A 50,541-nucleotide genomic window follows, 5' to 3' on the forward strand; every position below is an offset into this window, starting at 1 on the left:
ACGAAAATCAGCCACAATGTTACACACTCTGTTGTTGTTGGCAACAAATGAGATGGCACACACGCAGGACTGTCACTGAAGCGCAAATGTAAATATTTATCTCCCACTGATTTGTGTTTGTTTTTTTTAAAAGGGAGACTTCAGAAAAAAAAAAAATTAAACAAAAATTATTTTTTACAGAAGAATTTATAAAACAAATAAAATGAAATGATTGTTTCAGGGAGAATTTAGGAAAAAAAAAAAAAGGCTTTGTAGGGCCCACTGAGTGAGAGAGGACGCACACAGGAGTCAGGAGTGGCACACAAGCCCAGAGGCCAATATTAATCTCCCACCGATTGATTTAGTTATTTTTTTTGGTAGATTTTGGAACCCAAATCAAGCAAAAAAATTAATAGGCTTTCTATGGCCCACAATTGGGGAGAGAGAGAGAGAGATGGCACACCCAGGAGTCAAGACTGGCACACAAGCAGAAGGGGCAATATGAATCTCCCACAGAGTTTTTTTTTTTTTTTTTTTTTTTCAGGGAGACTTGAGAGAAAAAAAAATACCAAAAAAATGATTTTTTTCAGGAATAATTTAGAAACCAAAGAAAATAAAATGATTGTTTCAGGGAGAATTTAGAAAACAAATAAAACAAAAAATAGGCTTTCTAGGGCCCACTGAGTGACAGATGACGCACACAGGAGTCAGGAGTGGCACACAAGCCCAGAGGCCAATATTAATCTCCCACTGATTGATTTAGTGATTTTTTTCAGGTAGATTTTGGAACCCAAATCAAGCAAAAAAATTAATAGGCTTTCTATGGCCCACAATTGGGGAGAGAGAGAGAGATGGCACACCCAGGAGTCAAGACTGGCACACAAGCAGAAGGGGCAATATGAATCTCCCACAGATTTTTTTTTTTTTTTTTTCAGGGAGACTTGAGAGAAAAAAAAATACCAAAAAAATTATTTTTTCAGGAATAATTTAGAAACCAAAGAAAATAAAATGATTGTTTCAGGGAGAATTTAGAAAACAAATAAAACAAAAAATAGGCTTTCTAGGGCCCACTGAGTGACAGATGACGCACACAGGAGTCAGGAGTGGCACACAAGCCCAGAGGCCAATATTAATCTCCCACTGATTGATTTAGTGATTTTTTTCGGTAGATTTTGGAACACAAATCAAGCAAAAAAATTAATAGGCTTTCTATGGCCCACAATTGGGGAGAGAGAGAGAGATGGCACACCCAGGAGTCAAGACTGGCACACAAGCAGAAGGGGCAATATGAATCTCCCACAGATTTTTTTTTTTTTTTTTTTTTCAGGGAGACTTGAGAGAAAAAAAAATACAAAAAAAATGATTTTTTTCAGGAATAATTTAGAAACCAAAGAAAATAAAATGATTGTTTCAGGGAGAATTTAGAAAACAAATAAAACAAAAAATAGGCTTTCTAGGGCCCACTGAGTGACAGATGACGCACACAGGAGTCAGGAGTGGCACACAAGCCCAGAGGCCAATATTAATCTCCCACTGATTGATTTAGTGATTTTTTTCAGGTAGATTTTGGAACCCAAATCAAGCAAAAAAATTAATAGGCTTTCTATGGCCCACTATTTGTGAGAGAGATGGCACGCTCAGGACTGGCACACAAGCCCAGAGGCCAATATTAATCTCCCATTTTTTTTTTTTTCCAGGGAAAATTTATAAACCCAATAAAAAAAATAATAATAAATAGGCTTTCTATGGCCCACTATCTGAGAGAGAGAGATGGCACGCTTAGGACTGGCACACAAGCCCAAAGCCCAATATTAATCTCCCACTGATTGATTTAATGATTTTTTCAGGTAGAATTTAGAACCCAAATCAAGCAAAAAAATTTATAGGCTTTCTATGGCCCACTGAGTGAGAGATGGCACACACAGGAGTAAGGAGTGGCACACAAGCCCTGAGGCCAATATTTTTCTCCCACTGATTGATTGATTGATTTTTTCAGGTAGAATTAGGAACCCAAATCAACCCAAAAAATAAATAGGCTTTCTATGGCCCACTATTTGTGAGAGAGATGGCACGCTCAGGACTGGCACACAAGCCCAGAGGCCAATATTAATCTCCCACTTTTTTTTTTTTTCCAGGGAAAATTTATAAACCCAATAAAAAAAATAATAATAAATAGGCTTTCTATGGCCCACTATCTGAGAGAGAGAGATGGCACGCTTAGGACTGGCACACAAGCCCAAAGGCCAATACTAATCTCCCACTGATTGATTGATTGATTTTTTCAGGTAGAATTATGAACCCAAATCAACCAAAAAAATAAATAGGCTTTCTATGGCCCACTATTTGTGAGAGAGATGGCACGCTCAGGACTGGCACACAAGCCCAGAGGCCAATATTAATCTCCCACTTTTTTTTTTTTTCCAGGGAAAATTTATAAACCCAGTAAAATAATAAAAAAATATTCTTTCTATGGCCCACTATCTGAGAGAGAGAGAGATGGCACGCTTAGGACTGGCACACAAGCCCAAAGGCCAATATTAATCTCCCACTGATTGATTTATTGATTTTTTCAGGTAGAATTTAGAACCCAAATCAAGCAAAAAAATTAATAGGCTTTCTATGGCCCACTGAGTGAGAGATGGCACACACAGGAGTAAGGAGTGGCACACAAGCCCTGAGGCCAATATTTTTCTCCCACTGATTGATGTTGTGATTTTTTCTGGTAGATTTTGGAACCCAAATCAAGCAAAAAAATAAATAGGCTTTCTATGGCCCACTGAGTGAGAGATGACACAGACAGAGATGGCACTCTAGCAGAAATGTCAATCTTAATCTCCCACCAAAAAAAAAAAAAAAGGAACTGTCCTTCAATTACTATCTCCCTGCAGTAATCTCAGCCAGGTATGGCAGGCAGCAATAAGGAGTGGACTGATGCACAAATTAAATAAAAAGTGTGGACAAACAAACAAGATAGCTGTGCAGAAAGGAAGGAACAAGAGGATTTGTGCTTTGAAAAAAGCAGTTGGTTTGCACAGCGGCGTACACACAGCAATGCAGCTATCAGGGAGCCTTCTAGGGCAGCCCAATGAGCTACAGCGCTGAGGAAAAAAAAAAAAAAAGGAGCTTCCACTGTCCCTGCACACCGAAGGTGGTGTTGGGCAGTGGAAATCGCTACAGCACAAGCGGTTTTGTGGTTAATGGACCCTGCCTAACGCTATCCCTGCTTCTGACGAAGCGGCAGCAACCTCTCCCTAAGCTCAGATCAGCAGCAGTAACATGGCGGTCGGCGGGAACTCCCCTTTATAGCCCCTGTGACGCCGCAGACAGCAAGCCAATCGCTGCAATGCCCTTCTCTAAGATGGTGGGGACCAGGACCTATGTCATCATGCTGCCCACACTCTGCGTTTACCTTCATTGGCTGAGAAATGGCGCTTTTCGCGTCATTGAAACGCGACTTTGGCGCGAAAGTCGCGTACCGCATGGCTGACCACGCACAGGGGTCGGATCGGGTTTCATGAAACTCGACTTCGCCAAAAGTCGGCGACTTTTGAAAATGTTCGACCCGTTTCGCTCAACCCTACCTACAGCTAGTAATATACTACACACAGTACATATCCTACAGCTAGTTATATACTACACACAGTACATATCCTACAGCTAGTAACATACCACACAGTACATATCCTACATCTAGTAATATACTACACACAGTGCATATCCTACAGCTAGTAATATACTACACACAGTACATAACCTACAGCTAGTAATATACTACACACAGTACATATCCTACAGCTAGTTATATACTACACACAGTACATGAGCTACAGCTAGTAATATACTACACACAGTACATATCCTACAGCTAGTTATATACTACACACAGTACATATCCTACAGCTAGTAACATACCACACAGTACATATCCTACAGCTAGTAATATACTACACACAGTGCATATCCTACAGCTAGTAATATACTACACACAGTACATATCCTACAGCTAGTAATATACTACACACAGTACATATCCTACAGCTAGTAATATACCACACAGTACATATCCTACAGCTAGTAATATACTACACACAGTACATACCCTACAGCTAGTAATATACTACACACAGTACATATCCTACAGCTAGTAATATACCACACAGTACATATCCTACAGCTAGTAATATACCACACAGTACATATCCTACAGCTAGTAATATACTACACACAGTGCATATCCTACAGCTAGTAACATACCACACAGTACATATCCTACAGCTAGCAATATACTACACACAGTGCATATCCTACAGCTAGTAATATACTACACACAGTACATAACCTACAGCTAGTAATATACTACACACAGTACATATCCTACAGCTAGTAATATACTACACACAGTACATACCCTACAGCTAGTAATATACTACACACAGTACATATCCTACAGCTAGTAACATACTACACACAGTACATACCCTACAGCTAGTAATATACTACACACAGTACATATCCTACAGCTAGTTATATACTACACACAGTACATGAGCTACAGCTAGTAATATACTACACACAGTACATATCCTATAGCTAGTAACATACTACACACAGTACATGTCCTACAGCTAGTTATATACTACACACAGTACATGAAATACAGCTAGTAATATACTACACACAGTGCATATCCTACAGCTAGTAATATAATACAACACAGTACACAACCTACAGTTAGTAATATACTACACACAGTACATGAAATACAGCTAGTAATATACTACACACAGTACATATCCTACAGCTAGTTATATACTACACACAGTATATAACCTACAGCTAGTAATATACTACACACAGTACATAACCTACAGCTAGTTATATACTACACCCAGTACATGAGCTACAGCTAGTAATATACTACACACAGTACATGAGCTACAGCTAGTAATATACTACACACAGTACATATCCTACAGCTAGTTATATACTACACACAGTACATGAAATACAGCTAGTAATATACTACACACAGTGCATATCCTACAGCTAGTAATATACTACAACACAGTACACAACCTACAGTTAGTAATATACTACACACAGTACATATCCTACAGCTAGTAACATACTACACACAGTACATACCCTACAGCTAGTAATATACTACACACAGTACATATCCTACAGCTAGTTATATACTACACACAGTACATGAGCTACAGCTAGTAATATACTACACACAGTACATATCCTACAGCTAGTAACATACTACACACAGTACATGTCCTACAGCTAGTTATATACTACACACAGTACATGAAATACAGCTAGTAATATACTACACACAGTGCATATCCTACAGCTAGTAATATACTACAACACAGTACACAACCTACAGTTAGTAATATACTACACACAGTACATGAAATACAGCTAGTAATATACTACACACAGTACATATCCTACAGCTAGTTATATACTACACACAGTATATAACCTACAGCTAGTAATATACTACACACAGTACATAACCTACAGCTAGTTATATACTACACACAGTACATGAGCTACAGCTAGTAATATACTACACAGTACATGAGCTACAGCTAGTAATATACTACACACAGTGCATATCCTACAGCTAGTAACATACTACACACAGTACATATCCTACAGCTAGTTATATACTACACACAGTACATAACCTACAGCTAGTAATATACTACACACAGTACATATCCTACAGCTAGTTATATACTACACACAGTACATGAGCTACAGCTAGTAATATACTACACACAGTGCATATCCTACAGCTAGTAACATACCACACAGTACATATCCTACAGCTAGTAATATACTACACACAGTGCATATCCTACAGCTAGTAATATACTAAACACAGTACATAACCTACAGCTAGTAATATACTACACACAGTACATATCCTACAGCTAGTTATATACTACACAGTACATGAGCTACAGCTAGTAATATACTACACACAGTACATATCCTACAGCTAGTTATATACTACACACAGTACATATCCTACAGCTAGTAACATACCACACAGTACATATCCTACATCTAGTAATATACTACACACAGTGCATATCCTACAGCTAGTAATATATTACACACAGTACATAACCTACAGCTAGTAATATACTACACACAGTACATATCCTACAGCTAGTTATATACTACACACAGTACATGAGCTACAGCTAGTAATATACTACACACAGTACATATCCTACAGCTAGTTATATACTACACACAGTACATATCCTACAGCTAGTAACATACCACACAGTACATATCCTACAGCTAGTAATATACTACACACAGTGCATATCCTACAGCTAGTAATATACTACACACAGTACATATCCTACAGCTAGTAATATACTACACACAGTACATATCCTACAGCTAGTAATATACCACACAGTACATATCCTACAGCTAGTAATATACTACACACAGTACATACCCTACAGCTAGTAATATACTACACACAGTACATATCCTACAGCTAGTAATATACCACACAGTACATATCCTACAGCTAGTAATATACTACACACAGTACATATCCTACAGCTAGTAATATACCACACAGTACATATCCTACAGCTAGTAATATACTACACACAGTGCATATCCTACAGCTAGTAACATACCACACAGTACATATCCTACAGCTAGTAATATACTACACACAGTGCATATCCTACAGCTAGTAATATACTACACACAGTACATAACCTACATTCTAGTAATATACTACACACAGTACATATCCTACAGCTAGTAATATACTACACACAGTACATACCCTACAGCTAGTAATATACTACACACAGTACATATCCTACAGCTAGTAACATACTACACACAGTACATACCCTACAGCTAGTAATATACTACACACAGTACATATCCTACAGCTAGTTATATACTACACACAGTACATGAGCTACAGCTAGTAATATACTACACACAGTACATATCCTACAGCTAGTAACATACTACACACAGTACATGTCCTACAGCTAGTTATATACTACACACAGTACATGAAATACAGCTAGTAATATACTACACACAGTGCATATCCTGCAGCTAGTAATATACTACAACACAGTACACAACCTACAGTTAGTAATATACTACACACAGTACATGAAATACAGCTAGTAATATACTACACACAGTACATATCCTACAGCTAGTTATATACTACACACAGTATATAACCTACAGCTAGTAATATACTACACACAGTACATAACCTACAGCTAGTTATATACTACACCCAGTACATGAGCTACAGCTAGTAATATACTACACACAGTACATGAGCTACAGCTAGTAATATACTACACACAGTACATATCCTACAGCTAGTAACATACTACACACAGTACATATCCTACAGCTAGTTATATACTACACACAGTACATAACCTACAGCTAGTAATATACTACACACAGTACATATCCTACAGCTAGTTATATACTACACACAGTACATGAGCTACAGCTAGTAATATACTACACAGTACATATCCTACAGCTAGTAACATACTACGCACAGTACATATCATACAGCTAGTAATATACTACACACAGTGCATATCCTACAGCTAGTAATATACTACAACACAGTACACAACCTACAGTTAGTAATATACTACACACAGTACATGAAATACAGCTAGTTATAGACTACACACAGTACATAACCTACAGCTAATTATATACTACACAAAGTACATAACCTACAGCTGATAAAATACTACAGACAGTACACAACCTACAGCTAGTAATATACTACACAAAGTACATAACCTACAGCTAGTAAAATACTACACAGAGTACATATCATACAGCTAGTAATATACTACTGTCTGGTGACTGGGCTGGCCAGTCCTTGAGCACCTTGATCTTTTTTGCCTGGAGGAACTTTGTTGTAGAGATGGATGTATGAGATGGAGCACCATCCTGCTGCAGAATTTGACCCCTTTTATGATTTGGAATATTAGAGGTAGCTAATACTTCTTGATATTTTAGGCTATTGATATTGCCTTCCACCTTGCAAATGTTTCACACACCCCCATACTGAGTGTAACCCCAGACCATGATCTTTCCACCACCAAATTTAACTGTTTTCTGGGTGTATTTTTTATCCATACAGGCTCCAGTAGGTCTCCTGCAGTATTTGCGGCGGCTGTGGTGTAATTCTACTGAAGATTCATCAGAGAAATCCACCTTCTGCCACTTTTCCAGCGTCCATCTGTTTTGCAGGCTGTGGGACTTTGCAAATGCCTCACGTTTTTTTATTTGCCTTTTGTTTAGTGCTGGCTTCTGGGCACTGATTCGACCATGGAGGCCATTTCGAGACAGGATCCTACAAACTCTTCTAGTTGACAAAGGGACTTGAGGTGACCAGGCCTGTTGGAGATCTGCTGCAGTGGAAGAGGGGCTTGCTTTGGATTTTCTAACCAACAAACTTTCCTCCTGAGCAGTTGTCTTGCGGGGTCTGCTGGACCTGGGCTTGTCAAACACATCTCCAGTCTCTTCAAATTTTTTTTAATTCTTTGTACTTGACGCTGAGACACATTAAAGGTGTCAGCCACCTCCGCAGTGGATCTGGTCTTCAGCCTCTTGATAATCCAGGCTTTGGTCGCAGGGTGGATTTTTGGCAAGTTGTTAGAGCTCAAGTTGCAGTTCACGTGAAGGTCAGGGGTGCTGGGTTTCTTTTTATACACACACACACAGTAATTAACCGATCATTTACTAAGCACAGGTGAAGATGTAAAGTAGGATTGGATGCATTATATGACCAGGCGAGAAAATTTGTCTTGCCAAAATCTGACCATTCTGTGTCCATTAACAGATCAATATTTTTGCATTGATGCCAATTTATTTTCTTAACCTAAATTATATTTCGGAGGGTTTCAGCTTTCTAAATAATAATTTATACAACCAATGGATGAATTTAATGTCAGGTTATAATCTTTTATTTACATGACATGGATAAGCGACATAACTTATGTCAGGGAGTGTATTGGGAGACCAGGGCACTGAGGTACCAGAGTGTTTGGCCAGACCCTTACACACGCCTAGTGGGTATATTAAGATCTATAGGGTTAGAAAATAAGGTTTGTAGTTGGATTGAAAACTGTCTCAGAGGGCATCCAGAGAATTGTGGTAAATGACGGCGACTCTGAATGGCCTCTGGTGACCCTCAAGGCTCAGTGCAGGGTCCGCTATTATTCAATTTATTAATCATCTAGAAGACAGGATTAATGCTGGTGTTCTGCTATTTTTGCAGGTGATAACTAGCTATGTGTACTGCTAAAAAAAAAATGCAAGGAACAATTAAACACTGTAACTCCAAGTCAATCACACTTCTGTGAAATCAACCTGTCCGGTTATGAAGCAACACTGATTGTGATCAATTTCTGCTGTTGTTGTGCAAATGGAACAGACAACAGGTTGAAATGATCGGCAATTAGCAAAACAACCCCTATAAAGGAGTTGTTCTGCAGGGGCTGACCACAGACCATTTCTCTGTTCTCATCCTTTTTAGCTGTTGTTTTGGTCACTTTTGCATTTTATCATTGCTCTCACCCGAAGGGCTTGTTTCCATTTGCGAGAAACAGGTCCGTGTCTCGCACGTGAAAACCAAGCTCTGGCGCCGGCACTCCAGAGCGGAGCGTGCGGCTGCATAGCAACACATGTAGCCGCACGCTCCGCTCCCAAGTGCCGGCGCCAGAGCTTGGTTTTCACATGCGAGACAATGAAGTGTTTCTCGCAAATGGAAACAAGCCCTTAGAGGTACTGTACAGTAGCATGAGGCAGAGAATATGGAGATATGAAATGGGGAGGCACTAGTCCTTTGTCTTGTTACTAAACAGACTGCTAAGGAAACTTATTTTCTTGTGGTGCCGGGGTCAACAATAGAAAGGCAGTACTCACTATTTCTTTTATTTTAATTCACATGGACATCCATTAAGCGGTGCGGTAGTATGTGGAGGTAGACATGCGGGAAAATAGGTGGACGATGGCTGTTTTGTGCTTGAATAGAACTTATACGGGTCCAATCTATATTTTCTACAACCCACAGAAGTTGCTCAGGTAGTGCAGCTCATCCAGGATGGCACATCAATGCGAGCTGTGGCAAGAAGGTTATCTGTGTCTCTCATCACAGTGTCCAGAGCATGGAGCAGATACCAGGAGACAGGCCAGTACACCAGGAGACATGGAGGGGGCCGTAGGAGGGCAACAACCCAGCAGCAGGGCCTGTACCTCCTCCTCTGTGCAAGAAGAAACAGGAGGAACAGTGCCAGAGCCCTGCAAAATGACCTCCAGTGGCCACTAATATCCAAGTGTCTGCTCAAACTGTCAAACAGATTCCATGAGGGCCCAAAATCCACAAGTGGGTGCTGGGCTATAAGCACGATTGGCATTTGCCAGAGAACACCAAGATTGGCAGATTCGCCACTGGCGCCCTGTGCTCTTCACTGATGAGAAGAGCAGGTTCACACTGAGCTCATGTGACAGATGTGACAGAGTCTAGAGACGCCGTGGAGAATGTTCTGCTGCCTGCAACATCCTCCAGCATGACTGGTTTGGCAGTGGGTCAGTAACTGTGTGGGGTGGCATTTCTTTGGAGGGCCGTACAGACCTATATGTGCTCACCAGAGGTACCCCAACTGCCATTAGGTACTGGGATGAGATCCTCAGACCCATTGTGAGACCATATGCTGGTGTAGTTCCCCTGGGTTCCTTCTTATGCATGACAATGCTAGGCCTCATGTGGCCCAAAGAGTGTCAGCAGTTCCTGCATGATGAAGGCATTGATGCTATGGACTGGTCTACCCATTCCACAGACCTGAATCAAATAGAGCTCATCTGGGACATCATGTCTCGTTCCATCCACTAATGCCAAGTTGCACCACAGACTGTCCAGAAGTTGGCGGATGCATTAGGATATGTGCACATGTTGCGGATTTTGCTGCGGATCCGCAGCGGATTGGCTGCTGCGGATTTGCAGCAGTTTTCCTTGAGTTTACAGTACCATGTAAACCTAAGGAAAACAAAATCCGCAGTGCTCATGCTGTGGAAAAAAAACGTGCGGAAACATAGTGTTGTTTATTCCGCAGCATGTCAATTCTTTGTGCGGATTCCGCAACGGTTTACACCGACTCCATAATAGGAATCCACAAGTGTAAAACCGCAGGTGGAATCCGTACAAAAACCGCGGTAAATCCGCAGGAAGTCCGCAGTGCGGGCTACCTGCGTATTTACCAAAATCAGTCCAGAAAAATCCGCAGCGTAATCTACAGCGTGTGCACATACCCTCAGTCCAGGTCTGGGAGGAGATCCCTCAGACCATCTGCAGCCTCATCAGGAGCTTGCCCAGGCGTTGTGCCTGCATGACCTCCCTACATGGAGGCCACACACACTACTGAGCATAATCTCCTGGTCTTAAAGCATGTCCACTGAAGTTGGATCAGCCTGCAATTTGATTCTGAGTATCTTTCCAAATCCAGACCTCCATGGGATAGTAATTTTGATTTACAAATTTCATTTTTACATTTTATTGTTCTCAACGCATTCTGCTATGTAATGAATAAAGATTTGGAACTGGAATATTTCATTCAGTGATAGCTAGGATGTGGGATTTTAGTGTTCCCTCTATTTTTTGAGCAGTGTAGTATAGCGCAGACTACGAAAGATATTTATAAGGGTTGGCAGATGAGGTTCAGTTCCGAAGAAATGTCAAGTTCTGCACATAAGCACCAATAATATGCAGGCACCAAATTAAATCTAGGAAGGTCACTCGTAAAGGAAGATCTGGGGGTTCTTGTAGATCATAGACTAAATAAGTGCATGCAATGTCAGTCAGCAGCTGGTAAAGCCAGCAGGGTATTGTCGTGTATTAAAAAGGGGTTATTCCTGGAAGATATTATATTATTTGAAACTCCAACATGAACTAAATTTCCCACAATCCCCCTCTGCACAGCTGCCATTAATTACGCCTCCAATCTGTTATTGGCAGCAGGGGCAGAGCTGACAGGAGGCAGAAGCGTGGCATCAAAGAAATGTTATTCTCTTCTGTCCCAACCGCCCTATTTAAGGGCTACAGTCCTCCATGGTGAATTCGGTGTGTGCTCTCCTTGCTTTTTGTAACCCATAGCAACCAATCACAGCACCGCTTTCATTTCACCAGAGCCATTTAAAAAATGAAAGCTGAGGTCTGATTGGTTGCTATGGGCACTGTTTACGTTTCACAGTACAGAGGAAGGCCTTGTTATAGTTTTATCAGGCCGTCCATTACAACAACTACGGACAGAAATATTCACACTTTTAGGCTACGGTCACACTATCAGTATTCGATCAGTATTTTACCTCAGTATTTGTAAGCCAAAAACCAGGAGTGGAACAAAAATGTGAGAAACCATTGGTGTCGTGGGGAGACGCTCCTGTGCCCGCTCTGCTGCATGTAGCGCACAGTCGAGAGGTGAGGTCAGAGAGGACGATGGCTGCTCCTCCTCTGACTGCAGGAGGCACCAAGTGCCCATGTCCACCCTGTGCAGCGAGGACGGCACAACCATGCATGCACTAGAAAAATAGCAGCAGGTATCTACACTGCGTGCAGAATTATTAGGCAAGTTGTATTTTAGAGGATTATTTTTATTAGTGATCAACAACTATGTTCTCAATCAACCCAAAAGACTCATAAATATCAAATCTTCATATTTTTGGAAGTTGCAGTGTTTTTTTTTTAAGATTTGGCTATCTTAGGAGGATATCTGTTTGTGCAGGTAACTATTACTGTGCAGAATTATTAGGCAACTTAATAAAAACCAAATATATTCCCATCTCACTTGTTTATTTTCACCAGGTAAACCAATATAACTGCACAAAATATAGAAATAAACATTTCTGACATGCAAAAACAAACCCCCCCCAAAATTAGTGCCCAATATAGCCCCCTTTCTTTATGATGACACTCAGCAGCCTCCATCCATAGATTCTGTCAGTTGCTTGATCTGTTTATGACCAACATTGCGTACAGCGGCCACCACAGCCTCCAGACACTGCTCCGAGAGGTGGACTATTTTCTCTCCTTGTAGATCTCACATTTTATGAGGGACCACAGGTTCTCTATGGGGTTCAGATCAGGTGAACAAGGGGGCCATGTCATTATTTTTTCTTGAGACCATTACTGGCCAGCCACCCTGTGGAGTAGTTGGAGGCATGTGATGGAGCATTGTCCTGCATGAAAATGATGTTTTTCTTGAACGATACCGACTTCTTCCTGTACCACTGCTTGAAGAAGTTGTCTTCCAGAAACTGGCAGTAGGTCTGAGAGTTGAGCTTCACTCCATCCTCAACCCGAAAAGGTCCCACAAGTTCATCTTTGATGATACCAGCCCATACCAGTACCCAACCTCCACCTTGCTGGCATCTGAGTCAGAGTGGAGCTCTCTGCCCTTTACGGATCCAGCCTCTGGCCCATCCATCTGGTCCATCAAGAGTCACTCTTATTTCATCAGTCCATAAAACCTTTGAAAAGTCAGTCTTAAGATATTTCTTGGCCCAGTCTTGACTTTTTCTCTTATGTTTCTTGTTCACAGGTGGTTGTTTTTCAGCCTTCCTTACCTTGGCCTTGTCCCTGAGTATCGCACACCTTGTGCTTTTTGTTACTCCAGTAACGTTGCAGCTCTGAAATATGGAAAAACTGGTGGTAAATGGCATCTTGCCAGCTTCACGCTTGATTTTCCTCAATTCATGGGCAGTTATTTTGCGCCTTTTTTGCCCAACACTCTTCTTGGGACCCTGTTGGCTATTTGCCATGAAACGCTTGATTGTTCGGTGATCACGCTTCAAAAGTTTGGCAATTTCAAGACTGCCGCATCCCTCTGCAAGACATCTCACAATTTTGAGAAAACCTCTTTTCTGACCCATTTTGGCAAAGGAAAGGAAGTTTCCTAATAATTAAGCACCCCTTATATAGGGTTTTGATGTCATTAGACAACACCCCTCATTACAGAGATGCCCATCACCTGATTTACTTAATTGGTAGTTGGCTCTCAGGCCTGAACAGCTTGGAGTAGGACAACATGTATAAAAAGGATCATGGGATCAAAATACAACTTGCCTAATAATTCTGCACACAGTGTACAGTACTGAGCATGTGCGACCAGTCAACAAAGAACTACAGAACATATCCAGGGGCAACCAGGTAAGCAAAAGCCTCCAACATGTTTATTTTCAGGGGGCGATACCTGGAACAGGAGGCACTTTTGGAAATTGATTGGATTTTATACTTTTTTTTATTTTTGTAGCCATTGAGCTGTGTTGATACTTTGAGAATAACACAAAAACAAAAGGCATGGACCCTTGGGACAGTGACATAATACTGCCACTTTACAAAGTATTCGTGTGACCTTACCTGGAATACGTAGTTTAGTCATGAACACTAGTGATGAGCGAATATACTCGTTACTCGAGATTTCCTGAGCATGCTCGGGGGTCCTCAGAGTATTTTTTAGTGCTCAGAGATTTAGTTTTCATCGCCGCAGCTGAATGATTTACATCTGTTAGCCAGCATAAGTACATGTGGGTATTACCTAGCAACCAGGCAACCCCCACATGTACTTATGCTGGCTAACAGATGGAAATCATTCAGCTGCGTCAACAAAGCAAAATCTCCGAGCACTAAAAAAAAAAAAAAATACTCGGAGACCCCCTGAGCGTGCTTGGGAAATCTCGAGCAACGAGTATATTCGCTCATGACTAATAAGCACCAGTTCATAGAAAAGGAACAGAGAAGAGCCAAAAAGCTAAAAAGAGGCATGGAGCATCTTGGTTATGAGTAACGATTAGTAGAATAACATTTATTTAGGAGTAGAGAAGTCTAATGGGGGGACGTGGTTAACTTGTACAAGAACATAAATGGACCAAACAAAAAACTTTTTGGGCTGTGCATCTTGTCTACATAGCTTTCTATGGGCAGGTGCAACATGGTCAGGCCTGGGTCCTGTTCTGCCGGCTCATGGAGAGGTGGGCTGTGCATCTTGGCTACATAGCTTTCTATGGGCAGGTGCAAAAAGGTTAGGCATGGGTCCTGCTCTGCCTCTCCCCCATCTATAGATGCCTGCTGGCACACAGAGGTGGCATAGTAGAGATAGGACCATCCTGATCGGGTACACCTTGACGTGGTGGGTTGGCTTTTAGACTTTTTTGATTAAAATAGTGTCACATATCCTGTTATTTACATGTGGTATTACTATTTAGTTACTACAGTGTATTTGCCATTTGTTTTTGTCCTAGGCTTTGTCTGTTAATAGCCACAGTGTAAATGTGCACCTACACAAAAAAATTGTTTGGTTTTGCTAAAGCAGTTTATGTAAAAAAAAAAAACCTCAAAAGACAAGGGAGCACTCCTTCTGACAGGTGAAAGACGGGTTCAATCTCCGATGAGAGAAGGCTTCTTTACCGCAGGCAGTAATAACCTGTGGAGTAGTCCTCCACCCCAGGAGCACAGCCCTTTGTGGTGGCGGCAAGGATCATGTATTGTTGTTGTACACAACCTTTCTTTTATCTTTTTCTCACCCAACAGTTAAATTTGATGGATATTTGTCTCTTTTTTTTCCCCAGTGTATAAACGATGTAGCTAGAAGATCATTCCACAATCACGCATGGTTAGGGTCAATCAACCAGGCTTTTCTCATGATGCCCAGTATATATCAAAAGCAGCTGGTCACTCTCGACCGTACATCTCTTAGATTGTCTCTAACACTTGAGAAGAATGGCGCAAAATATTAAAATTCCACCAAAAACGTTTAAAAACTTTATTCAATAGTAAAAAAAAAACAAACAAACAAACCGCAGAGGTGCTGTACAACAGCAAGTGGGCTATAGATTGGCAAATCAGGGCGTGAATACATATGCACAACATATAGAAGAATCTCATACAGATACTGTATATAAGCAGCTATACATACATATCTTTCAAAGGTCTCTCCAAAACAATAAAAAAAAAAAATGTATCCAACCTCCAGGAGGGCAGCATCTTACGAGACTGCTCCACTAACGTATATGTCAGTAGTACTGTATATGTACATTAAATATGGGAATATTAGGTAGGAGAAATGGAGAGGCCTCCTCCGTCCTACGGCCAAGGTCTCCAGACAAAGGTGCTATTAGGATTAGGGTCATTCTGAAACCCTCCAGAACTTGCTGGGCTTGAAGACACCCAACTTGGTGGACTGCAATTCTCCGAGCCATTCACGGACGGGGAGTACGGGCTTGCAGAGCCACCGGTAGAGTTTGGAGAGACATTTCCCTCAGAAGATAAGTCATCCTCTCGTCGTCTCGCTTGACTACATAGGTTTAATTGTTTTGGGAATCTTAACCGGTGTTGGAGATGGGTCTGCAGCTCGTCTAAAATGCGGGCTTTAGCCGCTGGGCTGATATCTTGAATGAAGTCTTCGGTGCGATCCAGACAGTCTCTAAATCCTGAGAGGTAGAACTTTTCAGCAGGCGACACCCATCGCTGTGGCTCTGGTAGAGTAAAGGAAAGTGTTGATGATAAAGAAAATGGTGATTTGGGCCAAGGTGGACATTTTTTACTTAAAAAGAACCTGACAGCAGGTCAAAAGTGGCCAGTTTCTAATTTATTCTGACTGCTTCCCCTAGTATTTTTTTTTTTTTTTTTTTAAATCCGCTATACGGTCCCAAAGATGCCAATATCACTTCGGCACAGATTTTTATGGTGTTTACCAAGGTGGTGAGGCTCACTGGGTTAATACAGAGCTGCCGAAAGATACATCCCCAGAGAATCCTGCAAGTCACGCAAAGGCTTATTCTCTGGAAGTTCAAGGAGAAAAAAATAAAAAGAGGTCCAGCTTCCAGATCAAATTGCACATAAAGATCAAGATTTTATTGTTAATCCATTAAATAAAAAGATATACAGTACACATTGCAAACATAAAATACAGGGGGAGACCTCCGTGAAACCTACGAGTGTTGAACACCAAAGAACGTCTGACATTTGAAGCGCAGGTTTCATGGAGGTCTCCCCCTTGTTAGGTAGACGCTGGTGCACAGAAAAGGATCCAGTTCGTTGGTTCAAACAAACATGCGGTTTATTAATTATCCATAAACCATTCACTTTAACAAAACAAAACACAGGTTCTTCTGGGTACAACAGAACCAAAACAGAAACTAGAGAGTCCATATATAGTACGGGCTCACCTGTTTAACCATCAGACCTTCACTCGGCCTTTAGCAGAAACTGAGCCAAAAAAGCACACACCACACTAATGTAGTGGACTTCCTTATATATGCCGTACCACACCCCCAGGGTGGGGATATGTGAGCAGCCAGTCCTACCCATCTCTGACTGCTCGTAAACCCGGTCCGACGCCCTAATAGCTCTCTCAGCCCTATACGTTAAGGAGCCCGCTTTTCTGGGCTTACATCACTGAAGCTACCAGCCTCGATGATGCATATCTCGCCTTGAGGATATGTACGGCAGCCATCTTGCACCCTTTTTATTTTTGCAATGTGTATATCTTTTTAATAGATTAATAAAACCACAATGTTATCTGCAATTGGATCTGGAACCCCTTTTTTCCCCCGTTGAACTTGAATCTACAAATGCTGGGAAGGGGTGTACTCTCACGCCTCCTCACTATTCAGAAAAGAAAGGGTGCGTTGGTGTTTTTTCTTATTCTTTGGAACCATATACTGGAATACTTCAGATAGCCGAGGTAATGAAAAAAATAGAGCAAGAACTGGCCACTTTTCACTGAAGGACAGGTCCTCTAAACAGCATTGAGAATAAAGTTCAATTGTGAAGTCCTAGAAGCCATGAGCATATGACCACGTAGCAGTGTAGGAATAGTTGTCTTACTGCAGGAATAAATTGGAAGAAGTCTTCATAGTTGGACTTCAATGTTTTTTCTGATTTTTTTGTCCCCAATTTGGTACTGCGTGTATCCAATACCTTAAAGGTGTTGTCCTCTAGTAGGACAACCATTTTTGAACCAAAAAGGTTTAGCCCCAATAAAATAAAAATTAAGCAAAAAAAAAAAAAAAAAAAAAAAAAAACACTATACTCACCTCCCGTGCCGACATCGTACCAGTAGAGTCGGCACTCGCGGCCCAGAGCTCTGGTGCGGTGGAATGACACGTGGTGCCCGGCACTGGCGTCACTGTCTCCGTATGGATTGAACATGAAGAGGAAGTCAGATCAGCTGCAGCCCTGGCCTCCTTTTCATAATCAATTCGTACAAAGGCGGGGACAGCGAAGCCAGCGCCGGGCACGTGTCATTCCACCAGACCAGAGCTCCAGGACAGCGAGTGATGACACAGGTGGAACGGTGCCAGCACCGGAGGGGAGTATAGGTTTTTTAATTTTATCGGGGCCAAATGTTTAGTTCAGGAAGGGGTTGTCCTACTAGTTGACAACCCCTTTAACAATATGCATCATGACCTTGATGTAGGATTTCTTTGACAGTAATTTGCTAGCATAAACTAAGTCAGTGGGCCACTTCCTATCACCCTCCATGTACAACCAAATTTGTCCTGCTGCCTTTTTAAAGCCAAAGATCGCTTTTAGAAGACCTCAGTACCTTTCATTCTCAGGGTACCACTACCATACCTTTGATGGTTACTCCTGGTAGCCATATGATGAGAAGAACCTGTCCATGTGAACTGGCCACCCAAGGAAAGCCAACCTGTACATTAATACAGATTTAATCAACAGTGCCACCAGCAATTCACACTTGAGGTGGAGACGCTCGTGACAATTGGATAGATTAAAATCACTATATTTTATTTAGAAAAAGGATTTAAAAAACAAACATAAATTAACAGAGTGCCTCAGAATGTGGGGAACGTCTGACGGAAACAACAGTAATGGGCCAGCCATACAAAGCGAGCATAAATAAAGGTCTAACAGTGTGCAAAGAAATTATTTTGTCAATATTCAAATCCACTGGTACCCTAAAATCGTTAGAAAATGCAGAATCAAGATTAGAGATGAGCAAATCTGATTGGGTCAGGGCTTATTCGGCAAGCTATGACACTTACCAAATAATCTGCAGAGTAACCCGGCTTCTTGGATCGCTCCGACTGATCAGCTGTCCGGCGCCGCAGCTGCATGTCTCACTGCCCAACAAACAGGCTCTCCGTGCATGTGTCGTGACTGTCACACAGCCACGACACATGCAGCTGTGGAGCCGAACAGCTGAATGCTGCTGACTGGCATGATCAATTTCTTAGATATCTTTTTGCATCCGTTTCCGGTTTTATACAGTTCAACTACCTTTTCCCGTAGATCCATTGACAATTCTTTTGCTTTCCCCATGACTCACAATCCAGAAACGTCAGTGGCTGGATGAAAGATGCAAGAGTCTGTCTGGATCCCAGAAACTCACTCAGCTTTTATGCACACACACACTGATTACAAGCAAACAGGTCACAGGTGAGGATGTTATCTTTAGTAGCCATTCAAACCCATTTGGGTCAACGTCTGTGCATTTTATCAGGTCAAAATCACCAGGATATGTGAACTTTTGATCAGGGTCATTTGGATGTTTCGGGTTGTCATTATGATTTAAAAAGAAAAAAACACAGTAGTTTGACAATAAATGGCTTCACCCAACCACTAACCATGAGTGGAGAAAAAGTTCTGGTGTTATCATTCATATTCTCTGAAAAAAGGACAAGAAAGCAAAAATTCTGCCAGGGTATGTAAACTTTTGAGCACAACTGTAGCAAAAGTGCTTGTGAATGTGTGCAAAAAAGTCTCTATATTAGAGTGTCCGTACCATATAAGAAATAGTAGACGCAGATCAGCTGTTATGGAAGCGGTGACACAACTGAAGGATATTCGAAACATACGTCGGGGTAGAGGGCTATAGGCCAGCATTTATAGACCTTACAGGTACCTTCCGCCTCCATAACAGCTGATCTCAGTCTACTATTCCTTATATGGTACTGACAATCTACTAGAGAGACTATTTGCACACATTCACAAGCACTTGCTTTATACTTTTGGCAGCATGCAGACACTTTATACTTGAATTGATGTACCGTGTATCACTTACTTTTTTGTGAGATCTTGATTCTGCATCTTCTGTTATAACGATTTTAGGGTACCAGTGGGTTTGAATATTGACAAAAGAATTTCTTTGCACACTCTTAGAACTATATTTATGCTCTCTTTGTATGGCTGTCCCATTACTGTTGTCTTCGTCAGATGTTCCCCACATTATGAGGCACTCTGATAATGTATTTGTATTTATTTTAAATAATGTTTTGAAATAAAATATTGAGATCTTAATCTAATTATCACGTGTGTGAGAGAATTGCTGGTGGTGGCACTGTTGACTAAATGCTGTACTAGTGACATTGGCTATTGTCCCTCTGGACCTATCTTTTATGATATCACATTAATATAGATGCCCAGGTAATTCCCCTTGGTCCTGTAACTGAAACTATGACTTCCTCCAATTGTTTGGCCTTCATAACTTACTAGACTGTGAACCGATTAGTAAGAAGGACTGAGGACTATTTGAACAGTGATCCACAGATTGGCCAAACGCAAGAGAAGCTCATCACAATCCTCCTACACCAAGCTGGTCTTCGGATGGGTTGGACTACTGGTCTTGGTGGACTCATTAAGGTTGTGAAGATGATGCAAAGAAGTCATAGAATCATGTTCCACCAGACAATGACTTGAAAAAAAAATAAAAATAAATAAATGACTCTGGGCACTAATTATTTTGGTCAAGACGTTTCTATTAAATTTTCTTCAACCAAGAGATGCGTTTGGTGCTGACCTGAACCAAGTGCTCCTCTAGAACCAAGAAAAAAAAATTATAATAGATCTAAGAACAAACATTTTCCTGGAGAGCAAAAGACAATTCTTCTGTGGCAATATGCCTAAGTGATGAGGTCTAAGTTCCTACAAGAAAATGAAAAGGAAGGGACCCTGACCACCTAGATGTCTCACATGCACATTAATAAAACAGGACATGATTGGAATTACTTATACCGTGCGTTTTCATACGCGTCACGTTCTGGACATAAATCACAGTGAGCTCCAAGATGTCGGCCTTCTCCATTTTAGGATTCCGAAGTTTCTGCGTATGACAAGATAAAAAGATTGAAGGAATACTATGACCATAACACTACTACTACGTGGTCATTTCAGGTGGACCTCCCTTGGTCCATTAGGGATCTGTGGGGAGAAACAGTCCCTAATGATGCTATAAGTTTTGTACACCCCTCATTTATAGGTTTGATTCATGTCAGTGTTTCACAGACACAGTATGTACCATAATACCTGGACCGGCCATGGGTCTTCTGACCAGTTATGGGCAGCTCTGTAATGGTCACGCTCGGGTCAGGAGACCAGCTGCCATTCCATGTATTGTGGTCTGAACGGCATCTAATTCCACCTATATGTGAAGGACACTGAAAATCTACCTTTCTGGCCCAGATGTCACCTCTCTGCTGTCAAAAATCTCAGTAGGTCTTATGAACCAAATCCTTCCTTTTCTCACGGCGCTTCCTAAAACTCAATATAAACATAACCGACCTCAATCTTTCCTCAGTCAACCCTACATACCAAACCTATAACCATAAATGCCATCACACTTTCCCCTGTATCACAAGTCTGATGCCTTGATGTAGCTCAACTTTGTTCTGTCCTTCAAACTACACATCTAAGCCCTTTCCACCTCCAACTCAAAAAATATATTTCATGTACCCTGAATCAACTGAAAAATTACTACATGCCCTCATCTCCACCTAAGGGGCGTAACTATCACGGTCGGACGAGATCTGACTGACTGGGCTCATAACTCAGTGGTAATTTCGACCGGAAGTACATCCTCAGACATCCCTCAAGCTGACAACCACTGCGGAGCAGAGAGCCCCTGGCTCCTTGTGCCACACTTACTCTACCCATCAAAGGCCCACAGATGCAGAGCAGGCCAGCTTAAGTACATCAGGCAAAGTACATCAAGGCAAGGCCTGCCATTAGAAGCAGACACGAAAAAGTAAAAAATAAATGTCCCCAGTCCTGGGACGAAGCTCTTGAAAGTGATCAGATTTTGAGGCGATCACAAAACCATCAAAAGCTTTGTTGCAAATAATAAACAGGGCACAAATACCACAAAAACCAGTGATGGAAAAGCTGCAGAAAAAACGAAAGGCATGAGAAGAATCAAATGTAAAGTGACCAAAAGCCATTATTCTACAGTGCTGCCATATTCCCAAACTGGAGTGTCCAGAAGTACAAGGTGCTCAGAGACACGGCCGAGGTGAGGAGGATGAGCCCGACCAAAGTGGAAACGTCAAGACTGGGCTAAAAATCAGACTGTTCTCAGGTTTTATGGACCGATGAAATGAGCGACTCTTGACAGACCAGATGGATGGGCCATGTCTGGATCAATATTGACCAGAGACCTCCACTTACCATCAGACACCAGTAAGGTGGAGGTGAGGTACTGGGATTATTAAGGATGAGCTAGTTGGACCTTTTTGGGTTGAAGATGGAGTTAAAAAAAAGCACAACTAACTCCCAAACCTCCTGCCAGTGTTTAGAAGACACCTTCTTCCAGCAGTGGTACAGGACAATTCTGCATCTCAGCATTGAAGACTCCACTGCTCGGTGCCAGTAAAGGCCGTAAGGATGAAGACTAAAGACCCGGACCTGTCCTCACCAGACATAAACCCAAGTGAGAACTTGTGGCCCCTTCTTAAAACAGGAGTTTTACAGTGAATCAGAACAGTCACCGCTCTGATCAGTGTCCGGGGCGGTGGTTAGTGCAGCCCAAAAAGTTGAAGAACCTGTCAAACTCCATGGATGGAGCTTAGGACTGTTCATGAAGAGAAGGGCGGCCATATTACTATAGTCAAAAGAAAATAATGAGGGCAACACCAAATAAACTGGGATCTGAGTTAAGCTGAAACAGTACAAAACATACGAGAAAAAAAAAAAAAAGTAGCATGCCAAGAAAAGGGGTCACCAAAAAGTTATGTATTTTTATTAATATATAAAGACAAAAGACTAGAAATATAAGAACAATTAAAAATGCCAATAGGCTAGATATGCAAAACTAGATGTGGCCACAATAGAGAAATCACCCATCCTCATCTGCTTAAGGCCATGTTCACACGTGCAGTATTTTACATCAGTATTTGTAAGTACTGGAGAGGTTTAATAATAAAATGACTCAAAAATACACAATTGCCAAATTGTGCACAGTGTATATTAGGGAAGCCAAGAGGGACGTGACACCTGTATGGCGGCATAATTGGAAAACACTACAACTGTATGTTTGCTGTGATGGGGGCAATGCGGCTGTATGGGGGATACATAGGGGGACATAAGAATTACTACTGTATGGGGGATACACAGGGGAACATCCCTACTGCACAATACTTATGGTTACTGTGGGAGAGAAGCAGGAGCCAAACGATCGAGGGTGCAGCGGCGACTGGGCCCGTGCGGAAGGAAAGCCTGCCGATGCCAGCAAGGATGCTGAAATGTATTCCCGTGCAGAGCCCCCGCACCACGATACAAGCTGCTGGCCAATCAGAGGCAGGCAGCTGACGTTGACGGCACATGGCAGTGACGCCATGCGCTGCCCATCGCTTGTTGGCACCTGCACCGCGGCTACAGAAGACGGCGCAGAACGTTGTGGGAGTGAAGGGAGGTGAGTAGAATCGTTAATTTTTGTATGCGTTAAAGAACAGTGGCAGAAAGGGGGACATACAGTTATGGGCAAAAATGTTGGCACCCATGAAATTGTTCCAGAGGATTAAGTATTTCTCCAAGAAAATTATTGCAATTACACGTTTATTTCCGGAGTATGGAACAACACACAAAAAAAAATTGGACATAATCTTACACAAAACGGCCGGACAAAATAAATGGTCTCGTATAACCATCAACAAGCTCCTTACACCCCTTGTCACGTCTGTGGATACTCACCTGTCCGTCGCCTGCCCTCGGTGCATCTCCGTCTCTCTTTCTGGGGTCGTGGCGCGTCAGCGGTCGCGCTTCTCCCATTGCTAAGCCTCCTGGGAGGTCGTGAAACGCTGGCTTCGTCCCATCATGGCGGCTCCCATCCTCTTTCTTCTCGGCGTCTGCACCGGTAAGACGCCTGGTTATCTATTGTGCTTACGCTAGCATCTGCTGGTGCATCCTTTGGTCCCTGACTCCGTTCTTCTACTAGTCCTAACATTCCCTCGTGTCTTCCTGGTCCCTCAGCTTAGTCCTTCCCGTGGTCTGTCCTGTCTGCCCAGTGCCCCTGCTTTACCTGCTCTGTGGTTCTTCCGTATGTGTCCTGTGTTTAGTCGTGCCTCCTCTTTGTCTCCGCCGATTCTGCTCTGTGTCTTCTCAGTCTCTGTTGTTCTCGTATCAGTCCTATGTTCGCTCATACTTACCTGTTCCGTTTATCCCAGTCTCTTCTTACCCTCTAATCTCTTCTCCGTCTAGGTCAGTATCGGACCACCGCTCCGCCTGATTTCTCTAGTCCTATCAGCCTCCCCTTTACCAAGTACGCGTTGGTTCTCTCTTTATATTTGTTTGCTGTGGTACCTCAGTCTCTTCCCGCTCTTTGTTTACCCATAGCCACCCCTTTGGTTCCAGCAGTTGTGGTTCCATCCCCTTTGGGCCTGTGCCTAACACTCCCTGTATAGGGGGTCGTTCCATCGGGCTCGCTCGCCCTTAGTGGCTCTAGAGCTATAACCCAGAGGGTCCACTTTCGGGTCTTTTCTGCAAGTCTTAACACCCCTCAAGTGGAATTTTGGACCACTCTTTTGTAAACTGCTCCAGGTCTCATATTTGAAGGCGCCTTCTCCCAACAGCAATTTTAAGATCTCTCCACAGGGGTTCAATAAGATTTAGATCTGGACTCATACCTGACAGTTAAGAACTCTCCAGCACTTTGTTTCCATTCATTTCTGGGAGCATCTCGAAGAATGTTTGGGGTCTTTGTCCTGCTGGAAGACACCCACAAAACATCTTTGAACCTCCACCATATTTGACTATAGGTACTGTGTTCTTTTCTTTGTAGGCCTCATTCCGTTTTCGGTAAACAGTAAAATGATATGCTTTACCAAAAAGCTGTATCTTGGTCTCATCTGTCCACAATATGCTTTCCCAGAAGGATTTTAGTTTACTCACGCACATTTTTGGCAAACTGCAGTCTAGCTTTTCAAGTCTGTCAGCAGTGAGTCTCCTGCCATAGGATTTCATAGAAATATGGATGGATAGTTCACACTGACACGGATTCACCTTGAGCCTGCAGGACAGCTTGAATTTCTTTGGAACTTGATTGGGGCTGCTTATCCACCATCTGGACTGTCCTGCGTTGCAACCTTTCATCAATTTTTCTGTCGTCCACGTGCAGGAAGATTAGCTATAGTGCCATGCTTCGCAGAGTTCTTGATTACGTTGTGCACCGTGGACAAAGGAACATCAAGATCTCTGGAGACGGACTTGTAGCTTTGAGATTGTTAATATTTTTTCAACAATTTTGGTTCTCAAGTCTTCAGATAGTTCTTTTCTCTTTCTGTTTTCCATGCTTAGTGTGGCACACACAGACACAATGCAAAGATTAACTCAACTTTTCCCCTTTTTTTATCTGGTTTCAGGCCCACACCTGTTACCTGCCACAGGTGAGTTTGCACGAGCATCACAATTTTATAATCACAATTTTGAAAAGGTGGCAGCAATTTTGTCCAGCCCATTTTTGTAGTTTTGTGTGAAATTATGTCCAATTTGCCTTTTTTATATTGTTCCAATACACACAAAGGAAATAAACGTGTATAACAAAACATGAGTAATTGTAATCATTTCTGTGACAATTTCAGCCATAATTGTATACACCAGGAAGGGGCCCAAGATATGAGACATATACAGTGGGTACAGGAAGTATTCAGACCCCTTTACATTTTTCACTCTGTTTCATTGCAGCTAACTAGTAAATTCAAAAAAGTTTCTCATTAATGTACACTGTGCACTAGGGTTGAGCGACCTTGACTTTTTTAGGGTCGAGCCGGGTTTCGCGAAACCCGACTATCTCAAAAGTCGAGTCGAGTGAAATCGGCCGATTATGGCGTAAAGTCGAGGATCGATCGAAACACGAAACCCAATGCAAAGGCAACGGGATTTTTTCTTTCTTCTCTCTCTCTCTCTCCCCCTCTCCCCTCCGTCCGTCCCTGAACTGAAAAGCTGGTGTTACACAGTGCAAATCGCTACAGCGCACAAGCGACAACATGGCGATAGGCGTCCACGCCCCTAAGACCTATGTCATCACTCTGCCCACGCCCCATCATTGGCTGAAAAAAATGGCGCCAAGCGCGTCATACGAAACGCGACTTTGGCGCGAAAGTCGCGTACCGCATGGCCGACCCCACACAGGGATCGGGTCGGGTTTCATGAAACCCGACTTTGCCAAAAGTCGGCGACTTTTGAAAATGAACGATCCGTTTCGCTCAACCCTACTGTGCACCCCATCTTGACTGAAAAAAAAGCAGAAAAGTAGAAACACTTGCAAATTTATTAAAAAAGAAAACCTGAAATATCCCATGGTCATAAGTATTCAGACCCTTTGCTCAGTATTGAGTAGAAGCACCTTTTGAGCTAATACAGCCATGAGTCTTCTTGGAAATGATACAACAAGTTTCTCACACCTGGATTTGGGGATCCTCGGCCATTCTTCCTTGCAGATCTTCTCCAGTTCCATCAGGTTGGATGGTGAACGTTGGTGGACGCCATTTTCAGGTGGAGATGCTCAACTGGGTTTAGGTCAGGGCTCTGGCTGGGCCAGTCAAGAATGGTCATAGAGTTGTTCTGAAGCCACTCCTTTGTTATTTTAGCTGTGTGCTTAGGGTCATTGTCTTGTTGGAACTTTCGACCACATTTGAGGTCCAGAGCACTCTGGGAGAGGTTTTCATCCAGGATATGTCTGTACTTGGCCGCATTCATGTTTCCTTCAATGACAACCAGTCGTCCTGTCCCTGCAGCTGAAAAACACCCCCATAGAATGATGCTGCCACCACCATGCTTCACTGTTAGGATTGTACAGGAAAGGTGATGAGCAGTGCCTGGTTTTCTCCACACATACCGCTTAGAATTATCACCAATAAGGTCTATCTTGCTCTCATCAGACCAGAGAATTATATTTCTCATAGTCTGGGAGTCCTTCATGTGTTTTTTAGCAAACTCTATGCGGCTTTCATATGTCTTGCACTGAGAAGAGGCTTCCGTCGGGCCACTCTGCCATAAAGGCCCGACTAGTGGAGGGCTGCAGTGATAGATGACTTTGTAGAACTTTCTCCCATCTCCCTACTGCATCTCTGGAGCTCAGCCACAGTGATCTTGTGGTTCTTCTTTACCTCTCTCACCAAGTCTCTTCTCCCACGATTGCTCAGTTTGGCTGGACGGCCAGGTCTAGGAAGACTTCTGGTGGTCCCAAACTTCTTCCATTTAAGGATTATGGAGGCCACTGTGCTCTTAGGAACCTTGAGTACTGCAGAAATTCTGTTGTAACCTTGGCCAGATCTGTGCCTTGCCACAATTCTGTCTCTGAGCTCCTTGGCCAGTTCCTTTGACCTCATGATTCTCATTTGGTCTGACATGCACTGTGAGCTGTGAGGTCTTATATAGACAGGTGTGCGCCAGCTGGACTCCAATGAAGGAGTAGAACCATTTCAAGGAGGATCACAAGGAAATGGAGAGCATGTGACTTAAATATGAGTGTGAGCAAAGGGTCTGAATACTTATGACCATGTGATATTTCATTTTTTTTTTTTATAATTAAATTTGCAAAAATTTCTACATTTCTGTTTTTTTCAGTCAAGAAGAGGTGCGGAGTGTACATTAATGAGAAAGAAATTAACTTTATTGAATTTACTAAATGGCTGCAATAAAACAAAGAGTGAAAAATTTAAAGGAGTCTGAATACTTTCTGTAACCACTGTCCCCCAGGATGGGGTCCAGGATAAGAGACATACATACCTGTAAGGGGCAGAGGATGGGGGATATTACTACATAATGGGGAGGGCGGCAACATGCAAGTCCTTATAGGTTCTAGAACGCTACAATGGACCATATGTGACCAACATACGGGGGACAGGGGAAAGCCCAGGTCCAAATTTTTCACAGGGGCTCATCGGACTCTAGTTACGTCACTGTACAGAAGGGAGGTACAGTAACTGCAGAACTGTGGGGAGAGTGCTCTAGAAGCGATCGGCCGTAGAGGTCTGTGCGTTACACTTTACACAGATGAGTCCTGGATGGAAGAAGTTGCATTGGTCTGTGCTGAATGAAGAAGAAAAGAGAAAATGAATTAATTCAATTGGATGCGTTCCTGTGGACTATCCGGAGCTACCTGTACTGTGTATACAGAGGTCTTCCACCATACGGTCCTTATATTGGGGTAATATTTATGTTTTGATTTTTTTTATATTAATTATTAAAGTATAATTATTCAGTCACTATCTGGTTGGAATATACAGTGGATATTAAAAAAATTAAAAGTCGACACCCCTGTTAAAATTCTTTTTTTTTCCATCAAAAAGAGGATATCAAGAAGAATCATCTCGGAACCTTTTTCCACTTTTAATGCCGCCGATAATCTGTATAAATCCACTAAGAAACACTGAATCAGTTTGCGGGTACAAATAAAACTAAAATAATGTGGTTGCATAAGTGTGAACACCCTCTTATTATTGGGGGATGTGGTTGTGTCCAGAATTAGCCAATCACATTTACTGTCATGTTACATAGTCGTCAGTGCATGGTCCCATCATTTACCGGGATTCTGATTAACCGCATAGAAAGTCTCGCTGTTCTAGGAGGATTTTCCGGACATTTCTTTGCTGCATTTTACAGTAAAAGCCGTAAACAGCTGACAACACAGCAAAGGGATCCCGTGGTGGAAAGTTATTAGTCGGGAGAAGAGTACAGAAACTTTTGCAAATGCATAAGGCTTACCACAGAGCACTGTAAAGAAGTCGCCAAGAAGTGGCTGAAATTTGGCACAACAGTGACATTACCTAGAACTGAACGCCCCTCAAAAATTGATGAAAAAGGCAAGGCGAAAATTAGTCTGGGAAGCTGCAGGGATTTCTGGCAAGTACTGGCTATGTACTACATGTGACAACAATTTCCCATATGCTTCCCATCTTTGGTCTGTTGGGTAGAGCAGCAAGATGGGAGCCTTTAGTTACAAGCAAAAACATGCAAGACCGGCTAGGATTTACCAAAACCTAAATCAAGTCTGCCAATAGAATGAGAGGAAACATGTTACACGTGAGGAGACCAAGGTGGACCTTTTTGGCCATAATTACAAAAGGTGAAAATCCAATGCTGAGTATTACCAAAAAAATACCATACCCACAGTGAAGAATGGTGGAGGCAGAATTGTGATTTAGGGCTGTTTTTCATCAGTGGGTGACCTGAAGAGGGCACTACAGACAGGAGATGCCAATGCAATCTGACAGATGTGGGAGGGCGAGCAGACAAAGATCGCCAATTCTAGATGTGCCACGTGATAGACTTCCACTCAAAAGGACTGAATATTGTCAAAAATTTCACAGGGAACTTCAATAAAGCATTAGTGAATGGAGGTGTAGATTTATGCAACCACATTGTTTTCGTTCTTTATTTTTTTTTTTCCCAGCGAAAAAGTTCTAAAATGCTTCTTCTTAGTAGCATTTTATTACATGACAAAAATATGTCATTCCAACAGGGGTGTATAGACTTTTTATATCCACTGTATGGTCATTGTGAGGCGGTATTTATCTATTGCATGTGGACACCAGGGGTAGAATTGTAGACCTGCACAAGGCTGGGATGAACTACAGGACAATAGGCAAGCAGCTTGGTGAGAAGGCAACAACTGTTAGCACCATTATTAGAAAATGGAAGAAACACGACATGACCACCAATCTTGATCAGTCTGAGGCTCCATGCAAGATCTCGCTTCGTGGGGTAAGGACGATTCTGAGAAAGGTCAGGAATCAGTCCAGAACTACACCGGAGGATCAGGTCAATGACCTGAAGAAAGCTGGGACCACAATCTCAAGCATTACCGTTAGTAACACACTACACATGGGTTACATTCCCAAAAGGTTCTCCTGCTCAAGCCAGCACATGTCCAGGCCCGTTTGAAGTTTGCCAATGGCCACCTAGATGATCCAGAGAGGAGGCATGGGAGAAGGTCATGAGTCAGATGAGACCAAAATAGAACTTTTTAGTATCAGTAACCGTGTTTGAAGGAAGAAGAAAAAAAGAAGAAGTACAACCCCATAAATTCAAAGCCATGAGTCTGACCAGACATGTCTGACCATCTCTGAAATTCCATCTTTAAAATTACAGATTTTTAATTACTATGAATTAGACTAGAATTGGACTGGAATTGACTGGAAGGTAAAGGAATAGAAAACTACTATAATGTTTCGGTTTCTCTTAACATTGACCCCCATACTACTTGATTTCTTCCTATTTCCTGTAATCCCTCCACCCAGTAAGGAACTAGTCATTTCTTCCTCCATCCTCCCCAGTCATCTCACCTCCTCCACAGAACTATTCCTCCACATACAATAATTTCTCGCCAGGCACACACGGCCACATCATGACCTATCCAGCTCACACCTTCTAACGCTCTGTCTGCTGCTCCTCATTGCTGGCGACATATCCCCAAATCCTGGCCCTCCTCATCACATCCCCACACTCATTTCTAATCCCCTGCCACGATCCTCTACACGTCCTCGCAACCACAGTAACCTCATACCCATTCATCCAGCCCCCACTCCTCCGGTCACCCTACCTGGAGCACTATGGAACGCACGCTCTGTCTGCAATATACTGTCATTTATCCATGACCTTTTCATCACCAACAAACTCTCCTTCCTCGGCATCACTGAAACCTGGCTCACCCCCTCTGACTCAGCCTCTCTTTCCTATGGTGGATTCCACCTCTCTCACACCCCTCGCCCCAGCAACAAACGTGGTGGAGGAGTTGGCTTACTCCTGTCCGATACCTGCTCCTTTTCCCCAATTCCACTACCACCCTCCGCTACTCTTCCCTCGTTTGAGGTGCACTCCGTCCGCATCTACTCCCTCTCCAATCTACAGCTGGCTGTCATCTACTGCCGCCCAGAACTAGCCATCTCCACCTTTCTTGACCACTTCACCACGTAGCTACTTCATTTCCTCTCAGCCGACATCCCCCACTATCATCATGGGTGACTTCAATATCCCCATTGACACTTCCACCTCAGCCGCCTCTAAACTTTTATCGCTGACTGCCTCCTTTGGTCTCACTCAATGGTCATCTGCAGCCAACCATAAAGAGGGCCACACATTGGACCTCATCTTCACCCGCCTCTGTTCCCTTACTAACTCACCCCTCCCCCTGTCTGACCACAACCTACTGACATTTTCTTCTCTCTCCCCTCCTAGCGTGCAACCTCCACTCCACAAACTCACTTAACCTCGCAGAAATCTCAAGCACCTCAATCTACACTCACTCTGAGTCCCTTCTCCCTCTTACAGACATAGCATCCTTCCATGACACAGATGGTGCTGATACTTTTTATAACACCACAATAACAGCAACACTCAATTTGGCTGCCCGCTCATGCACAGCAAAACTCGTAGAATCAATAGGCAGCCCTGGCTAACCAGCCTGACCAAAGAACTGAGACGGGCTTCCAGGATCGCTGAACGGCGATGGAAGAGATCTCATTCTGCTGAGCACTTCACTGCATACAAGCAGTCACTCGCCAGCTTCAAGTCCGCGCTCACTGCCGCAAAACAAACTTACTTCTCATCTCTCATATCCTCCACGACTCACAACCCTAAACAGCTCTTCAACACTTTCAATTCTCTACTCCGTCCCCCAGCATCTCCTCCCTCCCCTCTCATTTCTGCTGAAGAATTTGCCTCTTTCTTTAAGCAGAAGATAGATAACATCAGGCAAAGCTTTGGACCGCAGCACCCCAATGCCTCTCCTCTTGACTTCAGTCATGTTCCAAATCCAGCTTCTCCACCATGACAGACGATCAGCTCTCCATCCTTCTATCAAGATCACACCTCACCACTTGCACTCTTGACCAGCTCACGTCCCACCTCATCCCTAACCTCGCAAAAGTCTTCATCCCAACCCTAACACAACTCTTCAACCTCTCACTTACAAACGGTGTCTTCCCCTCATCCTTCAAACACGCATCAATCACACCTATCCTCAAAAAACCCTCCCTCGACCCATCCTCTGTGTCCAGCTATCGCCAGATATCCCTTTTCCCTTATGCCTCAAAACTACTGGAACAGCATGTCCATCTTGAACTGTCCTCCCACCTCTCCTCCTGCTCCCTCTTTGACCGGTTACAATCTGGCTTCCGAACACATCACTCAACTGAAACTGCCCTAACTAAAGTGACCAATGACCCACTAACCGCCAAGAGCAAGTGACACTACTCTGTCCTCCTCCTCCTGGACCTGTCTTCTGCCTTCGACACTGAGGACCACTCCCTCCTGTTACAGCTTCTCTCATCTCTTGGCATCACAGACTTGGCCCTATCCTGGATCTCATCATATCTAACAGACCGGACATTCAGTGTCTCCCTCTCCCACACCACCTCCTCATCTCGCCCACTGTCTGTCGGTGTTCCCCAAGGCTCAGTTCTAGGACCCCTACTCTTCTCCATCTACAGATTCGGCCTGGGACAACTCATAGAATCCCACAGTTTACAATATCATCTCTACGCTGATGACACGCAGATCTACCTATCTGGACCCGACCTCACTTCCTTACTGGCCAAAATCCCACAATGTCTATCTGCTATTTCATCCTTCTTTTCTGCTCGTTTTCCAAAACTGCACATGGACAAAACAGAATTCATCATCTTTCCCCCACCTAACTCTACCCCTCCACCCGACCTATCCATCAATGTCAATGGCTGCTCAGTTTCCCCGGTCCCGCACGCTCGGTGCCTCGGGGTGATCCTTGACTCTACCCTCTCTTTCAAGCCACATATCCAAGCCCTTGCCTCCTCTTGCCGATTCCAAATCAAAAACATTTCCCGGATCCGTACATTCCTTGACCATGAAACCACAAAAACACTAGTACATGCCCTTATCTCCCGCCTCGCCTACTGCAACCTCCTACTCTATGGCCTCCCCTCTAGCACTCTGGCACCACTCCAATCCATCCTAAACTCTGCTGCCCGACTAATCCACCTGTCTCCCCGTTACTCCCCAGCCTCTCCTCTCTGCCAGGCCCTTCACTGGCTTCCTATTGCCCAGAGGCTACAGTTCAAAACACTAACAATGACATACAAAGCCATTCATAATCGGACTCCTCCATACATCTGTGACATGGCCTCCCGTTACCTACCTACACGCAACCTTCGATCATCTCATGATCTCATTCTCTACTCCTCTCTCATCTCTTCCTCCCACAACCGCATCCAAGACTTCTCCCGTGCTTCCCCTATACTCTGGAACTCTCTACCCCAACACATCAGACTCTCACCTACCACGGAAACCTTCAAAAGGAACCTGAAGACCCACTTCTTCCGACAAGCCTACAGCCTGCAGTGATCCCCAGTCTACTGAACCGCCACATGACCAGCTCTACCCTCACCTAGTGTATCCTCACCCATCTTCTGTAGATTGTGAGCCCTCGCGGGCAGGGTCCTCTCTCCTCCTGTACTTGTGTGTGCCTTGTTTTACTCATGTATATTGTACTTGTCTATATTTGCCCCACTCACTTGTAAAGCGCCATGGAATAAATGGCGCTATAAAAATGAATAATATTATTATTATTATCAACAACAACAACGTCCCAACCATGAAGCATGGTGGGGGAAACATCATACTTTGGGAGTGCTTTTCTGCAAAGGGGACAGGACGACTGCACCGTATTGAAAGGAGGATGGATGGGGTCATGTATCACAAGATTTTGGCCAACAACCTCCTTCCCTCAGTAAGAGCATTGAAGATGGTCGTGGCTGGGTCTCCCAGCATGACAATGACAAACACAAGAAGCATTTCAAGGTCCTGGAGTGTCCTAGCCAGTCTCCAGACCTGAACCCAATAGAAAATCTTTGGAGGGAGCTGAAACTCAATGTTGCCCAGTGACAGCCTCAAAACCTGAAGGATCTGGAGAAGATCTGTATGGAGGAAGGGGCCAAAATCCCTGCTGCAGTCTGTGTAAACTTGGCCAAACATCTGACCTCTGTAGTTGAAAACAAAGGTTTCTGCACCAAATATTAACTTCTGTTTTTTCTATTGTATCAAATACTTATTTCATGCAATAAAATGCAAATTAATTATGTAAAAATCCTACAATGGGATTTTCTGGTTTTTATCTTCAGATTCTGTCTCTCACGGTGGAAGTGTGCCTATGATAAAAATTACAGCCCTCTCCATTCGTATCGCACCTTAATAGTCTACGATGGTGAAGTGAAAAAAATATAGGCTTAAATTAAAGGGAACCTGTCGGGCCCCCGTGCCCCCAGCAGTTGTGTGTGCATAGTTAGACACCCTGCATTACATACATACAGACATCTTTAGAAAAAGTATTTGTAAAGTCAGTTTATGACATGTACATGAAGCCTTTGGCTAGTCGAGGGGAAGCTAGTGTCCCAGACTAGTCAGCCCACATAGCATTTTATCGCACCCCTGTGTGTGTGATAACGCGACTTACAAGCGCCGGCGTCCTCACTAGGGCTATACAAACCTCGCGCATGCGCTTCTTTACCTCAGGATCGAAATCAGCAAAGGGTTGAAAGCCAACCAACCTCTTGAAAAAAAAAAAAGGCGGGTACTCACAGATTCAAAGATATATAGCAAAAAAAGGGGACCTAAAACATAACATTTAATATACCTATTAAAATGACATGACAACATACATAGACAAACATGTGCATTACCAACAGTTGGTCAAACAATAACCTAATAGTTAAAAGAAATCAAAATGACGGTACTCAAAGCAGAATTATTCTCTCTGATTGAAAAACTGCTTATTCAGCTAACAGGTCTTATCCAAACTCAGCAAAAAAAGCTGAAAAAGTATCAATGCTGCTGTCTGTACCAATATGCTCAAATATGTGAAACAAAGCAGTACCACTGATGATCACGCATAGTGTGCTTGCAAAAGTAAAAATAAGGGGTGCATAATATGATGGAACAATCTCACCGGTTCATGAAGATGCCACAATAGGGATGCACCCTGCAGAGTTCCCAAACACAGACTGAAGTATCTATCCATACGATCACAACAAGCCGTACATTCCATAGAGGTGGCCTTTATGAAAGAGTGGGCAGAAAAAAATAGTCTTTAATTATATACAAAAATTGTAAGGCTCATTTGGAGTTTGCCAAAAGACAAGTGAGAGACTCCCCAAATGTATGGAAGGAGGTGCTGTGGTCAGACGAGACCAAAATTTAACTTTTTGGCCACTGATGTAAGCACCATGTCTTGCCACAAACCAACATAGCGCATCGCCCAAAGAACACCACCCCCACAGTGAAACATGGTGGTGGCTGTAACATTCCATGGGGATGCTTTACGATAGCAGGGACAGGGAAAATGGTCCAAGTCCACGGGAAGGTGCGAAATACAGGGATATTATTGAACAAAACCTGCTTCAGTCTGCCAGTGATTTGAGACTGGAAAGGAGATTCACCTTCCAACAAGACAGTGACTCAAAGTATACTGCTAAAGCAACATTCAAGTGAGGGGACACAAGTAAATGTTTTGGAGTGACCTAGTCACAGCCCAGACCTTAATCCAAAAGGAGAATCTGTGGTCAGACTTGAATATTGCTGTTCCCCAGAGGAAAATATCAACTGGAAGGAGCTGGAACAGTTTTGCCTTGAGGAATGGGCAAAAATCCAAGCGGCAAAAGGAGACTCTACAAAGTACTGACTTTAGGGGAGTGAATACATATGCACATGCCAATTTTTTGTTCTTTGATCCAATAAATTATACCTATATTTTTCTGACAGCACCAACTTAGACTATATAGTGCTGATGCATCACACACAGGGGTGTGGTAACATGATAATTTGGCCAACTAGTTCGGGGACACCAACTCCCCCTCGACTAGTCAAAGGCCTCATTTACAAATCATAAACGGATTTTAGAAATAATTTTTCTAAAGATCCGTTTGTGTGTAATGTAATAAAGGCACCATTTAGTCCTGATTAGTCACACAAATCAGATTACAAAAATATTTACACAGGTTGTAATGTAATAAAATAGAGGGTGAATAGTTTAGCAAGCCACTGTGTGTGGGATGTGTCTGTATATAAGGATCAATGTGGCGTCTCATACTGTATATAGGGGGCTATGTGGGGGCTCATACTGTATATGGGGGCTATATGGGGGCTCATACTGTATATGGGGGCTATGTGGGGTGTTATACTGTATATAGGGAGCTATGTGGGGTTCATACTGTATATAGGGAGCTATGTGGGGTTCATACTGTATATAGGGAGCTATGTGGGGGCTCACACTGTATATAGGAGGCTATGTGGGGTGTTATACTGTATATTGGAGAGCTGTTTAGGGACATTATAGAGGGGCTATGTAGGCAGGTTGTGTACAAGATCATGGCATAGAAGAGGCTCATACTGTATATAGGGGGCTATGTGGGGGCTCACACTATATAGGAGGCTATGTGGGGTTTTACACTGTATACTGGAGAGCTGTTTAGGGACACTATACAGGGGCTATGTAGGGAGGCTGTATAAGATCATAGTGTATAAGAGGCTCATTCTGTATATAGGGAGCTATGTGGGGTTCATACTGTATATAGGGAGCTATGTGGGGGCTCACACTGTATATAGGAGGCTATGTGGGGTGTTATACTGTATACTGGAGAGCTGTTTAGGGACACTATACAGGGGCTATGTAGGGAGACTGTATAAGATAGCGTATAAGAGGCTCATTCTGTATACAGGGGGCTATGTGAGGGCTCATACTGTATATAGGGGGCTGTGTGGGGGCTCACTGTACATACGGGGCCATATGGGGTCTCACACTGTATATAGGGGGCTGTTGGGGCTCATACTGTATATAGGGGGCTGTGTGGGGGCTCACTGTACATACGGGGCCATATGGGGTCTCATACTGTATATAGGGGGCTGTTGGGGCTCATACTGTATATAGGGGGCTGTGTGGGGGCTCACTGTACATACGGGGCCATATGGGGTCTCACACTGTATATAGGAGGCTATGTGGGGGGGGTTCAGTCCAGTATAGAATTCCCATGCACCATTGATGAGTATGTGCTACTCGGCCGGGCCTCCCACCAGGTCCAAAAACAGCAGCAAATCCAAAGCTATCCGAAGCCCCATAGAGATCCTTGTAAAGATCCAATGCAATTTATTCCAGAATATTCAAGACCTCACAGCAGTGAGGAGACAAAAATAGAGAAAGGCTTCGGCCAAATGGCCTCTCGAGCGTTTTGAGACTATTTTTAGGCTTGAGTGTTTCTCTATTTTCTTTATGGGGCCTCGGATAGCTTTGGATTTGCTGCTATGTGGGGGATCATACTGTATATAGGGGGCCGTGCATGAGCTCAGACTGTATATAGGGGGGGCCATGTGTATGAGCTCATACTGTATATAGGAGGCAGTGTGTATGAGCTCAGACTGTATATAGGGGGCCGTGTGTATGAGCTCAGACTGTATATAGGGGGCCGTGTGTATGAGCTCAGACTGTATATAGGGGGCCGTGTGTATGAGCTCAGACTGTATATAGGGGGCCGTGTGTATGAGCTCAGACTGTATATAGGGGGCCGTGTGTATGAGCTCAGACTGTATATAGGGGGCCATGTATGAGCTCATACTGTATATAGGGGGGCCGTGTACTGTATATAGGGGGCCGTGTGTATGAGCTCATACTGTATATAGGAGGCAGTGTGTATGAGCTCAGACTGTATATAGGGGGGCCATGTGTATGAGCTCAGACTGTATATAGGGGCCGTGTGTATGAGCTCAGACTGTATATAGGGGGCCATGTATGAGCTCATACTGTATATAGGGGGCCATGTGTATGAGCTCAGACTGTATATAGGGGGCCATGTGTATGAGCTCATACTGTATATAGGGGGGCCGTGTGTATGAGCTCAGACTGTGTATAGGGGGGCCGTGTACTTTATATAGGGGGCCGTGTATGAGCTCATACTGTATATAGGGGGCCGTGTATGAGCTCTTACTGTATACAGGGGGCCGTGTATGAGCTCATACTGTATACAGGGGGCCGTGTATGAGCTCATACTGTATACAGGGGGCCGTGTATGAGCTCATACTGTATATAGGGGGCCGTGTATAAGCTCATACTGTATACAGGGGGCCGTGTATGAGCTCATACTGTATATAGGGGGCCGTGTATGAGCTCTTACTGTATATAGGGGGCCGTGTATGAGCTCTTACTGTATATAAGGGGCCGTGTATGAGCTCTTACTGTATATAGGGGGCCGTGTATGAGCTCTTACTGTATATAGGGGGCCGTGTATGAGCTCTTACTGTATATAGGGGGCCGTGTATGAGCTCTTACTGTATATAGGGGGCCGTGTATGAGCTCTTACTGTATATAGGGGGCCGTGTATGAGCTCATACTGTATATAGGGGGCCGTGTATGAGCTCATACTGTATATAGGGGGCCGTGTATGAGCTCATACTGTATATAGGGGGCCGTGTATGAGCTCTTACTGTATATAGGGGGCCGTGTATGAGCTCTTACTGTATATAGGGGGCCGTGTATGAGCTCTTACTGTATATAGGGGGCCGTGTATGAGCTCATACTGTATACAGGGGGCCGTGTATGAGCTCATACTGTATATAGGAGGGCTGCTTAGGGAATCCTACTGCATAAAGGGGGCTATGAGTAGCTCATACTTTATATAAAGAGAGGCTGTGTGATGGCTCAAACTGTATGTAGGGGGCTCAATATTAATATCAACCAAAAAAAAGAAGCAGAGCCGCACTGCTGTAAAATCCGGAGTTAGCCGCAGCCTGTACGCGGTGAAGTAAGGAACCTGGCAGCATCACAGGGGTGCTCGCATAGAAAAAACAAAATGAAAACAAGCACTGGAACATAGAAAAAATGCGGCAGCACTCACCAGTCCTGGAGTGGTCTGAGTCCTTTATTAAGACAACGTTAAAATAAAAATGTTTCAGTGCTTGGCTCAATATTAATATTGAGCAGAATTCATTTTAGTCTATTGGTTCGGCCTGCACAACAGTCACGGTCTCATGTGGCCCCTTTGGAAAATTAATCACTCAACTGAGACAGCCCTGACCAAAATCATAATGACCTACTTACAGCCAAAGCTAACGGACAATACTCTGCACTCCTCCTTCTAGATCTGTCCTCTGCTTTCGACACAGTTGACCATTGCCTCTTACTACAGATCCTCTCCTCCTTTGGCATCAATAACCTCGCCCTGTCCTGGATCGCCTCGTACCTTTCCAACCGCACATTCAGCGTCTCCCACTCCCACATTGCCTCCTCATCCCACCCTCTCTCTGTTGGTGTCCCCCCAAGGCTCTGTCCTAGGACACTCAGATCTACCTCTCTGGCCCAGATGTCACCGCTCTGCTGTCCAGAATCCCGGAGTGTCTATCAGCCATATCCTCCTTCTTCTCCTCTCGCTTCCTCAAACTCAATGTGGACAAATCTGAACTCATCATCTTTCCTCCATCCCATAGATCTTCCTTACCTGACCTATCTATCACAATAAATGACATCACGCTTTCCTCCGTACCAGAAGTCCGCTGCCTCGGAGTAACCGTTGAGTCTGCCCTGTCCTTCAAACCGCACATCCAAGCTCTTTCCACCTCCTGTCGCTTCCACCTCAAAAATATCTCCAGGATCCGTCCTTTCCTCAACCGTCAATCTACTAATATTCTTTTGCATGCCCTCATCATCTCCCGCCTCAACTACTGCAACACCCTCCTCTGCGGCCTCCCTGATAACACCCTTGCACATCTCCAGTCCATCCTTAACTCCGCTGCCCGACTAATTCATCTCTCTTCTCGCTACTCCTCCGCTTCCCCCCTCTGCAAATCTCTTCACTGGCTCCCATTCCCTCAGCGTATCCAGTTCAAATTGCTAATACTGACCTACAAAGCCATCCACAACCTGTCTCCTCCATATATCTCTGAACTAATCTCCCGATATCTTCCCTCACGTGACCTCCGGTCCTCCCAAGACCTCCTTCTCTCCTCCACACTTATTCGCTCTTCACCCAACCGCCTCCAAGACTTCTCCCGAATATCCCCCATCCTCTGGAATTCTTTGCCCCAACACGTCCGGTTATCCACCACATTCGGATCCTTCAGACGGAACCTGAAAACCCATCTCTTCAGGAAAGCCTACAGCCTGCACTGACCCCGCTGCCTCCTCACTACTACCGGAGCCTCACCAACACCGGAGCTACCGCCTCACCAACACCGGAGCTACCGCCTCACCAACACCGGAGCTCCTGCAACCCCCAACCTATTGTCTCCTTCCCCATAATCCTGTAGAATGTAAGCCCGCAAGGGCAGGGTCCTCGCCCCTCTGTATCAGTCTGTCATTGTTAGTTTGCTTAATGTAAGTGATATCTGTAATTTGTATGTAACCCATCCTCATGTACAGCACCATGGAATCAATAGTGCTATATAAATAATAATAATAATCTACATTAAAGCACCTGTGCTTAGCCAACATTAGAATGGGAAGAAAACTCTGAAAGGTTTTGTTTAACGCCACCTGTCTCCTCTTCCACCTCTCTCCTCTGGACAGTCACCTCTCCTCTTCCACCACCTCTCTCATCTGCACCTTCACCTCTCTCCTCTTCCACCACCTCTCTCCTCTGCACCATGCCTCTCCTCTGCACCACCAGGTCTCTCCTCCTCTTCCACCTCTCTCCTCTGCACCACCATGTCTCTCCTCCTCTTCCACCTCTCTCCTCTGCACCACCATGTCTCTCCTCCTCTTCCACCTCTCTCCTCTGCACCACCATGTCTCTCCTCCTCTTCCACCTCTCTCCTCTGCACCACCATGTCTCTCCTCCTCTTCCACCTCTCTCCTCTGCACCACCATGTCTCTCCTCCTCTTCCACCTCTCTCCTCTGCACCACCATGTCTCTCCTCCTCTTCCACCTCTCTCCTCTGCACCACCATGTCTCTCCTCCTCTTCCACCTCTCTCCTCTGCACCACCATGTCTCTCCTCCTCTTCCACCTCTCTCCTCTGCACCACCATGTCTCTCCTCCTCTTCCACCTCTCTCCTCTGCACCACCATGTCTCTCCTCCTCTTCCACCTCTCTCCTCTGCACCACCATGTCTCTCCTCCTCTTCCACCTCTCTCCTCTGCACCACCATGTCTCTCCTCCTCTTCCACATCTCTCCTCTGCACCACCATGTCTCTCCTCCTCTTCCACCTCTCTCCTCTGCACCACCATGTCTCTCCTCCTCTTCCACCCCTCTCCTCTGCACCACCAGGTCTCTCCTCCTCTTCCACCTCTCTCCTCTGCACCACCATGTCTCTCCTCCTCTTCCACCTCTCTCCTCTGCACCACCATGTCTCTCCTCCTCTTCCACCTCTCTCTAAAAAATGAATAGCAAGAAAAATAAAATTAAACAAGATTTTCAATCAAAATGTAAAGTTGTGTTAATACACGGCAATCTGGAAAAAAAATTAAAAACTGAAATAGTCACATACATATTCTAGGTCTTTATTTTTAGTTAATTTTCTGTGAAGCCGATACATTTGCAAGTGCAATGCTAAGTAAAATAAATATAAAATATAAAATAGGAAAACAAAAAATAAAGATTAATAATATAGGAAACATTTTTTAAGGCAAAATAAGGGAATAGTTTAAAATCAGATTTTAATGTTAAATTTGTTTTTAAACATTTTTTGGCAATGTTGTATTTTTCCGTATAAGGCTAGGGTCACATTGCGTTAGCGCAATCCGCTAGCGCTAAACGGATTGCACTAACGCAATGTTTTTTATGGGGCTGCGTTCGGGGTCGCGGTAACGTCCCCGCTCTCGCAGATCCCCGATCTGCGAGAGCGGGGAACGGACCGCGGGCACGCCTCGGACGCTGCAAGCAGCGTCCGCGGCGCGCCAGGAATCTCCGGCGCGTCGCTAGCGCGTGCCGAACATGGCACGCGCTAGTGTAGCGCGTTCCCATTAGTGTGAATGGGCGCGTTAACGGCCGCGTTGCACGGCGTTAATTTCGCCGTGCAACGCTGTCCGTTTAACGCGGTCCCATAACGCAATGGGAACCCAGCCTAACACTTTAATAATTCATTAAAAATAAAATACATCTTCATATTCACAATACACGTTTCAGGAAATCCACACGTACATTAGCAGCAATAGACAAACAGAAATCATTGGTACTGAAGAATCTGATGAGTGTGTAAAGGTTATCGTACAGGAGGAGGAGGTGAGCTGTGATTTCACCTATTGTGAATAGTGGATCCTGTGTTATCTACTGTATACAGAAGTGTTATCAGTCATTGTACAGGGGGAGGAGGTGAGCTGTGACATCCCCTATTGTAAATGGTGGATCCTGTGTTATCTACTGTATACAGAAGTGTTATCAGTCATTGTACAGGAGCAGGAGGTGAGCTGTGATATCACCTATTGTGAATAGTGGATCCTGTGTTATCTACTGTATATAGAGGTGTTATCAGTCATTGTACAGGAGGAGGAGGAGGAGGTGAGCTGTGACATCACCTATTGTGAATGGTGGATCCTGTGTTATCTACTGTATATAGAGATGTTATCAGTCATTGTACAGGAGGAGGTGAGCTGTGACACCACCTATTGTGAATGATGGATCCTGTATTATCTACTGTATATAGAGGTGTTATCAGTCATTGTACAGGAGCAGGAGGAGGTGAGCTGTGACATCACCTATTGTGAATTGTGGATCCTCTGATAGCATCTCTATATACAGAAGATAACAGAGGATCCACGATTCACAATAGGTGATGTCACAGCTCACCTCCTCCTCCTGTACAATGACTGATAGCACCTCTATACACAGAAGATAAGTCATTGTACAGGAGGAGGAGGTGAGCTGTGACATCACCTATTGTGAATGGTGGATCCTGTGTTATCTACTGTATATAGAGGTGTTATCAGTCATTGTACAGAAGGAGGAGGTGAGCTGTGACATCACCTACTGTGAATGGTGGATCTCCTGTTACTGTATATAAAGGTGTTATCAGTCATTGTACAGGAGGAGGAGAAGGTGAGCTGTGATATCACCTATTGTGAATGGTGGATCCTGTGTTATCTACTGTCTATAGAGGTGTTATCAGTCATTGTACAGGAGGAGGAGGTGAGCTGTGAAATCACCTATTGTGAATGGTGGATCCGGTGTCATCTACGATATAGAGAGATGTTATCAGTCATTGTACAGGAGGAGGAGGAGGTGAGCTGTGACATCACCTATTGTGAATAGTGGATCCTGTGTAACCTACTGTATATAGAGGTGTTATTAGTCATTGTACAGGAGGAGGAGGTGAGCTGTGACATCACCTATTGTGAATGCTGGATCCTGTGTTATCTACTGTATATAGAGGTGTTATCAGTCATTGTACAGGAGGAGGAGGAGGTGAGCTGTGACATCACCTATTGTGAATGGTGGATCCCGTTACTGTATATAGAGGTGTTATCAGTCATTGTACAGGAGGAGGAGGTGAGCTGTGACATCACCTATTGTGAATGCTGGATCCTGTGTTATCTACTGTATATAGAGGTGTTATCAGTCATTGTACAGGAGGAGGAGGTGAGCTGTGACATCACCTATTGTGAATGGAGGATCCTGTGTTATCTACTGTCTATAGAGGTGATATCAGTCATTGTACAGGAGGAGGAGGTGAGCTGTGATATCACCTATTGTGAATGGTGGATCCTATGTTATCTACTGTATATAGAGGTGTTATCAGTCATTGTACAGGAGGAGGTGAGCTGTGACATCATCTATTGTGAATGGTGGATCCTGTGTTATCTACTGTATATAGAGGTGTTATCAGTCATTGTACAGGAGGAGGAGGTGAGCTGTGACATCACCTATTGTGAATGGTGGATCCTGTGTTATCTACTGTATATAGAGGTGATATTCGTCATGGTAACCCCGCCTCTTATAAGGAATCTCTTCATGAGAGGACAGCAAATATATAAAGTCTATCATAGTCCCGATGACCAGTGTAACAATTGCAATCTTGCAGTTGCTCCAATACAGATCTTGAATTAAAATTTTAAATTGTCAAAAAGTATTTTAAAAAAATAACACAAAAACCTTATTTAAACATTTTCTGATGATAAATTATCATTCCTTTTTTTAATTTCATCGTTTTTTTATTAAAGATACTTTGGGGAAATAAAGAGAAAAATAAATTAATTTAAAAAAATAAAGTAAAAATATTAATAAGAGTTTTAAACCTTAAATAATAATAAAAATTATACAAGAAAGTTTTAATTAACGTTAATACTTTTTTTTTTTAACCAGTTACTTTTTCTAATGGACGTCAAAATAAAAAGCAATTTAATGGCGGTCAAGTAGTTTCTTAAAGGGAAACGCACCTTATCATCCCGTATTATTATGTGTGAGAAACCCTCTTTTTAATAGGGCCAATACTTCCCATGGACAGCTGGCAAGTTTTGCTTTATGAAGGGTGAAAAATTGTAGTTAACCTGAGAACATTGATACCTATGGAAAACATCACAAAATAGAAAAAAATAAAAAAATTCCTTTAATCCGTATTAAATGTGCCAGATTAACAAATGTTCTAGATTATTGGACTGCCAAGTGTCCGGCTTGAAAAACCAAGCAGACGGCTGCAAACAAGTGTGGCAGCCACTAGAGGGCAGTGTTGTCTCAGTAGTAGTAGAGGCCGCCGGATTATCACACATTCTGGATTACTGGACGCCCAGGAACAGAATCCGCACAATTTACAGGACAGATAAGATACTGGATGCCGAATTAAAAGGATTTGATCCGTTAATCTGGCAGGATTACGGATTAAAGGAATTTTATTGAGGCCAACCTGGTTTCCGGTTAGATCGAGAAGCAGCACTCGGATTTCATCCAGACTCCGGTTTATTCGATCCCGTCGCTGCTTTTCCACCACCGGCTTCAGGATCTAGAACAGGAGGAAAGGCAGCGATCACTGAGGGTACAAGTCGCCATACTGCTTAAAGGGGAACTCCAGCAGAATCTGACAACTGGGCACGGCGTAAGGACACGCGCCGCACACGTAGGATCCCGCCATCTCCCCGTGTAAGTGCCGCCGGGCTCCTGGCTTCTCAATCCTTCCTGCGCCTCTCCGTTCCCGAGACAAGGCCTCCTCTTCCTCAGACATGCATCTAGTCTTTTCTTGTCAAGTGGGCGGTGTCCTCAAGAAGATGCCCACAGACAAAAATAAAGGCCAAACCCACTTGGCTAAAATACATTTTTATACAGTGAAGGAGCCATAACTCAGGAACGGAGGGACGCAGAAAACAGGAGAACGATCCCCGGATTCAGGAGAACACGGCGCTTACACCAGGTACATTATACGCATCAATGGTAAGACCGGGACGACGGGAGCGCAGAGAGAGACGACGGCGACGAAGGGAGCGCAGAGAGAGAAGACGACGAAGGGAGCGCAGAGAGAGACGACGGCGACGAAGGGAGCGCAGAGAGAGACGACGGCGACGAAGGGAGCGCAGAGAGAGACGACGGCGACGAAGGGAGCGCAGAGAGAGACGACGACGAAGGGAGCGCAGAGAGAGAAGACGACGAAGGGAGCGCAGAGAGAGAAGACGACGAAGGGAGCGCAGAGAGAGAAGACGACGAAGGGAGCGCAGAGAGAGAAGACGACAGGAGCGCAGAGAGAGACGACGGCGACGAAGGGAGCGCAGAGAGAGAAGACGGCGACGAAGGGAGCGCAGAGAGAGAAGACGACGACGAAGGGAGCGCAGAGAGAGAAGACGACGAAGGGAGCGCAGAGAGAGACGGCGACGAAGGGAGCGCAGAGAGAGAAGACGACGAAGGGAGCGCAGAGAGAGACGACGACGAAGGGAGCGCAGAGAGAGACGACGGCGACGAAGGGAGCGCAGAGAGAGACGACGGCGACGAAGGGAGCGCAGAGAGAGAAGACGACGAAGGGAGCGCAGAGAGAGAAGACGACGAAGGGAGCGCAGAGAGAGAAGACGACGAAGGGAGCGCAGAGAGAGAAGACGACGAAGGGAGCGCAGAGAGAGAAGACGACAGGAGCGCAGAGAGAGACGACGGCGACGAAGGGAGCGCAGAGAGAGAAGACGGCGACGAAGGGAGCGCAGAGAGAGAAGACGACGAAGGGAGCGCAGAGAGAGACGACGACGAAGGGAGCGCAGAGAGAGACGACGACGAAGGGAGCGCAGAGAGAGACGACGACGACGAAGGGAGCGCAGAGAGAGACGACGGCGACGAAGGGAGCGCAGAGAGAGACGACGGCGACGAAGGGAGCGCAGAGAGAGACGACGGCGACGAAGGGAGCGCAGAGAGAGACGACGGCGACGAAGGGAGCGCAGAGAGAGACGACGGCGACGAAGGGAGCGCAGAGAGAGAAGACGACGAAGGGAGCGCAGAGAGAGAAGACGGCGAAGGGAGCGCAGAGAGAGAAGACGGCGAAGGGAGCGCAGAGAGAGACGACGGCGAAGGGAGCGCAGAGAGAGACGACGGCGACGAAGGGAGCGCAGAGAGAGACGACGGCGGCGAAGGGAGCGCAGAGAGAGACGACGGCGGCGAAGGGAGCGCAGAGAGAGACGACGGCGGCGGCGAAGGGAGCGCAGAGAGAGACGACGGCGGCGGCGAAGGGAGCGCAGAGAGAGACGACGGCGGCGGCGAAGGGAGCGCAGAGAGAGACGACGGCGGCGAAGGGAGCGCAGAGAGAGACGACGGCGGCGGCGAAGGGAGCGCAGAGAGAGACGACGGCGGCGGCGAAGGGAGCGCAGAGAGAGACGACGGCGGCGGCGAAGGGAGCGCAGAGAGAGACGACGGCGGCGGCGAAGGGAGCGCAGAGAGAGACGACGGCGGCGGCGAAGGGAGCGCAGAGAGAGACGACGGCGGCGGCGAAGGGAGCGCAGAGAGAGACGACGGCGGCGGCGAAGGGAGCGCAGAGAGAGACGACGGCGGCGGCGAAGGGAGCGCAGAGAGAGACGACGGCGGCGGCGAAGGGAGCGCAGAGAGAGACGACGGCGGCGGCGAAGGGAGCGCAGAGAGAGACGACGGCGGCGGCGAAGGGAGCGCAGAGAGAGACGACGGCGGCGGCGAAGGGAGCGCAGAGAGAGACGACGGCGGCGGCGAAGGGAGCGCAGAGAGAGACGACGGCGGCGAAGGGAGCGCAGAGAGAGACGACGGCGGCGAAGGGAGCGCAGAGAGAGACGACGGCGGCGAAGGGAGCGCAGAGAGAGACGACGGCGGCGAAGGGAGCGCAGAGAGAGACGACGGCGGCGAAGGGAGCGCAGAGAGAGACGACGGCGGCGAAGGGAGCGCAGAGAGAGACGACGGCGGCGAAGGGAGCGCAGAGAGAGACGACGGCGGCGAAGGGAGCGCAGAGAGAGACGACGGCGGCGAAGGGAGCGCAGAGAGAGACGACGGCGGCGAAGGGAGCGCAGAGAGAGACGACGGCGGCGAAGGGAGCGCAGAGAGAGACGACGGCGGCGAAGGGAGCGCAGAGAGAGACGACGGCGGCGAAGGGAGCGCAGAGAGAGACGACGGCGGCGAAGGGAGCGCAGAGAGAGACGACGGCGGCGAAGGGAGCGCAGAGAGAGACGACGGCGGCGAAGGGAGCGCAGAGAGAGACGACGGCGGCGAAGGGAGCGCAGAGAGAGACGACGGCGGCGAAGGGAGCGCAGAGAGAGACGACGGCGGCGAAGGGAGCGCAGAGAGAGACGACGGCGGCGAAGGGAGCGCAGAGAGAGACGACGGCGGCGAAGGGAGCGCAGAGAGAGACGACGGCGACGAAGGGAGCGCAGAGAGAGACGACGGCGACGAAGGGAGCGCAGAGAGAGACGACGGCGACGAAGGGAGCGCAGAGAGAGACGACGGCGACGAAGGGAGCGCAGAGAGAGACGACGGCGACGAAGGGAGCGCAGAGAGAGACGACGGCGACGAAGGGAGCGCAGAGAGAGAAGACGACGAAGGGAGCGCAGAGAGAGAAGACGACGAAGGGAGCGCAGAGAGAGACGACGGCGACGAAGGGAGCGCAGAGAGAGACGACGGCGACGAAGGGAGCGCAGAGAGAGACGACGGCGACGAAGGGAGCGCAGAGAGAGACGACGGCGACGAAGGGAGCGCAGAGAGAGACGACGGCGACGAAGGGAGCGCAGAGAGAGACGACGGCGACGAAGGGAGCGCAGAGAGAGAAGACGACGAAGGGAGCGCAGAGAGAGAAGACGACGAAGGGAGCGCAGAGAGAGACGACGACAGGAGCGCAGAGAGAGACGACGGCGACGAAGGGAGCGCAGAGAGAGAAGACGGCGACGAAGGGAGCGCAGAGAGAGAAGACGACGACGAAGGGAGCGCAGAGAGAGAAGACGACGAAGGGAGCGCAGAGAGAGACGGCGACGAAGGGAGCGCAGAGAGAAGACGACGAAGGGAGCGCAGAGAGAGACGACGACGAAGGGAGCGCAGAGAGAGACGACGGCGACGAAGGGAGCGCAGAGAGAGACGACGGCGGCGAAGGGAGCGCAGAGAGAGACGACGGCGGCGAAGGGAGCGCAGAGAGAGACGACGGCGGCGAAGGGAGCGCAGAGAGAGACGACGGCGGCGGCGGCGAAGGGAGCGCAGAGAGAGACGACGGCGGCGGCGGCGAAGGGAGCGCAGAGAGAGACGACGGCGGCGGCGAAGGGAGCGCAGAGAGAGACGACGGCGGCGGCGGCGAAGGGAGCGCAGAGAGAGACGACGGCGGCGGCGAAGGGAGCGCAGAGAGAGACGACGGCGGCGGCGAAGGGAGCGCAGAGAGAGACGACGGCGGCGGCGAAGGGAGCGCAGAGAGAGACGACGGCGGCGGCGAAGGGAGCGCAGAGAGAGACGACGGCGGCGGCGAAGGGAGCGCAGAGAGAGACGACGGCGGCGGCGAAGGGAGCGCAGAGAGAGACGACGGCGGCGGCGAAGGGAGCGCAGAGAGAGACGACGGCGGCGGCGAAGGGAGCGCAGAGAGAGACGACGGCGGCGGCGAAGGGAGCGCAGAGAGAGACGACGGCGGCGGCGAAGGGAGCGCAGAGAGAGACGACGGCGGCGGCGAAGGGAGCGCAGAGAGAGACGACGGCGGCGGCGAAGGGAGCGCAGAGAGAGACGACGGCGGCGGCGAAGGGAGCGCAGAGAGAGACGACGGCGGCGGCGAAGGGAGCGCAGAGAGACGACGGCGGCGGCGAAGGGAGCGCAGAGAGAGACGACGGCGGCGGCGAAGGGAGCGCAGAGAGAGACGACGGCGGCGGCGAAGGGAGCGCAGAGAGAGACGACGGCGGCGGCGAAGGGAGCGCAGAGAGAGACGACGGCGGCGGCGAAGGGAGCGCAGAGAGAGACGACGGCGGCGGCGAAGGGAGCGCAGAGAGAGACGACGGCGGCGGCGAAGGGAGCGCAGAGAGAGACGACGGCGGCGAAGGGAGCGCAGAGAGAGACGACGGCGGCGAAGGGAGCGCAGAGAGAGACGACGGCGGCGAAGGGAGCGCAGAGAGAGACGACGGCGGCGAAGGGAGCGCAGAGAGAGACGACGGCGGCGAAGGGAGCGCAGAGAGAGACGACGGCGGCGAAGGGAGCGCAGAGAGAGACGACGGCGGCGAAGGGAGCGCAGAGAGAGACGACGGCGGCGAAGGGAGCGCAGAGAGAGACGACGGCGGCGAAGGGAGCGCAGAGAGAGACGACGGCGGCGAAGGGAGCGCAGAGAGAGACGACGGCGGCGAAGGGAGCGCAGAGAGAGACGACGGCGGCGAAGGGAGCGCAGAGAGAGACGACGGCGGCGAAGGGAGCGCAGAGAGAGACGACGGCGGCGAAGGGAGCGCAGAGAGAGACGACGGCGGCGAAGGGAGCGCAGAGAGAGACGACGGCGGCGAAGGGAGCGCAGAGAGAGACGACGGCGGCGAAGGGAGCGCAGAGAGAGACGACGGCGGCGAAGGGAGCGCAGAGAGAGACGACGGCGGCGAAGGGAGCGCAGAGAGAGACGACGGCGGCGAAGGGAGCGCAGAGAGAGACGACGGCGGCGAAGGGAGCGCAGAGAGAGACGACGGCGAAGGGAGCGCAGAGAGAGACGACGGCGAAGGGAGCGCAGAGAGAGACGACGGCGAAGGGAGCGCAGAGAGAGACGACGGCGAAGGGAGCGCAGAGAGAGACGACGGCGAAGGGAGCGCAGAGAGAGACGACGGCGAAGGGAGCGCAGAGAGAGACGACGGCGAAGGGAGCGCAGAGAGAGACGACGGCGAAGGGAGCGCAGAGAGAGACGAC

At 45.9% G+C, this 50,541-nt stretch overlaps 1 protein-coding gene across 1 annotated transcript; it reads right to left on the reverse strand.

The window, feature by feature from the left end:
* Window positions 1-15,846: 15,846 nt before the first annotated feature.
* Window positions 15,847-45,257, reverse strand: LOC138677345 (transcription factor HES-7-like). Its single transcript, XM_069767400.1, has 3 exons — window positions 45,122-45,257; window positions 21,077-21,164; window positions 15,847-16,572 (listed from the first exon to the last, which is right to left on the reverse strand). Exons 2-3 carry the CDS (start codon window positions 21,144-21,146, stop codon window positions 16,181-16,183), a joined length of 462 nt encoding a protein of 153 aa, XP_069623501.1. The 5' UTR covers window positions 21,147-21,164; window positions 45,122-45,257; the 3' UTR covers window positions 15,847-16,180.
* Window positions 45,258-50,541: the final 5,284 nt, after the last annotated feature.

Source organism: Ranitomeya imitator, chromosome 4, assembly GCF_032444005.1.
Source record: "Ranitomeya imitator isolate aRanImi1 chromosome 4, aRanImi1.pri, whole genome shotgun sequence".
In the NCBI taxonomy this organism is placed as follows: domain Eukaryota; kingdom Metazoa; phylum Chordata; class Amphibia; order Anura; family Dendrobatidae; genus Ranitomeya; species Ranitomeya imitator.

Bases quoted from the DNA above. Each gene is read 5' to 3' on its own strand.
- LOC138677345 (XM_069767400.1), bottom strand. From the start codon at position 21,146: ATGGAGAAGGCCGACATCTTGGAGCTCACTGTGATTTATGTCCAGAAC. The intron at 16,573-21,076 runs GTATAAGTAATT...TTACTCTACCAG, and splicing joins GACGCGTATGAAAACGCACG to AGCCACAGCGATGGGTGTCG.